At 43.0% G+C, this 67,664-nt stretch overlaps 1 long non-coding RNA gene across 1 annotated transcript; it reads right to left on the bottom strand.

The window, feature by feature from the left end:
* Window positions 1–3,845: 3,845 nt before the first annotated feature.
* On the bottom strand, window positions 3,846–42,178 carry LOC122456753. Its single transcript, XR_006275790.1, has 3 exons — window positions 41,882–42,178; window positions 40,280–40,441; window positions 3,846–5,622 (listed from the first exon to the last, which is right to left on the bottom strand). It is a non-coding gene; the product is annotated as an uncharacterized LOC122456753 (long non-coding RNA).
* Window positions 42,179–67,664: the final 25,486 nt, after the last annotated feature.

Raw genomic sequence — 67,664 nt, forward strand, 5'->3', positions numbered from 1 at the left:
GGGAGCAGAGTATGCATCACCCTTTGCCCAGGGATGTGCCCAAAGGCAAGATCTAGCTCTGCATGAATGACTTGGGCAAAGAATAGAATGTTGTGCTTTTTGCTGCAGGGAAAGGATGGATACCATTTGCAGATTCTCTCCTGTTTGCTGGATTTGTCCAAAATGGAAAATACCCTCTTCTGATCATTGGCACCAGATTAGAAAAAACGTTTCAATTGTTCATCTACAGTAAAATGTAAGTTTTACAAAAATACGTTAACAGTACAAGTTTGTATCTTTATCTAGTGTAGTCATCACATAAATATTAGTTATTTATTACTTTAATGCTGCCATAGGGGTCCCATTGTGTAGTTAATCAATGCAAGACACTTTGAAGTGAAGAATGCTATATAAATGCTACTCTAATAATTGGCATTATATATCAGATAGTAATGGCTGAGCCACAAAAAGTTCAGTTAAGAATCTGAAAGTTTAGATAATTCTCTGAGCCTTTTCTCTGCCTCACTCTGGGACAGACTCTGTCACTCCCACACCAAGAGAATCCGCTCCTGGCCTATCACTTGCAGTGAATCCCACTCCAGTTGCAGCAGGCATTGCTGGTGATGAAACTGGAGATGAAACTGGCATCTCCTCATGCCCTAGGAACAAATTCACCTTCGTGACACAGCCTGTTGACTTCAATGGAGCAGAGGCTGCTTAGCTGAGTGCAAATTTGGCCTCCATAGTTTTCACATATTTTAGCTGTTTCCTTATTTGCATTCCTCAGAAATCTGCCTGCCAAACTGTAAAGCAAAGTCAGGGTCTTTATAAAGCCTGGGATGCAGATTCCTGTTCTCTAGGCCTCTTCAGCTTGTTGTAAATTAAATTTACTGTCAGTGGACTGACAACCCCTCTATTCTGAAGTCCACAGAAAGGTACAGCATGGCCAACAGCAGAATAACTGTTCCTCACCTCCACAGCTTCAATCACTACCCTGCCAACATGCCAAAGCACTGTTCCAGCAGGACCAACAATAAGGGTGAGAGAGTTCAGTTTCTCATGCCCATTCACATGTTGCATTCTGTGCTGAAAACAAAGTTAGCAATGCTAACTGCAAAGATGATTTTGTAATATGGCTAAGAGACGTTAATGGGCACATAGAACAATATTGTAGCTCTACATGCCAGGTATGTAAAGCAGCACCCAGAAATTTAATAGTGGAGATGGGCCAGAACTAGAACTCTGAAACCAAACACCTCTTTATTTTTTGGGGGGAAGGATAGAAGGAGGGGGGAGAGAGAGAATAAAATCCAAATGCAGGATTTTAGCTAGCTGCCCCCTCTTGCCCACCCACATTCATGGGCTGAACCAAAATCCCAGATCGGAATTCTTTAGAACTTTCGCTTGTTTGAAATATAGATCTGAATTTTGCAGCTTGACCCACGGTGACTTGGGTCCGGGTACTACCCCTGAGTAAGTAATGAGCAACTGAAGGATGAAGTTGCTACTCCCAACAGAAGCACTTTCAGGCCAGAGAATACCTTCCTACAATTCTTCTCACTCATTCATAATAATTGCTGTCATTTTTATTTTATTTTGAGGAAAATGCCTTGTCCCCTTGCAGTGATCCTTGAATAGCAGGAGAGCAGTGGAGTGCAATGGAGGAGAAGCCAGTCCTTGGCTTGGAGTGCATTAGTGCTCTATTACCTCTGCGGCCAAAGTGAACCATTAGTTACTAAAAGTGCTCTCCAGAACAGCCCCTCCTGGGATAGCAGGCCCATCACGTTCTGAAGGCATTTGGAGGAGTCTCCGCCTTTTGTTGGGAAATCCCCTGGGTTTACAAGTCTCATACATTATGGATAGAGACTTAATGGAGGCTGGCTGCATAAGCACAAGACAGCCATTGCAGCTCTGTGCTTTCTGCCTCTCCCACCGCCTCGTGCATGCCAATTAGACTCTAATTTGATTTCAGTTCTATCCGTACGAACCCCATTAAAGCCCAATTCTGCTTATTACCAACAGCTTTCTTTAAATGAAACTACTTTCCCTCCAAGGACTCTCCCAGAATGTGAGGCAGAGCAATCTGCAGTTAGCCGGTGCGCTGTCAGCCCGCGCCAGTCGGAATGCCCTCATCAAGGAGCTGACGCACAGCACTTGGAGGCAGTCTCCGCCTTGAGGTGTCACTTCTCTGCCACCGTGACGCCTGTCATGCCCCCAAATGATGAATGTATTTAATTCTCGCTCAGTCTCGCTCTACATTTCCTATTGCATCTCTACTACAAGTGCGTTGAGGTACTGTAACTCGCTATCCGAATATTCTCTGATGTATTGACCATTTGGGCACTGTATCTAATAAGCAGCAGTCTCTGGTAACATAAAAGTGACTTAGCTTTACTGGAATAAGAAACTCTGCTTATTAAACATTTGCCAGACTCAGTGGACAATTAACTTCATATAACCTTCTGAAAGAAGCAGACTCTTGGAAAACAGTGATACTTTTCACCTTTCATCCAAGGACCTCTGGGTGTTTTACATAGGTGGTGGAGTATCCTCCCCATCATATAAATGAAAGAATGTGGAGGGATATGTGCCTCTTGCCTAGTGAGATGGAAAAGGAAAAGGAGTAGAGCTGTTGTCAAGGCTGATTCCCCACTCTGGCACTTTGAGTGCAGAATGTGAGGGCCCACAAGGATTCTAAAAAATAATACTGGCCATTCCAGGCTTGTATTAAACTCCCAAGGTTACAGCTTTTCTCTGACCTTGGGTGGGTAGATGCTGCCACCCCCCAAGTGCAAAAACCCCTTTCAGAACCCAGGAAGATGCACTTGGGAATTCCTTCCTGTGGGGCACCCTCAAGCCATTTCACCCCCCTGTCCAGGGAAGAGCTGAGAAAAAAACAAAGGAAATCAGCTGTTGCCACCAGCTAATTAAACAACATGTGCACAAACCTCTTAGGGACACAAAATCCAATCTTGTTCTTAAAAAGGTAAATTTTATTAGAAACAAAAAGAAAGAAAATACATTTGAAAACTCAGGCTATTGCTAGATTTAAAAAACCCACTTACAAAAATTAAGCATCAAGAATAACCTTCTTGAGGTCCAGCTTAAAGGTTACAAGCAAAACAAAGCATTTGGGGTTAGCACAGAACAGTCCACAAGCCATAAAGAAATAAAAAGAAATAAACCTAATCGTGTCTTCCTAGACATTCCCTGATCTACTTACATATCTGGGGTTTCAAATGAGTAGATTTGATGATTTTTCATACCTGGCCCAAGCTCTTACAGCATAGATGCTTTGTCCCTTCTCTCTGGGAGAACAACACAGACAAAGGGGAAGTTTTTTCCCAATTTTAAAAAGTTCTAGCCTTCCAATTGGCTCTTCTGGTCAGGAGCCCACTCCTTTCCTTTCACCTATGCATGGAGACTTTTTAACCCTTTACAGGTAAAGCAAGTAGAAAACAACAAAGAGGGATTTTATAGCTAGCTGGCTGGCTGAGTCCATAAGAGGGAGCTACCTCCCCCCCGTTTCATTTATCACAACTGTCTTTCAGGACTATTTCAATATTATCTTGTGGCCTAGGTTCTGACATATTTATTGATGATGTAGACCAGTGGTTCTCAAACTAGGAACTCTGCTTGTTCAGGGAAATCCCCTGGCAGGCCAGGCCGGTTTGTTTACCTGCCGCGTCCACAGGTTGAGCTGATCGCGGCTCCCACTGGCCGCGGTTCGCCACTCCTGGCCAATGGGGGCTGTGGGAAGGGCAGCCAGCACATCCCTCGGCCTGCGCCACTTCTCGCAGCCCCCATTGGCCTGAAGCGGCAAACCGCGGCCACTGGGAGCCGCGATCGGCCGAACCTGCGGACACAGCAGGTAAACAAACGGGCCCGGCCTGCCAGAGGCTTTCCCTGAACAAGTGGCGGCCCTGGTTTGAGAACCACTGATGCAGAAGACTTTGTTTTTCTGTGGCTCCCTGAAAGTGGAGGTGGAGCAAGAGGACAGGTTGAGGCCTCCTTTTTTTCACGTCTTTCCTTGAGGGTACTACAGTGGTTAACAAAAGAAAGCTATTGTTTTAGAGGCTATGCCAGTTCCTTTTCTACAGCTCTTGTCTTTGGGAACATAGTGCTAAATGGAATACTCTATATGAACAGAGTGTCTGTTCCTTTCTCTCCTTGATGGCTAGCCTTCTCACTCTTTTTCTGTAAGTGGATGGGGGAAAACTGGTGATGGGGTTGCACTTTTATAAACCAGGGTGTTTCAAATTTGGGGTGGGCTTCTAAAATGAGAGGGCCACTTCTGAGATCAGGAGCTTAAGGCTTGTCTATACAGGGAAGTTAGTGCGCAGCAGGCTGTGAATTTACAGTGCCCTTGCTACTCTGCACTTACTGTGTGGACACTCCATACACTAAAAGTGCCTTTGTGCATGTTAGCTTAACATATTTTAAAGTGTACCAAGCTAAACCGACCAAGGACACTTCTAGTGTGCAGTAAGAATGTCCACACAGAGAGTTAGTATGGAGTAGCTAGTGCACTGTAAATTCATACCCTAGCTTGCTGTGCACTAACTTCCTGTGTCGGCAAGCCCTTTGAGTGGTACACTGGTACCTGGAATATGCTACACTAACATACAGGTTTCTTGAAGAAAACTAGGACTGATGCAAATATGAAGAATCAGAGGTTCCACTGGGGAAGAGCTGCATACCTAGGACTTAAGCCTGCTCTCGCTGAAGCTGGTGGGAGTAGGATTGGAGCTCCAGAGGTGCTCACAGAATAACCTTGGGTAGAAGTATGTCTGGTGGGGTATTAACTATTACTGTGTTTTGTTTTCTGGTGATCATGTTCTTGCTTTTTGTTAGCTACAATCACAGATAGGGTCTACGTAGGGGTCCATGATGGGAGATGTTCCTTTTCCCCAAAGGCTCTCACCTGAGGATGCCAAGAGGGAAAGAGCTCCTCACTTCCCTTGTCCCTCATCCTGTACAGCAGACCACCAGGAGAGTGCACTGAAACAGTGCAGGCTGCAATATGCGAATGACACCCAGCCCACCTTCTGAGACCTGTCAGTGAGGCAGGAACAGAGCCATCTTAAAACAACCAAAAGCCACAATGGAGGCTTAGTAAGTTACTTAAATTTATTTGATAGATACAGATAGTGAGCTCTTCAGAGCAGGGACCATGACTGGATATTTTGTGAAGTGCTGCAGGCATTTGCTGAGCAGTTAAATGAATAGCAATAATACAACACTTGTCAGTAAACACCATTTATATGTACAAAATTCACACACATTAAGTGGTGGCAATACCTATATGATAAATTGTCTAGCCAGGATACAAATTGCATTTTATCATTCACCCCTGACCACCTCACCTGCCCCCTACATGCTAATCCATCTCCCTGAGGATTTCTCCTAACATTCCAAAGTTTGGGAGCAGTTCCAAACAGCTGCCACTTCAAAGAGAGGAGGAAGAAACACTTCTCTGGCAGTTTTTTTTATTTTCTCCCCCACAGTTATATTGGTCTGAGGTGTAAGATGGATAGCATTCAGTCCTGCACTACTCACAATTGTAAAGGCCCAATACTGCAAAGTCCACAAGGGCTGGAAGTGGGTGCTATGCAGCAACTTCCCCATTGCGAGTCACAGCCCCTTGAAGAGAGGGAAAGAGGTGTCAATATCAGCAAATGAAAAAACCAAAACTAAAAGCAAGCCCCATGGCAGCTTCCTTTGGCCACAGGTCCCATGGAAAAAAATCTTCCATCTGATAACACTAACACAGGGCTGCTTCTTTCAGCTACAAATAACAAAAACTCAGTTCTTATTGTGGCTATAGTTTCTGTGTAGCAATACAGTCCTCTTGAGTTCAAAGCAGGGGGCAACCCCCAGGTACTCATTCCCATAGGGAATACCCAGTATGGGAGACAGCCAAGCATCCCTAGGGAAAAAGAACACCTCGCCCGTAATCCTCTACACTAGCTACCTCTGCTTCCCTTTTATGGCTTTCCCTACTTAAAGGGCTTATCCACACAGGAAAATTTATCAGCATAACTATAGCAGTATTTGGTTATACCAGTATATGGTTATACCAGTTTAACTCCCCATGTAGACATTCTTATTCTGGAATAAGAGTATTTATATGTGGAGTATCAGAGGGGTAACTGTGTTAGTCTGGATCTGTAAAAGCTTATGCTCCAATACGTCTGTTAGTCTATAAGGTGCCACAGGACTCTTTGCCACTTTTATATGTGGAGTTATATAGGTATAATTACAGGTTTCACAGTAGCAGCCGTGTTAGTCTGTATTCGCAAAAAGAAAAGGAGTACTTGTGGCACCTTAGAGACTAACAAATTTAGTAGAGCATAAGCTTTTGTGAGCTACAGCTCAAATACACTAGTACAGTTGTGCAGGTAAACTTCCTTGTATAGACAAGGCTGGCACAGCTGTCAGCTCCATCTCGCAGCAGCCTATCAGTTGCCAGGTCTTCTCTCCAGGACTAGCAGCCCACGCAATCTTTCAGTTTACGCCTTTCAGTCTAGTGAAGGGTTTTAACACTTTCCCGGACCCCACAGGGATAAGGCACATAAGCTGTCATAGAGAAATCCATTGCTTTCCAATGAGATATAAAATATTTGCTTCAAGCCCTGGAAAATCATGACATATAACCTTTATGTTTCTACATTAACTATGGAAAACCTATTATCGATACATTTTTAACAACTCTAAATATTACTTGTTATAATTTTCCTGTCCTACACAGTTGGACTCATGGATTGAGATTTTCAAAGTGGTTTAGGCAATTTAGATACATCTTCCATTAATTTTAATGAAAGATAGAAGATTTGACTAGACTGCTTTGAAAAATCTGTCATGGTAACTAAAGCAATCTGGATTTACAGATACAAAGAGGTACGAAAAATAATATAAATAAACATATTTAAAACTTTCAAATATTTAAATATGTGGCATAAATGGAACTGATAATTGTGTGGATTATAGTTTTAAATAGTACTTATTTGGAATGACCTGCATAATATGCTCATGGCTTTGCCATTTATGAATAATGTGCCATTCTGACCTCATGCCAATAAAACCCTTATAACATAACATTATTATATGTATAACCTTCCATGTTAGTAATTATATACTCTATGCACTGAGCCAATGCAGGGGTGCAAAAAGATGCAAGTTAAGAACAATTTGTAAGTCATCTATAAAGGTTTTAATCCATGCAGAGTGTATAAAAAAATAAGACATAGGTAACTCCCAGACACAGTGATGTGTGCGACTGGAATGATGAGACTGACAGATTAGAAGAATTGGATAACCCAGTTTACAAAGGCCCATTGGAAAGCTGTTCATTGGCACAGCAGATAGTAGTCATGACAGGCAGGCAGCTGAAAACAGGAACCAAAGCAGAAAGAAAAAAAAACAATTCCTGCAATTCCACCGCACAGAGGAAACTTACAGGGTCTCTCTAGCAAACCAGGACAACAGGCCACTATGAAGGAGAAACAATCTATATAACATACATACATATAATTGCTCACATACAGCTGCATTAAAAAAATATTAAGGTTGCAAAGTCAAGCACTCAAAAGGAAAAGTCAGAATTCATGTTGCCCATGCAACCTTAATTCTGTATCCCTCATGTGTTTGCATAAATTACAAGATCACATAACATTTTTTCTACTGAATAGAACTGGAACTCCTCAGTTATTAATTCATGGGCCCTGTATGGACAACAGCTAGTGACGATTCTCCTTTAGCAAAAGCCTGTGCTATTGCAGCAGGACAATCTGAGTTCTATCTCCAATGTTGCCCTGAAACTGTAAATGTCCATGGTAGGCAATAGAGTGACATCTGTGACATTTGGGAGGCCACAGATTTGTTTCTATATTCTAATTATTACATCTAATTACAAAGAAAAATAAATCTCTTTTCTTTTTTTAAAGTCATAGGTGAGGAAGGAAGATTTTGTGGTAAAAGCAAAGGATCCACAGAGACCTGGATTCTTTCTATTCCTGGCTGTGCCACAGACTTCCTCTAGGACCTTGCCCAAGTCACTGAACCTTTCTGTACCTCAGTTTCCACATCTGCAAAATGGGAGAAATCTCCCTTTGGCTGATCATACTGCCAGGGCATTATCCAGTTTCTAGCAGTTTAACTCTTTCATAGGTAGTCTCATATACCACAAATATAACAGTAATTAAATTAAACTCGGCAGTGGGCTGAATTACTGCAACTGGTGGGAATCCTACATTTCTTCATCAGCACTCACAAACTCCAGCATCTTCATTTTGGAAACATTGTCTCGTGTGAATTCTTAAGCAACAGCTGCCATGATAAGACATGCATATTTGTGTCCAAAAATACACGCCCTGGGTGTGGTGTAAAGAACAAAGCCAAAGGATATGTGCCTTCAAAACTTGCCTTCTACTGGGAAGTGTGAGTATGGTGCAATAATGTACACCCCTTTGAGCCCTAGAGAGAGAGACAGGCAGACACTTTTAAAAATAATTCTGCATTCCTACAATATTTTGATTAATTGTTGTATTCCAATCACATGACTGGAAGTCACCAATAACCAGTGAGATTATTTGATCATAATTATTTAAAGGGAGATTTTTAAAGGCACAAAGAGCAGACAGACATCCAACTCCCACTGAAAGTCAATGGGAGTTGGGTACCTAAACTGCATGAAAATATCCCCCCGTCGGGGGGATACAAATTACACAATACACAACTACAAATTAATCCTCAAAATGCTACAGTCCATGTACTCCTTATTCTGGCAAATCTTCCACAGAAGCAAAGGAGTTTTGCAGCCCACTTGCAGCTCCCACTGCCTTCCATCTGGAATTGTGGGTGCTTAGTGCTTCTGAGAAATCAGACCCAGGGTTTCTCAAATGGGGCTCTTAAACATAGACACACTCAAAACTGGAGGTCACTTTGGGCTAAGTAAGTTGCCTATGGACACCCATTAGTGTTTGCAGCAAAGCCAAGGTGAGAACTCACAACTTCCACTCCCTTCTTAGTTATACCATGCTGCACTCAATTTGAGTTCATATCAACATTTCCAAGTACAGAATAACTCCAAAACAAATGGCATTATGGGGGTGACATCAGAATTTTGAAACCTGAACTCTCCTCCTGAACCAATACAAATGAAAAGGAGAAAAAAAGGGCTTGTCTGTCTCCTGTGCATTAGTTGTTCCTGAAAAGAGCGACAGACAAATTGTTTTGCTGACGGTGAAAAATGAATACTGTGCAGAAGTGACTGGAGGGCATTTTAGATTTCATGTTTGGGAAACAAACAAAGCACAAATTGACTTTTTATAAAGGTCAAGTAAAAATTAAATATCTTAAAGAAGCACAGACTTTTCAGCCTGGTTTATAATACAAATAATCTTGTGGAGAAGAATACAGACACGACCAGGATGACAGATCATCCAAACTGGGACCGAGGAAAAAAACAGCAATGAGCAAAAATGCTGTTTTTGCAATAAAATCTTAGATTGCAAATAGCATTGTTGCTTGCAGAAATTTGTGAGGTTGGGGTTGATATACTGGCCTCCCCAACACCACCCTTACAGTAGCAAGAACCAGCCAGACTGGCCTGCTCATAGCCTGATGGTTCCACCATAAAATAATGTCAGAGGTTTCTAGTGAATTACATGGTTGCACGTTTAAACTGGCATCTTATTACAGATTACTACAACCCACCTTCTCTGTGAAAAGCACATAAACAACGTATATCAATACTGAACAGTTACAATATCCCACTGTATGCACATGGACTAAACTGGATCTCATGTGAACTGCTGCCCAGAGTTAGAAATAGCCTTTTAAAAGCATTGTTGCATAGCGTTACAACCTTAACCTGTTTTCTGTTAATTATGTGCTTTGTGATTCTTCATCATACAACTGCTGCATTTGTTGTCACCACCTAAATTCATCTCTTTTCTTGTCACCATGTCGTGACTCTGCTCTGCCTATGCATGGGAGGAGCGTTAAGACCCAGGGGTAACAGATCTTCTGGGAAGTGAAACCAGAGGGTGACCCTGGGGAAAGAGCAGCAGAATTAAAAACAAAACACAAAACCCTGCAAACTCGGAAGCATAAAAAGAAAAAGGGTCTGCAGCTTGGTTCCCTGCTGCCTCCCAGACCATTCCCGCCCCCACCACAGAAACTACAACCCTTGTGTGTGCTTGGTGAGAGAGGGTGGCCCCCTCCCAGAGATCACAAACAACTTTTACCCAGGACTGAACGGGCTCTCTACAATCCAAGCTGATATCCCAAATGTTGACACACACCCCTCCCCCAACACTTCAGTCCAAGATTAGCCTTGTTGGATCTTTAATCTCCTCCTCACAGTTTCACATACAAACCTTGGCTTGGATATTTGGATACATTTCCCTTTTTTTTTTTTCCCCTCCCAATTGTCTTTTGAAGCCAAGTTGCTGAGTGAATTGTAAAGGGAGAGAATTCCAAGAGTGTTAGCTTCTCTGCTGTTCCCAAGGCAGTCCTGGGCCAAAATAAACCTCTGCCCTGCCAGCAGCAGTTACTTACACTCAAGCCTCATGCACTGTTCACAGTTTCTTAAAACTGAGCCTTCCTCCACTTTCCCCTAATAGATAAGTCCTTTTAAAAACCAACCCGCCCTTTTCTGTTTCCCTTGCCCCTTCCCCATGCCCTTCTGGATTCCCAGAATAACTCTCAGAAAATCAAGGCCACATCCCACCAGATTGCAAAGTAAATTCTTGATCTGCCCCAGTCTGGCAACATGGAATTAGAGCTGCCTATAGAGAGTGAATGAGCAGAGGAAGGTAGACATCCTGTCTAGGGGGCAGTGAGAGAGAACTCTGCCCAGAACTCATCCAGTTTTGCAGCAAAGCTTTTCCATTCCCCCTTGCCCCCCCATTTATAGCCCTCCAGTGAGGCCAAAACCCTAACCCCAGTGTACAATTTTAGCAACAGAGTTGTGTGCTGCACTGCCAGGTCAATGTAAATCCTCATTCTGCTGGCCACGGGAGCAACAACAGAGCTTCTCTGTATCTGCTACTTGGGCCTCTGGTCTGGAGTGGCCTCCACATCATCTTCAACCTACGTGTGGTAAAATGCCCAATGAATCTGTGTAGTGGCAGATCCACCTGCCCTACTCTGCCCACAAGACCCCTTCCCCATCCCCACCCACCAGATATCTTCAAACAGGCAAGGGGCTTACATACAACCACAGACTCCCAAATCCTGTTCTTCCCAGTGTACAATGGGAACATAGTTGTTCTGTGCAAAAGGTCCCATTCAGAGACAGCAGGATTTGTTCCTAACTGCAGATTAATACTTTACATTGTGCTTCTGCCTCCATCACTTTTGCTTGTGCTGAACCTTGGACGCTCAAATCATAAAAAACTCCTTTTAAAGAATTCAAAGGACACGTGGCCATTGATTCTTTGATCTCTTGCAAAGGCAAAATGGATCAAAATGAAACAAGTTACCTTGCAAGAGGAGACCCAGTTAGAAGCACCCCAAATCTTAGCCAACATGCAGAAACAAATTAATCCTTTCTGTTTCCTAGAAAGAGACTAAGGGTACGTCTTCACTACCCACCGGCTCGATGGGTAGTGATCGATCTATCGGGGACCGATTTATCGCATCTCGTCTAGACGTAATAAATCGATCCCCAAATCGACGCCTGTACTCCACCTCGGCAGGAGGAGTAAGCAGAGTCGATGGGGGAGCCGCCGCGGTCGACTCACCACCGTGAGGACGGCCAGGTAACTCAAACTAAGATACTTCAACTTCAGCTCCACGAATAGCGTAGCGGAAGTTGCGTATCTTACTTCGAACCGCCCCCTTAGCGTAGTCCAGGCTTATGTGCTAAAGCTTTATTAACAGTGTTTTAAAAAGGGCCAGGGAAAGACTGAATATCTGCTCACATTAAAGCTGGTTTAAATTTTTGAGATTTCAATGACATTTTTTCACAATTTTAAAAATTGGCTCTGCTCATATTTTAAATGAATTGGAATCAGTTGTGTTCATATCCATTTTTGGTTTGTTTCCTGTGAATATGCATGCAGCTGAGCTATTTTGGCCCACGTGTTTGTGGAAAAGGACTTTTAAATTTTCATGTGCAAAATTCTGTAGCATAAGTTCTTGAGCATTTGTCCAATCAGTGAACACAAACCATAACGTGGCTCAACACCACGTAGCGGCACATCTCAAATTCTGAATATCAGATAACTGCAGAAAACTGCCTGCAATCAAATCAGAAAGTTAAAAAATTTCCCAGAAGTTTTAATCAAATACTTTTGAATTAACAAATAAATGTGTGGAAATAGCAATTTGATCACTGACACTTTGTAAGCAAAGAAAAAGGCAAAGCAAATTGGATAGATTAATGTTGCAAATTATTCTCACAGCTTTAGTAAATACATTAACCCTCTAACCCCTGCTGATTTGCTCCATTTAAGAAGTAAAACTAAACCCACACTCTATTGATTGCTTAGGATATTGATGTAGAATTCAGCAAAACACCCCATCCCTTCCATTCTGAGGCAAAATTTCCCCACTTTTTAAAGTTCAAGATGCAACATTGTCCTTACACAACTCTCTAGAAACCAGTAACTTCACTTGTCACCTCCACCCTCCCCACAATGCAAATAGCCTCTGCTAGCCCGAGAAAATAAAAGTGCTGAACTGCTCCCGGACCCTGGTCTCCTTCCCTTAGGTATATCATTAGAATGGAACCATTATTAAAAATGCTACAAGAATGGTCTGAAATTTTGTAGTAACATTGTTGTAAACTGCAGTCTTCTAGAGCCTTTTTTTAAAACATAAGATAAAGCATATACGTTTATTTGTAAATATGTTCTTGAATAAGGTTGCCCCTGAGCATTTCAGTTATGGTGTCTGAATGAGCTCTCTCTCTCTCTCTCTCTCACACACACACACACACACACACGTTTAATTCTAACTGGATCTGTCCCAGTCACAGCTGGAAGGGCCTTTCCTTCTTTACTTTCCGCTTGTCCTTTTCCACACTCAGTTCTTGGAATCCCTAGCTCCACCTTCCATTTGCTATCCCTATCAAATCCCTCAGGTCTCTCTTCCCCCCCCCCCCACCACAAGAAAGGATTTTTTGATCCAATAAATTATCCAAAAGAACACATCATCTAATCAAAAGAATTAATTAGTCTCTTTCTCCCAGATGCATGCGTTCTCATGTTCACGCTCCTGTCTCCCTTCCTCCACATTCTCTTCTCCCCCTTGCCCACTGCCTCTCCTCTGTCTCTTGTATGAATTCTGGCTCCCCATTCTCCTTCTTCACATTTCTGCTCTCGCTCTCTCGCTGTGGTACTGGAACATTCAGCAGGAATATGATGGATGATCACCTGTCACAGCTTGTTTATTATAATTCAGACAATCAATTACACATCTCTAATGCTGGTCGTCCCACTGGAAATTTACATGCTCAGCACAAACCAATGTGAAAATGGAATCTCATTTGCCAAATATCTTTCTATGGGTACAGCATGATGATTGCAGTCTGTGTTTGTTTCAACAGTTGTGTATGGCTGACAGTGTCATCATTTACTGCCCGCCATAGGTCACATTGCTTCGAGGCATTATTTATTGTGTTATGCAGGCCAAAGCTTTCAGAGGAGGAGGAGGAGGAGGATATTGCTGATGCCACTGTGCTCAAAGCAGGCAAGCAAGGTAAATTTCAGAGCAGGCAAGCAGCTGTATCAGCAAGCGCCTGCCTTTGTTTCCACTGGGCTGGGTCTCTGTGCTCTCCTCATCTTATTTCTTTTAAGGAATGGGCCTGTAAACTCTTGTATTAGGTTGCCCAGGGCTTGGGCAGGGGAACAATGCAATTCACCCTGTTAAACAAATCCAAGGAAAGACTATGGTTTAGTAACTAGAGGGAGAGGATTGCGCGGCAGGAAAGTGTAATAGGCTGGTAAGTGTTTGGCTGAAATGCTGATCCTGCTGGAAAAGGGTTAACTGAGTTCTGCTGACTCCCTGAGGCAGGTGGCTCCTCCTCCCACCCTGGTGTAAGGAATTTGAGAGTGGCTCTGTGGGGAGAGAGGAGCCAGTGTGTGGGCAGAGCAGCTGAGCCTGAGGAGAAGATTTACGCTGAAAGAGTCAGAACTCCACAAAGAAGGTGTGGGGAAGTGGATTTAACATCTGTGAGTTGTGTTTGTAGGGCAGGTTTGGTAAGGGGCTTGTGCACAGGAAGCTTCATTATTATACCTGGGCGAGATTTAATTTAATACATTTGCTGGAAAAATGTATATTTCAGGGCACCAAAATGATTTGCAAATTTGGGTTGAATATGGCAAATAGTTTCAGCTGGGGGGAAAAAAGGAAACATGTTTCTGAAAAAAATCAAAATGGTTAGTGTCAACCATTTAAAAACATTTTGTTTTGAACACTTCAAAATAAAAAAAATGTTTTGTTTAGAAATTTAGCTCATTTTTAACAAACAGAGTGAAAACCCCTGAAAATGATCCAAAATGAAACAAAAAGCTGAAAAATATTGTTTCGGTCAACCCCAAACAAGTTTTTTTTCCAGTTTTCTTCATTTCAAAGAGGAAAAAAAATGAAAACCATTTAGTTTGAACCAAAATGAATAGGGGGATTGGGGGTATTCAGTTCAGCCCTCCAAACCAAAAAAAGCAATCATTCTCTCTCTCTCTCACACACACACACACACACACACACAGCAAAAGATGGCATGGAAGGGGAGATCCCCTCCCCCCACTCCCTCCATGGAACAATGGTAGGGAAGTGGGGCTAACTGTTCCAGCCCTAGGGTTGAGTTTCTAAGGTCCTCCTTTCATTGGGAGGAGCAGGACACATGAACTATCACATAAGGCCATCTTGTTGATTTAAGCTGGCCCTTCGTTCACTTGTCAGTAGCAAGAGTCAGATGCTTCCCTCCATCAGCCTCTGCCAGGCTGAATCTGGTTGGTTTCGTTTTGTGTCTCAGTAGGGCCCGTTGATACAGCGGCAGTTCTGACATGAGAGTGCTTGAGACCCTGTTACACCCAGAAGAACAGGGAGGCAGGCCTATCTGTTACACTATGATTTTAAGAATCATTCTGCTGTAGAGGCTGTTGAAAAAAATTAGATGTAACAGTTTTCCATTGGAAAATGCTGTTCCATTAAAATCAAAATGTTTCATATGGGAAGTGTTGAATTTTGTCAAAATTTTCAATGGAGAAATTTTGAAACAATTCAAAACTGAAATGGTGTATTTCATTTTGACTTTATGGAGTATTTCATTTTGACAATTTCATTTTCTTTCAGCTTTAAGTTTATATTAAAATTATATTTAAATATTATATTTCTATGCTGTATTTAATATTTATATATATTCAATATTTTATATTACATTATCAGAAGACACCACTAAGTCATTTTGATGTTTCCGAATCGTTTTTTAAAAAACTTCTGTTTCATGAAAAATTTCAAAATGCAGCACCAAGGGATTTGACGCCTAACACAATACTACAACACAGCTGGCTCTGAAGAGAAGTCTCCAACTAGTGGTAAAAGTTGTCAGGCTGAGAATGAGGCAATTCCTGTAGTCCATCCCTGACTTTGCGACTAAGTTGCAGTGTGGCCTTGGAAAAGTCACTTTAATCACCCCACTTTCATTTCCCCCTCTTTAAAACGGGGTACGGGCTTGCTTGCTTACTAAATACTACACTGCTGTTTCAGAGAGACAAGGTGAGCGAGATAATATCTTTTATTGGACCAATTTCTGTTGTTGAGAGAGACAAGCTTGACAACCGAAGTTGGTCCAATAAAAGATATTACCTCATTCACCTTGTCTGTCTAATATCCTGGGGCCAACATGGCTACAAGAACACCGCCTACAACACTGCTGTTTTGTAAGGCTGAACTAGTGATTGTGTAAGGCTCTTTGAGATTTGTGTATGAAAGGGGCATATAACTATTAGTATTATCCTGCCAGAAAGCCACTTCATTTGTGATACAGATCATAGGAACTGAGGGCTTGTCTACACCAGTGGCTCTCAATCTTTCCAGACTACTGTACCCCTTTCAGGCAAAAGTGTCACAAGCACACTATTACTGAAAAATTGCTGACGTTCTCATTTTTACCATATAATTATAAAATAAATCAACTGGAATATAAATATTGTACTTAAAATTTCAGTGTATAGTATATAAAGCAGCATAAACAAGTAATTGTCTGTATGACATTTTAGTTTGTACTTACTTCACGAGTGCTTTTTATGTAGCCTATTGTAAAACTAGGCAAATATCTAGATGAGTTGATGTACCCCCTGGAAGCAATCTGCATATCCCCAGGGGTACGCATACTCCTTGTTGGGAACCACTGGTCTACACAGTATGGCAGTGCCCACTAGAGGGGTGTAAATCATAGAGCACTCTAAAGAGCTGTGCTCTAACTGCCCTCTACAGACTCTGTTAATCACTCTAAAGGGTTCCCAGTGTGTTCTGATGTAGTCTTGTTTGAAACCGTACTATATTAATGCACATTAGGTACCTTTCAGAGAGCATCCACAGGGTCTACACAGGGCAGTTAGAGTGCAGCACTTTAGAATGCTTTACAGTTAACACCCCCATTGTGTGCGATGCCACTCCAGGTAGGCAAGCCCACCATGTCAGGCTATGAACCAGATTCCCTCCCGCTTTAACAAACAGTAAGAACTTTAATATGTAAACAATCAGAGTGTGTGGTTGAGAAGGCAACATTCTGCCTGTTCGCAGTGAAGACAGAGAAAAAGTGGTATATGTTCTTTCTGGCAGTGGGATTTCTGATATTACTTTTTACCACTTCAGTAGCCACCTATTGGGGGTTCCATAGATTCACAGAGTTTAAGGCCAAAAAGCAACATTAGATCATCTAGTTCAGGGGTTCTCAAACTTCATTGCACCACGACCCCCTTCTGACAATAAGAAAAGCAGTACTTGTGGCACCTTAGAGACTAACAGATTTATTAGAGCATAAGCTTTCGTGAGCTACAGCTCACTTCATCGGATGCATTTGGTGGAAAAAATCTCTCCTCTGTTTTTTCCACCAAATGCATCCGATGAAGTGAGCTGTAGCTCACGAAAGCTTATGCTCTAATAAATTTGTTAGTCTCTAAGGTGCCACAAGTACTCCTTTTCTTTTTGCAAATACAGACTAACACGGCTGCTACTCTGAAACCTTCTGACAATAGTTACTACACAACCCCAGAAGGGGGCACTGAAGCATGAGCCCCACAGCCCCAGGCAGGGGTGGGGGCAAAGCCAAAGACCGGGGCTTCATCCCAAGGCAGGGGGCCTGTAACCTAGCCCTGCCACCCAGGGATGAAGCCCTTTGGCTTTGGCCCCAGGTGGTGGGGCTCAGGCTTTTGCTTTGGCTCCAAGCCCCAGCAACTTTAAGCCAACCCTGGTGACCCCATTAAAATGGGGTTGTGAGCCACTTTGGGATCTTGACCCACAGTTTAAGAACTGCTGATCTAGTCTGACCTCCTGTATATCACAGGCCAGAAAATTTCACCCAGTTACCCCTGTACTGAGCTCCATAAATAGTATCTGGCTAAAGCATATTGCCCAGAAAGGTATACAGGGTTTTTTCATCCCATGTGTGCTATTATGTCTAGGCAAGAAGAGAGAGAGTTTTTTAGTTAGATTATTCATATATTTAGAGCACAGCTTTCTGCAGGTGGACTCTCTTATCAGTGGGAGAGTTCAGCAAGTCACAAGCCACTCATATCAGTTATCTATTAATATATTATGTCAAAATCCCCATATCAGCTGCACTTAGGGTTGCCAGGCATCTTGTTTTTGACCAGAACGCTTGGTTGAAAAGGGACCCTGGCAGCTCCAGTCAGCACCGCCAACCGGGCCGTTAAAAGTCTGGTTGGCGGTGGTGGAGGGCTAAGGCAGGTTGCTACCTACCTGTCCTGCCCCGGAAGGAGCCAGTGGGGGGGAGGCGGGGGAGGGGAGGCATGGGGCTCCACATGCTGCCCCCACCCCGAGCACCGGCTCCACACTCCCATTGGCTGGGAACTGCGGTCAATGGAACCTGGGGGGGCAGTGCCTGTGGGCGAGAGCAGCGCATGGAACCTCCTGGCCCCCCGGCCTAGAGCTGGACCAGCTGCTGGCCGCTTCCAGGGCACAACGCGGAGCCAGGACAGACAGGGAGCCTGCCTTAGCCCCGCTGACTGGGAGCCACCTGAGGTAAGCCCGCACCCCAACCCCAAGCCCCAAACCCCTGCCCCAGCTCTGAGCTCCCCCCCAAAAGCCGGAACCCCTCCTGCACCCCAAACTACTCATTCCTGGCCCCACCCCAGAGCCCGCAACCCCAGCCGGAGACCTTACCCCCCTGCACTCAACCCCTACCCCAGCCCAGAGCCCCCTCCCATACCCTGAACTCTTCATCCCCAGCCTCTCTCCAGAGCCCACACCCTCAGCCCAGAACCCATACCCCCTCCGCACCCCAACCCTTTGCCTCAACCCACAGCCCCCTCCTGCACTCCGAATCCCTCAACCCCACCCTCCAGCCTGGATCCCCCTTCTGCACCCCAAACCCCTCATCCCCAGCCCCACCCCAGAGCCTGCACCCCCCAGCCAGAGCCCTCACTCCGTCCCACACCCCAACTCCTGGCCCCAGCCCAGAGCCTCCTCCTGCACCCTGAACCCCTCATTTTTGGCCGCACCCCAGAGCCTGCACCCCCAGTTAGAGCCCTCACCCCCTGCCCCACCCCAACGAAAGTAAGTGAGGGTGGGGAAGAGTGAGCCACCGAGGGAGGGGGAATGTGGGGCCTAGGCGAAGGGGTGGGGAAGGAGGCGGGGCATCAGTGAAGGGGCAGGGCTAGGGTGTTCAATTTTGTACGATTAGAAAGTTAGCAACCCTAGCTGAACTATGGTAGGCCAGACTGGGTATGGACGTAGCTGAGTTGATTCAAATTGCAATAAACAAGGTTCATAGCCTACAATTTTTAAACCCGTTTTAGATAGTACTCCAACATATGTAACATTAAGGTCACGTGGACAACTAGTTTCACAAAGAATTTTATTGAATGAAGCAGGAATATGTGGGCAAATCTGAGTCCTTCCTTCTATACAGCAAAATGCTTCTTGTGACCTCAATAAAGTCCCACATGAGCTGGCATAAGATAATACTTGTTCTGAGGAGGGGAAAGGTAATGGAGCAAACAAGGATTCATTGCTGTCCACACAGAGGAAACTTCACCCTGGAGCTGGATGAAGTGAACAAGTCACTTGAACATCTCAACCTTTTTTTCTCCTTCTAGTACAGAGGGCTGTTGTGAAGATGTATCAATATATGTTAGTAACAAATTAAATAAATGTTCAGGATTATTGCTGCCAGATCCTAATTTTATAAACAGACATGGCCTGGAATTAGGGATAACATTTTTTTATGTCTGATCTGTGGAACAAACAGCTACACTGGAACTTCATGAAGGAGTATGCAAAACCACCAACACTGGCATCTTCATGACATGATACATCAGCAGTAAAGGTTGCAAGGCTCATAATAAACAGGGTACTCTTTTATCACCTGGTGATTTGAGCACGTAGAATGAACATGTGAAAACAAAGAGTGACCTGGGAATTTTTTGATGGGGATGCAATATAAATTCCCTGGATTCCAATGTAAATGCTAAGATATCAGCTGAGAGAATACCCAGCATATTTGATTGCTGACCTGAGTAGCTACCCAAGATGCTAAAAACTATATAGTGTGATTGGAACTAGAATTGAATATTTATCTTCCATTTCTTGCTTTTAGGGAAGACGTGGCACCAGATTCTTCTTCACCCAGAGCTGCAGTTTGACAAAGGGTCAAGCCCAATTAATAAAAAAATTGAATAGCATAGATGGGCCCAAATGCACCTGGAATAACCACCAGGATACTGCTTAGGTACCACTCTGTGATCCGGGGGTGAGTGAGACAGACATGCATCAAGTCTCAACATTGGTTTTATAGCATATAGGCTGGTTATTATATATCAGACCTATAGTCTAGTCTGCTCTCTCTGGAACAGGAAGTGCATATAAACAGACATTGCTGGCAGAGTAGCTAGGTACACGCAAGTCATATAGGTTAGAGGATGTCTGCAGGCTCCTAACAGGGACAACTAAGAACCGAGTGTGCTTATTCCGAAGCACGCACCGTATGGTGAGGGCCATCTCCATCTCCATTTCCTCCAAATTCTGGAGCCACCATTAGCTTCTCCCACTTTTTACTCTGACATGCTGCCACCAGAAGCCTACTCATCAATCCAAGAAGCTGTTTCCCTTCTAAAAAGTCCAATGATGACATTTCTACATTGTTAAAAACAAAGGCATCCTAAATCACTTATTGTGAAATAATTCTTTCCCTGTTGCCACACACACATGCACAGAACATCTTCATTGTAACTAGAATAGCAGTTTGCTCATTGCAACAGACTGAAACCATGTTGGACATTTAATTCCTCTTCATTATAAATGTGATCTTGCTCTCTTTATAGGTGGGTCCCATTGTGGTGTATAAAATGGACAAATCTCCATTGTTATTATTACTTATTTGTATTACAGTAGTGCCTAAAGGTCACAGCTGAGGCCAGGGTTCCATTATACTACAGCCACCTAGTAAGAGGCAGTTCCTCTACCAAAGAGCAGGAGGGGAAACAGACACATAGAGAGATAAATGGACTTGCCCAAGGTCAATGACAGAGTTGGGAATAGCACCCTGGTCTCCTGATTCCCAGTCCAGTGCCCTGTCCTCTAGGTCACATTGCTTCTCCATCACTAAAAAAAAATCCATACAATTGTCCTAAAAATCAGTCTCGCTCACATACACACACGTGCGTCAAACTCAGTCAATGCAGAGGATACACTGACCCTGTCTGGAAAGAGTGACTTATCATACATCTGGGACATTGCATATTGTAATAAGATTGAAATATAAAAATTGCTCCATTTGAACTGTGAGACCAATCCATTGGAATGGTGGGCACCCCCAGCTCCCATTGAAAGGGGCTTTCAGCACTTTGTGGGATCAGACCCTCTATCAAAGTTCCTTTATACATTGCTGGATACCTTTAACAGCCATGCACACAATACAGTTATGAAACAAAGAACCACGGATTTTTCCTCTGTGAGAATATGCCCTGGGGTAAATGAATCTAAACTCCTTTATCATGCCCATCACTGTTGTATCTGAGCACCTATGACCAATATAAATCACTTTGTCTTTTTTCAGTCATAGTGAAAAGGATCCATTGTTTTGCCCACAGGATTTCTAGTCTTGCCTGAGTGCATTTTTTGACAGTTAATGCTGCAGTTTTGCTGAATCAGATGGCTCCCCAGCTGCTCAACGGAAACACAGCTGTTACGCAAAAATAACCGTGAAGGCAAGGGCTTGCACATTTTCAAGATGACAAAAATCCAGCAATACACCAACCCCAAAAAACAACAGAACCCCAAAGTCCTCTGTTTGCTAAGCTGCAGTTTTAGTCTTTGCTCTATTCTTCATCTGGGCCCAGGTCTGTGCTGATCACTAATTTGTTCTGTTCAGGAGAAGTCCCAGCAACTGAGCATGAGCTGGAATCCATCACCTCCTGGATTTTACCAATCCAAGGTGGGAAAGTTTTGAGCTCAATGATTAGTAGGGAAGGGGGCAGCATGCAGGTAAGGATCTGCTTTGTAATGCACTCAACTGCCTGTATCAGGTTATGGAACAGCATGAACGGGGGTCTGTACAAACTGCTGCTTTCTTATGTCTGGGTCCATGAAGTTACTCAGTTGTGCAGTGCCACCTGTTACTTTAGATATGAGCACAAGCTGTTCCCTCAGTGCTCTAGCACAGCTAAATCACATCTCACAGATGCAGAATCTGCTTGGAGAATGCCCTGTTTCCTTAGAGTGCTCCAGCTGGCCATTGTTGCCAGTTAAAACAACACAACCCAGCACAGAAATGAGATTTCACTAAAAACTTTGGGGAGAAGGTGCAGGGGGAGGAGTGAGACATGGAGACAGAATTTGTGGGTGGAGGCGTTATTAAGAAAAAATGCATTTTTTAGACAGGCAATGAAAATCTCATGAATGGTCTATTGTTGCTGGCTGTGACCAGCATTGAATTCTCTGTTATATGCACTGCCTTTATTGAGGTACTGTTAGGTCCTAAGAAGAGCAGCAATTTATATGCAAATATATAGCACCCTCCTCTATAGAGGGGTCTAGACTTGACTCTCTTGAAGAGCTGGTATGCTCCAATGCAGTTCACATGCTGTTTGTGTGTATCAGGGATTCTAAGCAGACCCCCCCAAGTATTTTGTTGACAGATCCAGTGGACCATATAGGGAATAGATTTAATAATTTTATTAAGATAATATTGAAGTAAAAAGAAAACGGTACAGAGCTTAGGCATAGAAGTTTCTGGTTATCAGGACATAAGGTACAGATTATCAAGGGGTGCGAAATTCAGTTTAGGAGTGGGTGGCGTAAGAAATACATAATCTGCAATCTCCCCGATTGGGGGTAAAAGTTTAACGGGTCAAAGTACAGACATTGAGATATGGGGGTATGTTGTCCATATAATTGCTATGTTCATTGTGGAGTATAATGAGCGGATACGATGATGAGAATGGATCTACCCTCATTTGGTGGGATTTAATGTTCAGTGAGTTTATGGTTCCAGTTCATATGGTCCAATGGAAAAAGTCTACACCACAATAAAACACTTGCAGCTGGCCTGGGCCTGCTGACTTGGAGCTCACAGGGCTCTGGCTGCAGTGCCATACAATTGCTGTGTAGAGGTTCGGGCTCAGGGACCCTCATGGGGGTCTCAGAGCCTGGGCTCCAGCCAGAGCCTGAATGTCCACACTGCAGTTTTATAACCCCGCAGCCTGGGCCCTGCAAGCCCATGTCCAAGTCAGCTGACATGGGCCAGCTACAGGTGTTTTATTGCAGTGTACCCGTAGATACCACTCAAGTCCTGGGCCTAGTGTTCTCATTGCCCCGAGATGGCCAATTTATGGACGAGCTCTGAACAGGGCTAAAACTCAGTTCACCTTGCCCCACTCACCAAGAACTGATGTGAGGAATGAGCTCCTGCTTCTCTTGCTGTAGGGCCAGTGAGCTACATAGGGAACGATCCTTTCATACTCCCCACAACTTAACATGGTTAAGTCTGGGAGGCCCAAGCAGACTGTTAAGCTGCGAGTGCCATGTGAAGTACTGCTGAAAACAGAGTGTTAATGACCTAGAATCAGAAGGAAAAGGATAATTAAATTTGGAGGGTGGGGGGGAGGAATTGTTGGTCAGCTCCGAAAAGGGCAGATAGTAGATATCAATTTGCATAATAATTCTGTTAACAACAATGGATGCCTAGGACTTCTATTTAAAGACTGTAATGTTAATTTAATGGGGAAAAATCAAATACAATTCCCTTAGAATTTTTCAATTAAATTAATGTGATGGGCTTTAATGGATATCTAAAGTAGAGAGTGTGATTAACAGAAACACTGCATAAATTATACATATATATTTTTAAAAAGCTCTGGTGTATGGCTTTGCTATGCAAAGGACCTTATTCTTAGGTCTAATATCCAGTTATAATTCTATTTAAAAGAAATCTCACTCTTCACAGAGGCTAAAGCGCTTTCCCTTGGGACTTTGATCCTTCCCAGCCCCTCACCAGGCAGCAATATTGTCTAAGAGGGTCAAAAATCACTGAAGATACTGACCTTCCTTTTGTTCTGTGTTAGCACAGCACCTACTACAATGGACTCCTGGTTCATGACTGAGAGTCCTGGCTGCTAATGTAACCCAAATAAATAAATAATAAAATAATAAAAGCTACCCCAGGGAGCAAAACACTAAAATGCATTCCATCTTCCAATACCTTCAGATATCCCCTGAGCCAGACACTGGCAGGTGCAGTAATAATACAAGGAACATCCACGTAACGGTTTGTAACAGGCAGCAGCACAAACCTCACACCAAGAATAATTTTAACTTCTTGAGTAGGCACCCCCAAAAGCTGCAAAGGATGTACATGTAACCACAGCATCCAATACATTCCCCCGCAAAAAAAAATCTTGGTTAACTTTGAGAAAAGCTTGCTAGGTGGCATAGCCCAAATTCAAACCATAAGAAGCAAGTAAATAAGCAGTTAAATCATTCTACACCCAATCTACACTCGCCTCACCAGTTCCCATTCTCAACCTCAACTACCTCCCTTCTACCACATACAGCCCACATATCTCCACCCTCATCCTGAACAAACAATGTGCAGCCTTAACTCCCACTATGTTCATTGGTTGTATGTTTTGACGATTAATATAGAGCTGGGGAGGCTTTCATAAATTATACTGTATGAACTTCTGTCCCTTGGTTTTCGCATGAGTGCACAATCAGAAGTGAAGTAATGGCATCAGGTTGCCATTAGGGGGCTATGAGGTCCCTTTTTCTGCCATGATTAGTGCAATGTTATGTGAGTGGGTGGTCTCTTTCATCAGTAATTAATGGAAATTTGTATGTAGAAACTACAGCACTGAAATCTGAATGTGCGCATGTGATGGTGTTTTATGTTTGTGGAATTAGTGAAGGCTGAATGGGAGCTGTTCTGGAGCTGCTCTGTAGTGTGCTTGGATAACTGAGTGCTGCTCTTTGGGTTTCGGGCGGCTCATCTATACTCACCAATGTACATTCCACTTGAGAGTCATCAAATAGTACAATTATAGATCACCTTAAAAGTTCTGTGTAACTCACTGTATAGCCAAGTTAGATCTCGGAGAAATGCTGATTAGTAGCAGTGCAATAATTTTAAAAGCTACACATATGATAAGTAAAATGAGTTTAGTTCCTTAGTTTCTCTCTGATTGAATGTTTTCTTAGGTTATACCCACACAAGCAAACAAAAGTGTTACAATGTACATACCATACACAGATTTAATGTGTCCCCCAGGCATTCAACGTCAAAGAGATGTACTCAACAGGCTGGATGGAAAGGGTGGTCTTGTGAGTAAAAAGGAGATCTGAGTTCTAGTTTCAGCTAAGCCAAAAGCTTCTGGTGTCACTTTGGCCAAATCAGTTAGGTTCAAATTTTCAACAGTAGCGGCTTCTGACTTCGGTGCCCAACCTTAGAAAACCGTGGGCTAATATTTCAGAGTTTCTCAGCACTCATAACCCCAACTGAAATAAGTGGAAGCTGCAATGCTCAGTGCCTCTGAAAATCATATCCTTGATGCCTGACATTGAGCCTCCAAAAATGCAGGCATCCAAAATTAGTGTCAGTTTTGAATAACTGATATTTAATCACGATGCTTGTTTCCCGATCTGTAAAGTGGGATCAACAACATTTTCCTACTTCACAGGTATGAAGCTTAATTCATTAATGTTTCACAAAAGTGCTTCTGATCCTTGGATAGCAAGTGCTAGTGAAGTGCTATTCCCTGTAAAAATCTTCCATCACCATCTCCATGTTGCGATATTTGGAAGAACAGCTTCCAATGAACAGAAAATTGCTTGTCACTTTCCTCCTCAATATGTAAGATGATTTAAGTTCAGCAGAAACCATATTGCTGAATTTTATATTTCTTTCATAAAGTACAAATAAAGTGCCCTGTGGAAATATCAGAACAAAAGTGACAGGTGCCTCCTGAATATTTTTAATTGCTTCCAAAGTTAATGCAGACAGAATATCCATGGAAAGCATCAACACCATGCGAACCGTGGGATAGGTTGCTTCACCTGTTAAAATATAAATAACAATTGCTCTCTCTCTATCCCCTCCTCACTATTCCATTGCCTTGTATTAGAAAAAAAGGGTGTGTTAGACACACCCCATTCCAAAATGTAGGAGTAATTGGATTTGGGGTTACTGCTGTGGGCTCTGTGCCTGATTCAATGGATCAATACAGGGAGTTCTGAACCCTCACTTGAATCCCCATGTGCTGTACCCTACCACTGGTGGACAGATTTTCAAATGATTTTTATTATTTATCTGTATTACTGTAGCACCTAGGAGCCCCAGTCATAGCACAGGACCCCACTGTGCTAGGCAAAAATGTGCTCAGCAGCCACAGTCAGGTCAGATTTTCCAAAGAGCCCAGAACTCTGGGGTACTGAACACTTGTAAATTGCCATAGATGTCACAACGGAAGCTGCTGGGTGTGGAACGCTCTGAAATCTGTCTCCATATGGCTAAGCCAGCCTTTGAGGGCATTTGTACAGGGCTTGTTCACATTGAGACATAGTGAACAGCAAGTCAGGTGTAAATCTACAGTGTACTAGCTTGCTGTGCACTAACTGGCCATGTGGACCTTACTAATGCCCACTAAGAGTTCGGTAGGTCAAAGTGCACTATAGAACTTTTAGAGTGCAGTAAAGTCCAAATGGTGACTTGGCATGCAGCCTGCTAGCGTCCTGTAGATTTATACCCCAGCTTGCTGTGCACTCAGTCTCTGTGTAGACAAGCCCTCAAACATGAACTAATCCCCTCTACTATTCAGGAAAAACATTACAAGCCAAATGACTTTGTCTCCATGTCTTTACTCCTTTTGCCCACTGCTTTCCATAGCCAGATAGTACAATAATAAATAATAAAATAATTCCAAGGGTTTTTATACCGTGTGCATTTCACTGTGTGTGAAGCACAACAGGACAGAGGCTTTCCAAGGGAAAGATGAGGGGGGCAGAAGACATCCCTTAAAATGTCTGCCACCACAGGTTGGAAGAGGGAGTGATTGGAGAGTGCACAGATCATGTTGGGAGCTCCCCAGAGAAGAAGGAAGCCACTTCCTCAGCATCTCCAAACCTTCTAAAAATTTGTTTGAGTGTTAAGTTCGAGGTGGGGTGTGGGGGATGGAATAGTCTCTTCCCCCCCACCCCAAATCCCCATAAAAAATGGGTCACCTCCTCTCACCATAAAGTCAATCAGTAAATTCTCCATGGGGTAGGCAGGAGAGGATTTGCCTACTCTGGTCTGAGTCAGATACAATATGATTTTTACCCTGTGTTGTGGCTCTGAGTCTAATCCATGTTACTGGGCTCAATGCAGTTGCAACTGCGTGGGGGCTAGTGGCCTGTGAGGTTGAGGAGGTCAGTCTAGGTGATCTGCCTGTCCCTTCTGGCCTTACACTCTCTGACTGTAAGCTATGGGTGCCAGTTTTGCTCAATAGAGATAAGTTAGTTCAGACCCTGCATTCGTGGCACAGGGACAATTCCCACTCGATACACAATTCCCACTCAAGCTCATTGGATGTATCAGAAATGCAGGATTGGGCCCCAGGTGGTTAAACAATGCTTTCTCTAAAGTCTTCTTTATTTAAATTTTCAGAGATTCCAAGGCCAGAAGGGACCACTGTGATAATCTAGTCTGACCCCCTGTATAACACAGGCCAGAGAATTCCCCCAAAATAATTCCTAGAGTAGATCTTTTAGAAAAAATGTCCAATATTAATTTTAAAATCATCAGTGATGGAGTATCCTCCATAACTCTTGATAAATTATTGTTGCAGTGGTCAATTACTCTCACTGTTAAAAATTTACATCTTATTTCCAATCTGACTAGCTTCATCTTCCAGCCACTGGATTGTGTTAAACTGTCCTCTACTAGATTGAAGAGCACATTATTAAATATGTGTTCTCTTTGTAAGTATTTACACACTGTAATCAAGTCACTCTTTAACCTTCTCTTTGTTAATCTAAATAGATTGAGCTCTTTGAGCCTATCGTTATAAAGCAGATTTTCTAATTCTTTAATCATTCTCATGACTCTTCTCTGAACCCTCTCCAATTTATTAACATCCCTTTTTGAACTGTGAACTCCAGAACTGAGCACAGTGCTTGTACCAATACCAAATAGAGAGGTAAAATAACCTCTCTACATTTACTCAAGATTCCCGTTTATGCATCCAAGGATTGCATTAGTCCTTTTGGCCACAGTGTCAACATGGCAGCTTTTGTTCAGCAACCCCCAAATTTTTTTTCAGTCACTGCTTCCCAGGACAGAGTCCCACATTGTGTTAGTAAGGCCTACATTCTTTGTTCACAGATGTATACATTTTGTCATGTTAAAACACATATTGTTTGCTTGCACCCAGTTTACCAAGTAATCCAGATTTCTCTGTCCTCTTTGTATCCAGAACAAGCATATTTTTCTTCCTTTGTATCCAGAACAAACATACATCAGCATGAAAAGAAGTCATTAATACATCCAGTACTTTCCTCTTAAAAACTACCATGATCTCATCACCTCCAAAGCCCAAAGGAAATTAAAGCACGACTCCAGAAGACGGCGTTGAAGGATCTGGCTTAAAACCCTCAAGAGCTGGGAAATTTCTGCGCAAGATCTGCAAACCTAGACATGGAATAGGAAAGGGACTTGCAGTGAGCTGTAATAAAATTATTCCAGTCTGCAGCTTGAAAAAAAAAAAAAAAAGGTCTGCCATTCAGCAAACAGGAAATCCCAGAATTTATAGATGACCCCGTTACAAAGCAAATGTTTTGGAACAAATTGTTCCTTTTCTAAATGCCTGTTTTCCACTGCTTTCTCTCCTCCACTTTCTCGCTGGCTCCTTGGTAAGCAAGGACCGCAGCGACACCTGCTGGCTGTAGCTGGTAGTGGCACTTCAGTGGGTGACACCCATAAAGATTACAAAAAGAAAAGGAGTACTTGTGGCACCTTAGAGACTAACACATTTATTGAGCATAAGCTTTCGTGAGCTACAGCTCATTTCATCGGATGCATCACAATGTAGCTCACGAAAGCTTATGCTCAAATAAATTTGTTAGTCTCTAAGGTGCTACAAGTACTCTTTTTCTTTTTGCGAATACAGACTAACACAGCTACTACTCTGAAACTTATAAGGATTACAGCAATTTAGGGCACTGACCTAGTGTAGAAATTTTGTGTGTATTGTACTCAGAACTTTTTTCTCTCTCCCCCCTCCCCAGACACCGCTTTAAAGACAAAGACCATCTGAACAAGGACAACAACTACTAACCTCTCTCTGCCCTTTTTTTGTTCATTAACTTTCAAGAAGCTGAAAGAAGTAGGGAGCCACAGGGAGATGGAGGAAAGCATTGCCTAATGTAGATTGAAACAGGTGGGGAAGTCTCACAGCAGTAGCCAAGGAGGGGGTGGAGGGGAAATGTGGAGAAATGCTGCTCTAACCAAGCCAAGGATAGGAGAAGGAGCTCCTCTCTGCTTTTACCTCTCCCACCTCTCCTTAGTTCAGCCCTTGGGGAAGAGACAGTCACAAAGTCAGACAGTGCTGGTAAGAGTCAGTATGTGCATACCACTCGGTCCGGGGTGTCTATTTCCCTGCCATAAGATCCCACAGGGAGAGCACAAATATATTCAGCACTAAGGTTTTCAGAGCAGGTGGTGTCCCACTCCAATAATGCAAGACACTGTGACCAGAAACTCTGGCCCCGCAACCTACTGACCTAGAGATCCATTTATCAGCTGAGCCGTGCAGATTGTCCCTTCCCTTGCTGACACAAGGTGTGCATGTGTTCCGAGCAACAGAGTGCACTAAGGAGGTTTTCTATGGAAGGTCATTTCAAATCAATGGAAATGCCAGGATGTGCCAGCTTCAGTACATCCCAAAAGTGCAGACACATGTTTTCCTGGAGGAATGTCCAAAAGCTCCCTGTCTCTCACTCTTCGGGATGGCCTTCGGATTGAACACTTGGCCATATAGAAACCAAGTCTAACAAAGGCTCTCTCCTTCTTTTCCTCCCAGCCCATTCCACTCCCCATTATGGGGGGAGGAGGGAAATAAAATTACTATAAAAGGAAAAATGAATCAAGCTTTAAAAAAAACCTCATGGCAAATTGCACCATTTTTCTCCTCCATGGCGATCATATTGCTTAGATTTTTCTATACGCTTTTTTTTTTTTTTTACAGACCTTCAATAAATCTTTCTATAGTGCCTCTTTAATGTAATCTCCCATGGGAAGTCATTGAGGCTCAGTCACTAGGGGTATTCAAGGGAAATTTAGAGTAATACCTAGAGTAGTCTTGAGAAGAGGAACTCCAGCACTCATAAGAGGGTGTGCCAAAGGGCCATATATAAAATATGATTCAGAAGTGGCACTGAGATTATCCCTAGGTGTATTTTTTTTTAAATCCTGTCTCCAGAGTCAATAATTTGCCTGAATGAGCTCTTACATGTTTCTTGTCCATGATTTTTGCAGGCATCTAGCAAGGCATTTTAAAGTTTGCCCTGTGAAAAAAAGCTCAGGGACAATGCTAAATCTTTCCTCCTGAAACTGATCCTCAAGACTAGGGCTCATCTCAATTTTCGTATACTACCCCCTTTCCATGTTAGCAGTCTTTTTCCTACGATAAAGTGCCCAGAGATCTGAAGTGCAGGCAAAATTGTGAAGTCTAATTTGAGGTGAGCTAGAGCTGCCAAGTTTGGATCTGGAGTTCTCTAAAGTTGCAGCAGATCAATAAATAAATTTTGGTGTTGTCTGGAACTATTACTTCATCTAGCTAATACTTTAAAACCATGGGCCAAATTCTGAGATTGCATTTATGGTGGCATAAATCTGGGGTAGCTCCATTGATTTCAATAGAATTACAGTCATTTCAGCCAGTGTAGAATTTGGCCCTGTATATTCCTATGTACCCACAGAGCTACAAAACAAACTTCACAGCTTAAAAAAGATTATTTAACCTCCCTGCCCACTGCACCCCTCCCCCAAACACACACATATTTAAGGTAATAAAATCAACAAGAAAATCAAATGGATAGAAGAGCTATAACCAGTCTCTGCTATGTGCAAACGAGTTGTGTATGGGTGGTTATTGCCAACCGTTTAAAACTTTGCTATGGTTTTTAAAGTCAATATACAAAGGAATATTCCAAAGGTTTCAGTTCTGTGGCTGTTCTGAATGATAAATACTCAAACTGTCATGGAAATGGGTCCAGTAAGATTGGGAGTTCTTGAGTGAAGCCTCCACAGTTTTGAAAATCTGGCCATAAGTGTCACAATGTGAGCTGCGGGACACTGAGCTCTTTTGAAAATCTGACCCTACAGGCAATATGCCAGATCTGCACTGATGGAAGGGTCTTCGGATTGTCATGTGGTATCATGCCAGGCCATCAGCAAATGTGTCACAAGGTGAGGTTGTGTTGCACTTTGTGTACCTTGTTACTAAAGCAAAACCCAAGAAAGGAGGCAAGTTTTGGCCCTATCCAGACTGCAGAGCCTTCGTTTCGGAGCAAGGTGGGAATATTGCCTCCCCACGTCACTATTAAGCAATATTTTTATCTCTGCAGCCAGGCATGGAGGCTGAAGATTGGGAATTTCTCCACAACTCCCATCATATCTGTTTTTTGTTTTAACATGCTGGAGTGGATTGTGATCTAGAAGAGAGGTGCTTGCAGGATAGTCTTTGGCCAATGTGCCACCATAGCAAATAAGGTCAGTTGATCACTCTGTGGATGCTCAGGCTGGAGCATGAGTGGGATTATCCTTGAATTAGAGTCTGGTCTGTGCAACTTCTTTTCTGAAATGCAGAGCAAGTTTGAAAGGGTTTCTATCCCTTCCTAGCAAGCACCACTCCTCAACCATTTCTGTCCATGGCATGGTCTTGTAAATGCCCTGAGGAACAATCCCACCAGATTCTTGTGCAGGACTTTGGCCCAGATCCTCCAAGGTATTTAGGCTCCTAACATCCATCGATTTCATTGGAAGTTAGGAGCCTCAATTCCTTTGAGGATCTGGGCCTTTGTAGCTAACAAAGAAAACACTCCCTCCTCCCCCACCCCAAGGATTTACGCTGAGCCCAGCAGATAGTAGGATGGGCTTTTGGAAGTTTTAGTCAGTGCTGCGCAGCTATGCAGGCAGTGCTGATGTGACCCAATAAAGCACATAACAGTGAGTCGAGTCTAGGTGCTTGGAGGCCAGGAGTTCCCAGTTCCTTGGGACATAACCCCCCCCCCACACACACACACATACACACACCTTTGACTTCTTGCCCAGTTCTCTCTGCTCCTCTCATTCCCAAACCGCGCCCCCCCCATTGGATCTCTGTGTAATTGCAGCTTGGAGAGACTCTCATGATCCCACTCTGTGCTGGCACAGCATTCCAGACAGCCAGTGGCTAGACAGTGTATCACTATGCATGAAATATTCCTTGAAGCTTCCTTCTCTGCTGAGCAATTGGACAATTCAGAACTGCTATCCATATCCTCTGACCAACCTCCAAGTCCCTTTCTCAAGGTCTGTGAAAAAACTGACTGGCACCACCCCAAGGTCTCTCTGTATTGCAGTACATTCCTATTAAAAAACATACTGCAGTGGAGATAGGCCACATAACTAAAAGGTGGGTGGGTGGGGTGGGGGGGAATTGCAAAATGACCAGACTGCCACCGTACTTGCAGATGCACAAGAAAACAGAAGGGGTTCAAATGTAGATCTCTCTCCGCGGAGGGATAAAAGTTTTGAAGAGAAAGCAAGACTACTCCCTCCTCCCCCATCTCACACTCACTCCTGCCAACCAATACATGAGCAAACCAAATTCATTGCTACTGCTGTATGCAGCTAGGAATCTGAGACACATGTTTTTCTGTGCACTGCATCTTTAAATGTCCAACTTCTCCACTGCTTTCCTGAGGCAGCAGCCATTTTGTTCTCAGAGCTGCTAGGAGCCTGCGACACCGAAGATGCAGGCACAGTGTACTTTCCCTGGAGGGTTTTGCTCATGTACTGGGTTGCTATTTACCTTAATTTAAAAGGAAGTTTTAAAATGAGAGTTTTTAGACTGAAAGCAGGCGGCTGCTCTTTGTGTACGAGAAACATGACAACTGCCATGGAAACATTTACAAGCTCTTACTACTGCAAAGCAGTCAACTATGGAAATCATTGCCCTGTCGCTATGAGCGACATTAGCATGAAATTTCCTATAAAACACAGGACCACATAACACTGTACTGGTCCTTAGGCAAATACAATATGCATGCTTCCTTGCTCCCCGTTTTAAGGTCCTGACTGATGACTGGGTCAGATGATCACAGGACAGCAGCTCCGGCATAGCAGGTTTTGCCTTTGAGAGACCGCTGACAGATAGGGAAGGGAGGTGTTCATAAAGAGCTTGAGTAAAAGACTCGGCTAGGAAAGGCTTTAGGAAAGATCGGTCACTATGCCATGGGTTGGGGAAGGAACTGTGAAGTCTGTTAACTCAAATACACATTTTCCCCACAATGAACCATTTTGTTAATAAACTAGACCCACAAAAGTGGATGTTACTTGAAGCAGGAGTGTATTGGGGAGCCCAAGAAGGGGAAACTGAGGCAATATACACATGACCTGATGAGGGGAAGATAACCTCATCACAGCCCAATTTAAACTTCAGGAAGAGGGAAGAGTTGCCAATTCTGAAGCTTAAGGTTTGATGCTTTGTGGAGCCTTGTCTACCATATAATTTAGTTTACCCATTTTTCAACTATAATGCAGCTACACTGGCTCTACCACAGGTGTGATCATTGTTTCCGACAGGACTTAAGTATCTTTACTGCCATGTCATGAGCTCAGATCAGGCTTAGATAACACAGTGGTAGAATGATGCTGTGCCACCTATCTATAATATAAAACTCTAGAAAAAAAGAAAAGGAGTACTTGTGGCACCTTAGAGACTTTCACAAGTACGCCTTTTCTTTTTGCGAATACAGGCTAATATGGCTGCTACTCTGAAATCTGTCATAAAACTCTAGGACGGTCACTCTGTGTATGCAGTGCTGTTGTAGCCATCAGTCCCAGGATATTAGAGAGACAAGGAGGGTGAGGTGATATCTTTTATTGTACCAACACCCACCTTGTCACTCTGTCTGTATGTCACTTTAAAGCCTGAAATGTCTGTTGCATTGAAGTGACAGAAACAGATACAATGTGGGAAGCAGTTATGTTGATCCAGGCCTATCATTTCATTGAGGAGTTTTGAGAACATCTTAAGCCACTGGATACTCTGTACTGAAGGGAGCTTGCAAGGAGAGAATGCACTCTGATAGAGTGGGAAGGTTGGCTCTGTTTACAAGGGGGTTTATGAAATGTACATAAAACTCTTGTGTGGTGAATCTCAACATCCATGTACTGCTCTGGGAGGTAAGGGTGTGGGGGAAGACTGCATTATAAATCATCTAGAAATAGAAATCTAGAGGCTAGGTCCATCCATCCCCTACTGACTATAAACACATAGGTTTATAAAAAGCTATCAGGTGGCAGGATTTTGAGGGGTGGGGGTGGGGATTGTGCATGGAAAACTACCAGATTACCAGCTTGCAAACTCAGCATCAGAAGAAAGAAAGAGGAAAACTCCCAGCGTTGGGCTTCAGCTGATACTTGATTGCAGGTATAAACATTACAGGCTGCATCAGCAAAGCTGCAGAGAGCCAGCCATAAACCTCCCAAGAGGGGGTTTAAAAGGGAAGGCTGACATGGCAAGTTCAGAGCCAGCGTGTTACTTGGAGACATCCTGAGCAGCTAAAAATATACAAGCAGTCTTTATGGAGAAAGCCAATGGGAAATCTCTTCCCCTTCCCAACTCAAAAGGGTGGGGGGGGGGGGGAGGTAGGCAAAGGCATTGTGGAAAATCCCAGAGAACATCCAGTTTATGGAAATTTTGTGTGTGTGTAAACAGGTTAGCCACCTATGCTATTTGGCGTAGCAGCCGGCCACTCCACACTTCTAATACTGGAACGGTTGTTAGATGTAGGAGGGGCTCATGGAAATCATCCTACCATCACCTTTAATGACCTCTCTCTACTTGATCAGGTCATGCTCCCCTCATAGCAACTAGTAAAACTTTATCCCTTCTGACCCCATGAGTATTAACTTCCTCTATTAAAACTTCTACAGTTCCTTCCATTCGTTTGAAAAAGGAGAACTAAACTTCACAATATGCTTGGGATGCAGGTAAGAATTATCCCCATTTTACACATGGTGAGACAGACATACAGAGAGATCCCAGACATACAGGGAATTGCCCACAGTCACATACACAGTCTATGGCAAAACTGGGACTAAAAACGTAATCCTGAGTATCAGCCTCCTGCTTTAACTGCTACACTACATTCCATCCCACAAATAGCCAATACATTAAGAGGAGCCATGGCTAGAATATGTTACTGGAGAGGGGAGGGCAAAGCAGTCACTAAGGTCAGCTTTTTCAAAAGGGCTTAGCACCCAGCAGCTTCCATTGAGAACAATGGGATCTGCTGGGTGCAGAGCTTTTTTGAAAGTCTGGCTCTATTTGTTAGTGCCGGCCACTTTTGAAAGCCTGCCTGAACAGCAGTGGAAAAATCTGGCCCCAGAAGGGGAGCTCTTTTGCTCAGCTGGCAAATAAACTTTAGACAAGGTATAAAAAAAGAAGGATTTGGCTTGCAGAGTTTTTATTAATGGTGATAATGCAAGAGCGAGAGAGAACCAAGCTTGTCTTTCAGATTCCATTCTGAGTTTGTAGAGCTGGCAACTGTGGGTTAGAGGAAGTATTTTCTACTTGTAAATGGAGTAAATCTGATCTGAAGTCACTCAGCCAAACCTGGAATCGCACAGCATTGTTATTTAATACACAGTCACTTTTCAGAACAGATGCCCACTTTAAAAGGAACCCTCAATCATTCTCTATAACAGGTGAGGTGAAAGTGGAGGTCAGTTGGCATTAGTTATAAAAGGGTGAAATTGCCTAGAGTGGCAAGCACCCTTCAGATAAGCAGTTCTAATTCTATCTAATTAGACAGGAGCTATTTTTAACCTATTTGCTCTAATGCAGAAACCCCATGGAGAGTGCAGGAGCCCCTTAAGGCCTTTTTTATGCATCTGCACATTCCAAAGATTCAGCCAGTCTGGTAGCTTGTGCCAGGACTCAAAGAAAACCCATCTTCCTTTCAGCAGCCAGAGATGTTTCCACCAGACACGCACACACACACACACACACACACAGAGGGAGAATTGAAAGGCAGCAATTCACAGCCCAAACTACTGGAATAGCTGGGAATGATATTGTGAATATGCAGCCTCCTTTATTTGCTTTAATTACCTTTGGTGGTAGACTGTGATAAGGGAAGTTCAAGCTTTCTGTTATTACCTAGGTTTTTCCTAAAGTACCTATTATCACAGTACCTAGAGGCTATACTTTAGGACTTGGTAATTCCACTGAATACAAGTCTATGAGACATCACAATATAGCATCAAGTGAGATGTCAGGATATCTTATGATATAAGAAGTAATTTAAAATTTAGCTCATGTCAGCTGTGGGTTGTACTGGAAAGGAGTGTACACCAGTGCCTCAAGCTAAGAGGAGTCAGTATTGCTGGGATCTACTGCCACTTCTGCACAGATTCACGAGTATGACCTTGAGCAAATCACAGCCTCTTAGTTTAACAGCCTATACAATAAGGATAATACCTACCTCACAGGTGCTGTAAGACTTAATTCTTGAATGTTCATAAGATGCTTGAGGTCACTGGCTGAAAGGTGCTATAGAAGGACAAAGTATTACTATACTAGCTAGGGCTACTCAATAGATTTTAAACTGTGGTTAGAAAAGCCCCAGGGTGAATGTACTGCTAGGAAACTTAACACGGCTATGAGAGGATCATGCTGGGATGGTAAGACCCACAGAACAAAGTCCAGAATGGGGAAAGAATAAGGCTCTGAATAAGAATGACTCTCAGGACAATCCTCAAGTTATGAGAGCTGTATAACTATGGAATCACATACCTTTTGGGCAGTTTTGCAACAAGCAAAACAACCTTCATGGTTTGAAGTGGTCCTGGAAGGATATTCAGCCACATCACTAGTCTGTTCATCAAATCCCCAGGACTGGAATAATAGGGAATATGATAAGCCAGGAAGTAGGTGCATTGACAGAGCCTGGGGAGGGCCCAATCAGGATTTGAACAGCAGATATCTTTACAGATCAAGACAAGGATGCATTAGCCTAGCCTAGCCAAGCCAACCAGGAGAAGCATAGACTGAACTTATCTGCACTATTCCTCATTCTAGTCAGAGCTGATAGTCCCTCTTTTCCACAAATTCACTCAAGCTCTAAAGTCACAGTGTAACTGGAAACTGATTCTGAATATAAGACTATATCCCTTCCCACACTCAGCAATTCCCTTAAAGAAGATTTCAATCCTTGTGTGCCTTCACAGTGGTTTCCTTGGAGTCTCAGCTGTTCCAGGGAAAGTAAATAGGGTTTTAAATTAATTATCAATTAAAATGAGGTTAATCAGCACCAAGCTAGTCATCTATTATCCTTGTAAGTGAGACAGTCCCATCCTCCAGCAAAACCCACAGAAGGAACAAGGCCAACAAGACTTAGCAATGAAGCCTGTTCCCTCATGACCTTTGCTATGTTTAGGAAGAGCAGCTAAAATAAGCCCTAATCCTCAGCCATGCCACACACTGTCAATAAAAGCTATATTTAACTCTTTCAGTGCTCTATAGATGTACAAAGAGTCTGGGAAGCAGGAATCCCATATTGCCCTGTAGAGCAAGTTGTTATACTAGCTGTTACATATTAAATGGGTGCAAAATCTTAACATCCTGGCACAAAAGGGGTTAATGTCACCAAGGCCACTGTACCCCCCCGCCATCCATTCAAAACATTTCACTAGGTAAGGCAGATTCACATGCTCTGGCTTTTTTGACCCTAAGTGGAGAGGCTGACTCAGAAATGCACCTGAAAGCACTGCAATTAGCTATAGTCCTTCCCTATCAGTGGTTAGGGCATTGAGTTAGGATTTGGAAGAGCTGGGTTCAAGTTCCTGCTCTACTAGGGACTTCCTATGTGTTGTTAGCAAAGTAACTCCATCTCTCTGTGCTTCAGTTCCACATTTGTGAAATGGGGTTATAATGCTTCCCTACACCAGAGGGTTTCAGAGTAGTAGCCGTGTTAGTCTGTATTCGCAAAAAGAAAAGGAATGCATCCGATGAAGTGAGCTGTAGTTTACGAAAGCTTATGCTCAAATAAATTTTTTAGTCTCTAAGGTGCCACAAGTACTCCTTTTCTTTTTACATCAGAGGGGTGTTGTGAAGATAAATATATCAAAGGTTCTTAAGTGCTGTGAGATTTACTAATGGAAAATGCTATATAAGAAATAGGTATTATTATATTATTCCTTCCACATTTTTGTTTAGCATAGTGATTCCCCAACTCACACCAACAGGCTAGTGGTAACTAGTCAGAAATTAGGTGGCACCTTAAAGACTAACAGATTTATTTGGGCATAAGCTTTCATGGGTAAAAAACCCACTTCTTCAGATGTTTTTGTGGATACTGACTAACACAGCTACCCCCTGATACTAGTCAGAAATTGTGAGGGCCACACCTAACTTGCATATATTTACCTGCCATTTTAAATAAAAAATGAATTAGTGCAAAGCTCAGAATATTTGTTTGGCCCTGTTTCTTCATTATTAGATAAACATGAATTTTTACTGGTGACATTTCATGAGCTATGAAAACCAAAAGCCAAGACGTTCACCAGACTGCTTCAGAGGAACAGCTGGCATGGGCTATATGGCCTATGAAAATTGTTTATCAGTGCAAACTGCACATCTGTAGTCGGGAAAAGTTTTCTGAGAAGTCACTTAATTGCTGTGTCTCAGTTTTCTTATCTGTAAATTGGGGACAGTGCTTCCTCTCATAGGGAAGTTGTGAGGTATATAATTTATTAAGCTTAAATCTTTGAGATTGTCAGGAAAAAGGTGTTAAAGATTGGGCTTGATCCAAATTTCACTGATGTCAGTGAAAAGATGCCCATGGGCTTCAGATGGCTTTGGGTCAGGCCTATACTGAACCAGTGGGTGGCTGCAAGTGTGTTAGAGGCTGCCTTACTTAACCCTTGTGCTGCACTTGGCTTGATCTAATATACACCTCTCAGCCTCCCAGGCTGTCCTTGGAAGTTTTGTGCTCGTTGAAAAGAAAGGAGAGGGAGATTTTCAAAGACACAAATGAGGGTTAAATGCTCAACGCCCATTGACTTTAATGAGAGCCGGTCACCAAATGGCTCTTTGTGCCTTTAAAAATCTTCTCCAGAATCTCTATGGGACTTTGGAGTGTTCTGAAGCCAGAGTGCAGCGGCATCTCTCTGCAGCACTGGGGTAGAGTGGGATCCTTGTATTTTCCATAGCCTGGTTATCTCCTGCAACTGCTCATTCCATTCTAGCCCAGGAAGCAGAATAGAAATAGCCATTCTTCCTCTCTTTAGCATCCCTTTGACCTCTGTTTCCAATGTCTTTTTGTCCCTATTTTAAAACAGTCTATTAGCAGAGAAAATGCATGCATGTACTCGACTTCACTCTCAAAATATATATTAAAGAAACAAAATAAGAACAATTTGTTCCAATCTGGTACTATAAGTCATTAGCGGGAGGCTCAGCTGTCACTGCCCTAATAGACTTGATGCGAAGAGCTTCCTGCCAAGAAGTGCCTTGTAGTGCTGAGGCCTTCCCTTTGCTGAGGCTGGGAATGGGGTTATATGTGAAATAAATGGGGTTAATCTATATGATTCAGAGAATGGTGTACCAGAGGACTCATAAAAGCAACAGAGTGCAAGACTGAAAAACCTTAATAGTCACCTATGCACAAGGTTAATCTGACTCTTATTAGTGATTACGAGATGCTATGGAGAAGCCTTGAGGGGCAGAGCCTTAGTGAGTCATGAAGTGTGTACACAATGGATATGGAATCAATTAACAGGATGGGAAGGCAGCAAGGTCTCTGATTTCTCTACCACAGCACCTTTACCCTGAGGAGGGGAGGCAAAGGCAGAAGAAAAAGAGAGAGAGATTATAGTTATAGGGAAGAAGGCCATGTTGGACCCAGAGTTCAAACCTGGTTGAGGTCACAAATGAAAGCTAGTTTGGTAGCTTTAGTCTGGTCCATAACTATTCTATCTTAGATTTTATACTGACATCCATCACCATAGCATCTGGGTGCCTGACATATTGCCAAACCATCTCTTGACTAGATTTGCTTAAATGACAGCCTCTTCTCAAGAAAAGCCCAAGTATGGAATATTAAGAATGCTGCAGGTCAAGATTTAAGCATGGTGGGGGTAGGGAGAGAGATGACCTTATTAAGGGAAGCAAAGAGGTGTTGCCGAGCTCAGGACTTGCACAGCAGGTGTTTCTCCATGGCAAGAGACAGATGCAATAGCAGAGTAGTATTCAGTGGAAGTTTGTACGGTGCTGGCTTATATCCAGTTATAGTAATTCTCTTTCAAGAGTCCTGAATTGGCACCTCAACATTTAGCTAAGAGGCAGAAATATACACCTACCTCCTAAACAGTTTGATTTGCTCTCCGATGTCAACCAGCCAGCATTGCTCTGGGAAAGGCAAGAACTGGAAGGCAGATGTGCACACCTGGAATCCCACTCAGTTACGTGAATTCCTATATCCAGTTACTTTCTCAACAAGTAGACTTGTAAAATGAAGCAGCCTTTTCCAAGGCACAAGTGATGGGTGGGGGCAGGGAGAGTATAGTCAGCGCCTCTGGTGTCCAATCTCTTCATTTTTGTTTAATATTTCTATTTAGGTCTTTATACCACATATATCATCTTTGTACCTGAGCATCCTGATATCTCAGGGTGTACTTAACTTCTTTGTGCATTGCAACTGACAATTGGAGAGGGCTTCTCCTTGACTTCCAAATTCCAGACTTCTGAGTGTGGGCTAAAGTATACCAAAGAAAAAAGGAAGTGATACTAATCCCTATTTATCTGGGGTATACTTGTAAATTCTTGTCAATACACACAAATTGAACTGCTTTAACTATACTAGTATAGTTAAAAAAGCATCACTCCCCTAGTTTGGAGGCAGTTATACTGGTATAAAGGTGCTTTATAGTGGTATAGCTTTTCCCATATGGGAAGGGGAATGGGTATTCTGGTATAAGTCATCTTTATATTGGTATAACTGCTTCCATCCCAGGGGTTGTACTTTAACCCTTTCAGGAGAAAAGTCACCAGAACTCTTACACTAGTCCAAAAGCTGCATGTAGACAGAGCCCAAGGAATAGAAAAGAGTCTAGGCACTTGGAACGACCAGCCCATCAAAGTAAGTTGAGTCATTGCTGTCTATTGCTGTGATGAGGAGTGTGGTGCCCTCTCGTGGTGCAATGTGTGCATCTTCAGAAATATCACCCTGCTTGGAACTTGACTTTTTGCAGTTATTTTGTGTGCATTCTGAAATAGCAGTTGCATAAACTGGCTGCCAGTCAGGCACTCAGAATTAAAAGGGCAGAGTTGATATCCCCACTAAGGCACACACAGTCTGGGAGAACAAGAGAGAGAGAGAGAGAGAGAGAGAGTGCACATTTTGCAGTACTCTCGAGTCCCCCTTCTCTGATGACTGGAGTGAGTTTTGGTGGGAAACAGAAGAAGCCTCTTGCAGCCCACCTCAATCAGAACGAGCATTACTGTGATGCAGAAACAAAGCAGGAGAGAGAGTGCCTCCAATCGCCTTTTGGCTAGTTAATGAGTGGTATTGATGGACTCTGAAAGGAAGCCTTGCCTAGGATACTGGTTCTGTGAGGTGTGTACAAATGGAGGGAAGTGGGTGCTGAAACCTCCCAAAGGATGCAGAGGAAATAACAAGAGGAAACAGCTGCCCCAGTAGGTGATTAAACCTAAGCTCTCTAGCTTCAAATCACAGCTCACTCTACCACTTGAGCCAAAGACTAAGTATGTTACACCAGGCTGTTTGTTGCCAGGCCTGTAACTCCCATGAAACAAGTGAAGATGTACCTACCTTTCAGAGTAGCAGCCGTGTTAGTCTGTATTCGCAAAAAGAAAAGGAGTACTTGTGGCACCTTAGAGACTAACAAATTTATTTGAGCATAAGCTTTCGTGAGCTACAGCTCACTTCATCAGATGCCTACCTTGAGGGCCTTGACAACTGCATATTTACAGAGCTGAACATGTTGGAACCTGGTTCCTCGCTCCCCATGATGCATAAGGTATCTTCTTTAGGCTTTCCTCAGGCTTGGAAAGGAGTGCCCACTATGACAAGTCCTTCTTCATTCCTCAAGCATGGAATGAAAATGATATGGACTAGACAGATTATGGAGCATGTGCAATGTCTCTTTTCCAGACTCCATTCACAGCCATATCACCTTGTGCTATGATGCCATCTCTTCTCAGAAGGTAAGCAGATCTTCCTTAGCTGTCTTCCATAATGATATCTGTGGGAGATGGAGACTATCAAATGTTCTAAGGAAGAATTTGTCAATGGAAGATATCAGAATTTGGCAGAGCATAAAGCTACCCCACGGGTCATGAGTAACGAAGTAAACAAGATTATAAACGTTGGGAATTTGGCTACACTACAAAGCTAATGGCATGAGAAGCAACTTCTAGTTTCCAGCACAGCAGAATAATGAAACACTAAGATAAGAACATTGGATAATGAATTGTAAAAAGGATAAACAACTATCGTATATATATGACTGTATAATCAGAAATAAAATGCTTTTACCAGCAACTGTCTCAGTTGTGCTGCAAGCCAGCCTGCTAACAGCAACAGATATCCTGCCACCTACAAATTAAGTGTTGCTTGAGTTGCCATCTTTTGGATGAGATGCAATACCAGAAGCCCTGACCCCTTCTCGTTATAAAAGATCTCAAAGCAATTTTTTCAAGGGTAAAAACGTTGACTCTGGTGGTCCTGATCAAGTTAGGTAGCTACATTCTGTCTACCTACATTTCCACAGAATGTTTAATATTATATTTCATTTCCCTGATTTAAATTGTTGTGTAAGTGGGGTGAACTATAAAATAGCAGGTGCCTTCCATCCCCGAAGGGGCTGAAATGGTTCATTATATATCCACAAGAATGGATTACTCCCATTGTCATTATTTGATTCCACCAGAGGTCACTAGCAAGCTGTGCCCTGTTTCTCTGCTAGAGACACAGGCAGGGGCCCCTACTATCTTCTCCATGGCACCGGGAGAAAAAGCATCATTGGACCATCAGAGATATGACTAAGTCATATAAGCAGCATCCAAGTAATCCCACTGCACCACCAACAAAACAGTGAGGCCAGGTTCCTACAGGGAAATAACAGACATAGCACTATAAAAATGGGATAATTTATCCTACTGAAATTGTAGAGCTTTCCCATAGAAGGTCACTGGCAGGCATCACTCACAAGGGGAAAAATGGAGGGTATGTTTACAAAGGAAAAAAAATCTCATGCATAAAGTTTCTTTAGCAATGAGTACATGGATTGTACATAATAGCTAAAACAGTCCTACTTGGATGACTATAAAGGCAACTTCTAGATGACTCTTGCTTCAACATTGTGGTGGCAAACTGATTTAAAAAGAACTGAGTTGGCTGTTGCCCAGGACTTTACAGCTTCTACATAACAATTCGGGGTGAGAAGGCGTTAACGGGGTGTAAAATAGAAAACCAAATAGTGACCAAATACTATGAACTTTGTTATATCCTTTGGATCTGCTGAAAGGGGACATAACCCTCCATGTTTCTGAATTTAAGTCAACCAATAATTGTTAAGAAGAAAAGGTTCTTGGGGTTTGTTTATCCCCAAAATACCTACTGTAGAGTTTGTTGCACCTCTTCTAAAGCACTGCAGGTGAAAATATACTAGACTAGATGGATCCCTTCTTCAGAATAGTGATTTCTGATTTTCAAATAGATTCTCCAGTTGCATAAATCAGTCATGTTATACTTTGAGACTTCTATATATTGGGAGCTGAAATTGAATGCCATTTTTAAGGTGTAATATTAGGTCAGCATGATGTTTTTTTAAAATTCCTCCATAATAAGAATGTTATTCAGGTTAGTAGTGTAATGCAAGTAGTATCTCACCATATGGATTGAATGATAGCACAGTGCTGGGGGGCAAGCTGGGGATCTATGGAGGTAACAGGCATCTTCTAAGGGAAAGTGTGTAATGAATGTGCTCTATGACCACATTGCCACAGGACTTCATTCAAGCTTTCATTAATAGGTTCTGGCCTTCTTGAGTATGAAAATCTGACTCCAGGGTGGGACTTTGAAGAGCACCTCAGGGACTCAGGAACACAAGTCCCACTGAAAGTCAGTGTGGGCACTTAGGCACTTTTGAAAGTCTCACCCCAAGTCTAAGTCAAGGCAGTGCAATCTTCCTGACTCTACAAATGGCTGGAAATACTGGAGCTGAATTCACGTATTAATCATACCAGCAAATTAACATGGACAGCTTAAAATATTAGCATTAGTTCTTGCATTGCTGCTGGGACGCAGAAGGGTGGAACTGAGAGTTGTTGCAGAGAAGGAGGTGCAAAGGGAAGAAAGGAGGAGAGACAAAAAGCCAGGACAAAGGGAAAAACACAGAGTAAGAAAGATGTTCAAGTAATAGGAACACAGGGCAGAAATAGCAGTGGTCTGGAAGGGGAGCAGACTTTTCCCACTGAGTGATACCGAATGCAACAATGTAGTACTTAACAATAATAAATAACGATAAAGACTTACAGGTGTGATTTTCACAGTCACTTAGGGAATTCAGATGACGATTTGCTAAAGGGATTTGGGTATCCAATTCCCATTAGAAACTGGGTGTCCAAAATCTTTAGACAGCTTGGAAAGTCTCATATTAAAAATGTAGTTCCTGCATAAAGACCAGATTCTACCCTTGATGTTTGTGCAAACCTCACATTGACAGCAGTGGGAGAAATGCTGTGGATTAAGGCTAGCATGTACTCCTCAATATGTAACCCAGGAACAGCAATTAAAAGTAGTATTTGGCCTTTGCCACAGAAGTTTGATGCTTCTGCAATTGCTCATCACTACACTTTGGTTGGTTGGTTTTTTGCACTTTTAATGTAAAAATAATGAAAGAACATATGGAATAACAATGATTAATTTGCTAGAGACCCAAATGGAAAAAGAAATCAGCTTGCTTTAAAAAAAGACATTTCTTTCTCTTCTCTTCTTCTCCTTCATCAGAGTGGATGGCTTCACAAAGGAGGAAAGAAATGCTTCCTGAAAGACAAGCCATAGTCAAATGCTCAGCCTACCATCTTCAAAACTTATAGAAAATCCTGTGCATTGGAAGCGCACCTTAGAAGAAGGCATTTAGGGATTGTCTATACTCAAACTGGAACTGAAATAACTAAGTCAGTTTTAAGACACCCTTAATCCACAGGAAGTGCATCTACATACAGACTTGCTCTGAAATGAGTACAGATGTGTATTAAAATTGACTTAATTATTTCAGTGAGGCAAGGTGGGTGAGAAAGTGTCTTTTAATTGTACCAGCTTCTGTTGGTGAAAGAGACAAGCTTTCAAGCTACACAGAGTTCTTCTTCATGTCTCTTTCACCTGTAGATATAAAATATATTACCTCATCCACCTTGTCTCCCTCATATCCTGGGACCAACTGCAAACAATGGAAGATATTTAATTATTTCAGTTCCAGTTTGTGCGTAGACAAGCACTTACTTTTGGAGCCCCAGTGGGAAAAATAAAGGAAACTTGGCTCCAAACAAGATAGCCAGCAAATATTTAGATATGCTCAGGATCCTACTAACTTAGAAGATCTGAAACCCATGAGGCAGAATCACTTACCTCATGCAAATAATAACAGGAAAAACTCAATGACATTCATCATTTTCTTTTAAAATGTCAAACAAAGAATGCAAGACTGATAGCCCAGCAACATTGCTGTTGCCATCTGTCAGCAACTCATTTAATCAATGGAGACATTCCTTCTAATAATACTCTGGACTCCATTTAATTTCCATTACATCATTGTTTTCTCTTGGTAAAACTGCACACTGCTTACGTCTACCAAAAATACTTTAAGGATAAGATCTCCCTCTCATTCTCCATCTTGCATCTTTCTCCTACCATTTATACTTTTAGTTTCACAGAGTTTAATGTGTATCTTTTGGGTGAGAGCTTTAAAACTAAAGTCCTGTCTGCACTATATAGATCTTGAAGATCCCATGGCACATTTATTTTTGAGTAGCAATCTGCACGAGATTGCTTGGCTAGGATTCCACCCATGCACCCTTCTCAAGGTGTGCTGGTTACCAAGCATCTTTCATTCCCTCCTAAGGTGGCGGCATTTCAGGGACACTATCTAAATGTGCAATATTACTATTTTTGGCACGTCTTCTATTCTTGTGTTCTGAGATTTCCCCCCACCCCCCACCATTTACACACCTTCTTTACCCTAACACCAGGAATCCAAGTTAAACTAAAGTCCACATGAAGAAGAAAAATAACTCTAGGCTGAAAATAATAAAAGAAAATAATCTATTTGCTGTTTTGGCCTTTCAGGCTTTGGTGGCTTGTATGAAAGCAAATAAAACAATCTCCTTATTATTTGAAGCATGGTAGATTGTTCCCATCAGGAGATGAGCAGTGGATTACTGGTATGAAGATTGGAATGATGGCTTCTCTTGAAAGGTTATCAGCCTCTTCAATTACTTGCCCTGTACGAAATGGATGCGAAGAAAGGGATGTGCAAAAGCAATAATGGATCTTGATTGTGTGGGTGATATCCTCTAATACACAAACAGTCTAAAATATGAGGCTAAATATAGGAGGAATCTCGTCAGAAGGAATGGACGGCAGAGAAGGAATTAGAATAAGCAAAAAACAAACAAACAAAAAAGCCAAATTAAAACAGATGTATTATTCATTGAAAAACAGCTTTTATGATGAATTCAGGACTTCTTATCTATTCTGACCTTATCCAAATAGTTATAATTTCTTCTGGAGAATTGAGTCACATGACTGCAATTCCCAAATTCAGTAGCCAAACTTATAAGTAGCCTACTTATCAGCCATGGATTTTTCAGTGTTTAATCCAGTAATTAAAGAGTCAATTATCTCCCATATATAGACACAGATTAAACTGGATTCCACATATAGCTGCTGTGTTCCCACTTGCTAGTACACAAATAGTCAATATGTGGACCGTAGGCCAAATCCAGACCACCAGACGCTTTTGGTTATTAATCAGCTGAACATGAGCTCCCAGTACAATGCTACGACCAAAGGGCATTATTCTGGGGGAGATTTCTGGCCTGTGCTGTACAGGAGGTCAGACTAGATGATCACAATCGTCCCTTCTGACCTTGGAGTCCATGATTCAGTCTCAGCAGATCACCAGATCATAGATTGTAAAGCCAGAAATGCCCATTAGATTGTCTAGTCTCACCTTCCGTATATCTCAGCCCATTGACTTTCAGCCAGTTAACTCTGCATTGAGCCCAATAACTTGTGTTTGGCTAAAGCATGTCTTCCAGAAAGACATCCAGTCTTCATATGAAGCAGTAGGTTGGCAGTGCTGGGGTTTAAGAGCTTTTCCCAAATGATGCTGTTCAATGGATGTCAAGTGCATGATGACTGGTATAATGTGTATTATAAAAGCTGTGTGCCGGTCTCCATTATGGCTTTGGCTGGACTTGATGAAAGATGCTCAAGGAACACAGTGACATTAGCTTTGTATCAGTGCCCCTTAGAGGTGAACAATTCCCCCCCCCCACCCCCGAGTTTTAGCAAAGTTTTGTATTTTAAGTAGTTTTTAAAAGAGGGGTCTGTCTGCCAATTAAGAATGATTGGTTTTAGATTACTTAATGTACAGCATTCAGTCCACAGGGAAAGAGTGCTTAAATTATTAATCACTATGAATACTTTTTTTTCCTGTGGCATAATTTTATTGTTGTATAACTTCATACCATTGCAGCTTTAGATACCTTCTATTTTCAGTTTCCCCAGAATCAAGTCCATCCTTCATTTTTCCAGAAGGTGCATCCCTGAACTCCACATTTTGAATGCCTTCGCATTCTTAAAGTTCAGCAAGGCTTAGAAGATCTGAACCTTTCAGACTGTAGGTAGAATTGGTGTATGACTTTGGGTAGTGTTTTTCTTCTTCACAGTAAGTCCTTAATATTGAAAATAAACAGCAGACTTTTTTTTCTTAGCACCATTGAAGCTGCCCACAGCTCCCAGATGGACAGTTGCAGACACCATCAACCATATACACTCTATCACACCATATACACTCTATCACACAACATCACCGACACTCTGAATAGCTCACGAAGCCTAAAGGTAGGGTGGGGAGAGAAAGCATTTCAGGATAGTTTGATCTTTGTCATTAAGATCTTTGCCTTTTCCCTGCTTTATATGCTCTAGGAGGAGTACTTTGGTTTGTTTGTATTTTTTTCTGTATGCAAAAGTGTGTTGTGCAAGGCAAGAAAGCCTTTGGGGGAAAAGGCCTAGTTACAAGCGCTGTGTGAACTGTAATGTCCTGAAAAATCCCCTTTCCGATGCCAGAGCAGGACTTGGAACAAACCCAGGTTTTTGCAGCAGCCACAGCAAAGAGCTTTTAGAGTTTAGTTAGCAGTGTGCAAATACACAGATAGTATAGACATGTTCAATAAAGCTGAGAGACCACTTAAATTCAAGAAGCTTACCATAGCCCACAACACTTGATTAACCGCTATAAGATTCTGTGAAGATGACAATTTTCATGTGCATGCCAGGGGGGATGGCTTAGAAGGCTAAGCTACAGGTTTGCAATGCCCTGCTCCCAACAACATCCATCCTTCCTGAGCTATTAGCATCTATGCTATTTACTGGATGGGGATTTCTGGAGGAGACCTTTTAAAATAAGAGACATTCTAGCTGTTTTGCCAAAAAATTAAAGGCCTTATCACCCCCCCCACTCTCACTGAAGTCACTGAAAACTACATCCGATGAAGTGAGCTATAGCTCACGAAAGCTTATGCTCAAATAAATTTGTTAGTCGCTAAGGTGCCACAAGTACTCCTTTCCTTTTTGCAGATACATACTAACACGGCTGCTATTCTGAAACCTGAAAACTACAAGTACTAATTGATCATGAAAACAGGCCTTGTTCCACACCAGCATGCTTCTTCTCATAGTAGTGAGATTCTTTTCTTTGTGGCCACAGGTCAGCTCTCTGTTCAGCAAAGGAACTGTTTCAGCTGCAGACTGCCATCTGGGATGGAGAGTGTTGCTGCTCCATTGCCATCAGCATCAACTGGGCATTTACCCCTTCAGCTCTGAACTGATCTGGGACCTTCCACAAAACCAGTAAGTCTACGGCTGTTGGTTTCTTTCCAGGCCCCAAAAGCCAGCCCTGGCTGGCTGTGAATAACCCATGCTCTGTAGAGAAGATCAGCAAGAAGCCTTTAATCCTAGTCATGAGTTTGCATCAGTTACATTTCCAAGGCTTTTTTTTTTTTTGGCGGGGGGGGAGGGTATATGAAAACTCAGATTATTTTTTACATTTCTAGGTTCCTCAAATGAGGAGCTCTCACAGCTGTGGGTGTGCAACGACTAGTTCTTCTTTCAACAAAATTATTGATATTTCTGCATGGTAGCATCTTTGCCCGAAGATTTCTCTACCTTCAGCGTTGAACAGCGCACCATGCATTTTCAGATATTACATTTACAAGATCAATTTAGATGAAAATGTATCTATTTCCTTTTCTTCCCACATCTTCCTCATCCTTATTGCTGGCTAAGGCTGTGGCACCTGTTTTATGCACAACCCAGAATAACTTTGTGTGGGTTCATTATTGTGAACTAAAGTCAGTCATCACTGAATCTCTTCTTAGTGATCACAAAACAACATTAATTTCCCCTCTGTCACTGTTCAGGACTTCGGTTAGAACCAAGAGTGCTGTAAATATTATGGAGGATTTGTTTCTTTGGATGCCATATACAGTAAACGCTGTTACAGCTGCTCCCTGGTGATATGAACTGGACTCCTCCTGACCTTCTGATTGTACTGCTGCTCCGTGCACGTCAAACTTGGGACAAACTCTGTTGTAAGGTATGTGCCTGAGCTGCTCCATAATAAATTTGCTTCAAGTCAGGGTGGCCATGTGATGTTGATGAAACCACAAATTCTTCTGTACAGTCTCACAGACCTGATCAGTCCTTAGTCACACCAGACGGATCACCAATAATGCAGCTGAATAATGAGTTGTGGGTCAAAAATATTGTGTGTGAAAACAAAATTTGGAATTTAAGATGAATTAAAAGTACAAGTTTAGTGCCAAACATCACTCTAATTACATTAAATAAAAAGCAGACTTTATTTTGAACTTATTGGTACAGCTGGATGGGGAAAAAAATTTTCATCTCATGAAAATTTTCAAAGTTTCAAAAAAGTGTCCCATTCTACATCAGGATGACGCAGAGTTGTGGGGTTTTTGGGGAGTGGAGGGCTGAGGAGAGTGTGGGAAGGGAGTGAAAGGAGAGGTGGCACAAGAGAGAGAGAAATAGTCTGCTGGTTAAAGCATGCACCTAGGATGTAGGAGACCCAGCTTGAAATACCTGTTCTGCCTGATTCAGAGCAGAGACTTGAACCTGCCTGTCCCCTATGCCACTAGGTTCTTGGCTATATGGGGGCAGGTCTCTCTCAATCTTTCCTGTTGGAGCTGTTCCACTGTGTATAAATAATTAAATATTCTCTGGGTCAGACCCACCCCACAATAACCTATAGCCCAGTATATTCAAAACCAGAGAGAGAGAGAGAGAGAGAGAGAGAGACTGTAAACCACTTACCCAGACCTGGGAGACACAGGTTCAAGTTCTAACACCATCTGAGTCAGAGAAGAGTCTTGCACCTAGGTCTCACACAGCCCATGGGAGTGCCCTGACTACCAGCCTATAAGGCAGCTCACTCTGGTTTTGACCAGACATTCCAACTTGGACCCAAGAAATTTTCCAGATGAAAGTTTCATCAAAACTGATAATGCTTCCACAAAAGTTTTGTATTTGATGACTCAGCAGGGTTTTTTTTTGGTGGGGGTAGAGAGAAAGATTTGTTGAAAATTTTCATGCCAGCTCTACTGATTTAGGATGTTTACATAAACCATTGTTCATGCATCCTCTACTGTACTACAGTAAGTCTGTGTTTAATGCAGAGTTGAAGGTACTATCCCGCAGAGTGCAGGTCTAAGGGCCATGCAAGTGGGGATGGGAAGAGGGGAAAGGAAAGAGAAGGAAGTAGGTGCATGGTTGACTATGTGCATGGAGAGCAGTTGTGGGAGAATCAAGCTACATGAGCTAGTTTTGCATTTAACTCTGAAAGTGGAGAGGTCCATAGTCATTCTTATTTCTTTCAGGAGCAAGTTCCATAGCCTATGTCAGGCTCCCGTGAAAATTCTGTCTATGTCTCCCTGTTAGACTGACAGTTCTAGGGTAGATATATACCACTGGAACTGTAAGAGTTCACAATCACAGAAAGAGATGACCTCAGGTAGCTAGGGCTGAGTAGATGAAATCAATTTGAAGATCAGGAAAGAAAGACCTTGAACTGTACTCTATATTTAATAGGGCGCTGTAGTGAGCCAGTGTGGCTCCCCGCCAACCTGGAGAGGGACAAGCCCATCCAGAGGCTGGGGTGGGCGGAGCTAGGGAGTTCTGAGCCCGCCTCTCAGAGGGTCAGGCGGCGACCCAGAAGTATAAAGGCTCACCCTCAGAGCTCACTGGAGGGCCAGATGCCTCCAGGGAAGTCCCTGTAGCCCAAGGTGCATGCCTGGCCTGGCCTGGCGCCCGCTATCTGGAGGAGTTGCTGGACCTGCCGCTTGCCCAAGGAACCCATTGTGCTGGACCCCCTGGAAGATACCAGCATGACTCAGGGGGAGTCAGGAAGTAGCCTGGGGGCAGCCGACCCTAGTCTGGCTGTAGCACTGCCAGAGACCATGTCAGTCTGTTGTGGCCAGGATCCCCATTGACACAGCAGCGGGTCTTCTACCACTGCTAGGGCCCAGGGCTGGGATGCAGTGGAGTGGGAGGGCCTGCGTCCCCCCTGCCACCCAACTTGTGGGTGGCAATCTTCCCCCTCTCCCAGACCATTTGGAGGCTTAGGCTCACGACTGTTTGTACTGTCACTGCTCAGCCCTGCCTGAGCTCCTGACTCAGTATTGCCCCGCCCTGACCCAGGGCCTGGACTCACTACTGTTTGTACTGTTATTGCTCAGCTCTGCCTGAGGGCCTGAGCTGCTGACTCATTATTACCCCACCCTGACCCAGGGCTGGGGCTTACTACTGTTTATATTGCTACTGCTGTCGTATTATTGCACAGCCCCTGCCTGAGTCATTGTTGCCCTGCGTTGACCTAGGGCCCCGGCATAACTGTACTTATTTTCTGCCTCCACAAGAGCTGCCAGGGAAGACTTCTGCAGCTGAACTAATTCCCCAATTCTCAGCTGTGTGTAGTGAGCTGGTGTGGCTCCCTGCTGCCCTGGAGAGGGTTGAGCCCTGGCTAGCCCCTTTACAGGAGCCATCAGGGCACTAGGGTGTGGTGTTGAGGGTGACATGTATTACTTGGTCAACTGCTGCATTTTGTACTAGTTGGAGCTTTTTCCAGATCTAATGGCTTCATTCCTGGACTGGAGCTTCAGGTCATGAATGCATAAGTCAGCTGGCCAAATCTGCATCTCCCAAGGTAGGTTGTTCTGGCCTGTTGCAAGTAGAATCTTTCTGCAGCCTGGCTGTCTGAGTGTCCAAAAGTACTCAGGACTTAAGGATGCAGAGGCTATGAATGGATAATAGTTTCATATACAGGATACTTCATATAAGATAAGGGACTGATCTGAGCCCTATAGGTCAGAAGGGATGCGAGTGAGGGCATAGGAGTGCTTGGCATGGATGCATCCGATGAAGTGAGCTGTAGCTCACGAAAGCTTATGCTCTAATAAATTTGTTAGTCTCTAAGGTGCCACAAGTACTCCTTTTCTTTTTGCGAATACAGACTAACACGGCTGCTACTCTGAAACCTTCTGGTCTGCATCACTTTCTATCCCATTTATAATACTTCCAAGTATCTTAATTTCTTTGTTACTATTGCTGCTCATCGAGTAGACATCTTCATTGATCTAACTATTCATAATGACTGCTCAGTCTTTCCTTAGAGGATACTGGAAGCTCAGAGCCCATTAGCATACTGCACATGAGAAGTTTAGATTATTTTTGCCTGCATATAATACTTGACACTACTTCTTTTCATCCTGGAACATCTTTGCAGACACTGAGAATAATACAGAATCACCATTCATACCTACCCATGGCTTGTTCCGTCATTAAGCCCAGCCTGGTCACATCCCTACTTATAATGTCCCATCATCTAGTCAGTGGTTGGCCTCTAAGTCAGACTGAGTTGTTTTGTTTGCTTTATTTTCTTTGGTATCCTATCATCTGTTTGTCTTCTGCTGTGTCCCCACTCATGTAGTATTTTCAATTGTAGCCAATACCAAGCTCTGGTTTCAGACTCTACTCTCCTTCTAACGTCTTCTTTTTGTCTTAAAATCATTCCTCTTTACATCTGCCATCTTAGAGAACTCTCATCTCTACTGCCTTCAGTCTTCTGATGCAGGTCTATCCACACCACAGACTAATACCATTAATACACCAGTCTGATAAATTTTCACTTTGGTACCAAATATAATGTTTCTTATCAGTCATAATTTTGTCAATTTCTGTGCAGCACTTGTAGCTAAAGCACATCTCTTAATCTCATTCTTAGGGCCCTACCAAATTCACAGCAAAAACATGTTACAGACGGTGAAATTTGGTTTCCACCCATGAAATCTGGTCTTTTGTGTGCTTTTACCTGTTACTATACAGATCTCATGGGGGAGACCAGGGTTTCTCAAATTGGGGATCCTGATCCAAAAGAGTTGTAGGGGGGGTTGCAAGGTTATTTTAGGGGGCTTGCAGTATTGCCACCCTTACTTCTGCGCTGCCTTCAGAGCTGGGTGGCCAGAGAGCGGTGACTGTTGATTGGGTGCCCTGCTCTGAAGGCAGCACCCCCGACCAGAAGCAGCGTAGAAGTAAGTGTGGCAATACCATACCATGCTGCTCCTACTTCTGCGCTGCTGCCTTCAAACCTGGGCAGCCGGAGAGTGGCGTCTGCTGACTGATTATGGTAAGGCAATACCATACCAGGCCATCCTTGCTTCTGTGCTGCTGCTGGTATCGGCTCTGCCTAAAGAGCTGGGCTCCCGGCCAGCAGCTGCTGCTCTCCAGCTGCCCAGCCATGAAGGCAGCGCCGCTGCCAGCAGCAGTGCAGAAGTAAGGGTAGCAGTATCACAACTCCCCATACCATAACCTTGTGACTGCCCCCCAACAATTCCTTGTTGGGTCAGGACCCATACAATTACAACACAATAAAATTTCAGATTTAAATAGCTGAAATCATGAAATTTTATTTAAAAAATCCTATGACTGTGAAATTGACCAAAATGGACCATGAATTTGGTAGGCCCCTACTCATTCTTCATGGAATTGCAGGCACTAATCAAGCTCCTGAGGTACACCTAAAATTCTACTTGTTCTACTTCACCACTGCTCTATTTCACCACTTTATCTATTGTCTCTTTTTCAAGATGCAACCACTCAGGCCTGGTCTACACTGGGTGTGAATAACATAGCTGAAGTCGATGTACTTAGATCTACTTACCATGGTGTCCTCACTGCAGTGAGTCATAGATTCATAGATACTAAGGTCAGAAGGGACCATTCTGATCATCTAGTCCGACCTCCTGCACAGCGCAGGCCACAGAATCTCACCCACCCACTCCTATGAAAAACCTCACCCATGTCTGAGCTATTGAAGTCCTTAAATCATGGTTCAAAGACTTCAAGGAGCAGAGAAGCCTCCCTCAAGTCAACCATGCCCCATGCTACAGAGGAAGGCGAAAAACCTCCAGGGCCTCTCCAATCTGCCCTGGAGGAAAATTCCTTCCCGATCCCAAATATGGCAATCAGCTAAACCCTGAGCATATGGGCAAGATTCACCAGCCAGATACCCAGGAAAGAATTTTCTATAGTAACTCAGATCCCATCCATCTAATATCCCATCTCAGGGGATTTGGCCTATTTATCCTGAATATTTAAAGATCAATTACTTACCAAAATCACATTATCCCATCATACCATCTCCTCCATAAACTTATCGAGTAGAATCTTAAAGCCAGATAGATCTTTTGCCCCCACTGCTTCCCTTGGAAGGCTATTCCAAAACTTCACTCCTCTGATGGTTAAAAACCTTCGTCTGATTTCAAGTCTAAACTTCCTGGTGGCCAGTTTATACCCATTTGTTCTTGTGTCCACATTGGTGCTGAGCTGAAATAATTCCTCTCCCTCTCCTGTATTTATCCCTCTGATATATTTATAGAGAGCAATCATATCTCCCCTCAACCTTCTTTTAGTTAGGCTAAACAAGCCAAGCTCCTTAAGTCTCCTTTCATAAGACAAGTTTTCCATTCCTCGGATTATCCTAGTAGCCCTTCTCTGTACCTGCTCCAGTTTGAATTCATCCTTTTTAAACATGGGAGACCAGAACTGCACACAGTATTCTAGGTGAGGTCTCACCAGTGCCTTGTATAACGGTACTAAAACCTCCTTATCCCTACTGGAAATGCCTCTCCTGATGCATCCCAAAACCGCATTCACTTTTTTCACAGCCATATCACATTGGCAGCTCACAGTCATCCTATGATCAACCAATACTCCAAGGTCCTTCTCCTCTTCCGTTACTTCTAATTGATGCGTCCCCAACTTATAGCTAAAATTCTTGTTATTAATCCCTAAATGCATAACCTTACACTTCTCACTATTAAATTTCATCCTATTACTATTACTCCAGTTTACAAGGTCATCCAGATCCTCCTGAATAATATCCCGATCCTTCTCCGAATTGGCAATACCTCCCAGCTTTGTATCATCTGCAAACTTTATTAGCACACTCCCACTTTTTGTGCCAAGGTCAGTAATAAAAAGATTAAATAAGATTGGTCCCAAAACCGATCCCTGAGGAACTCCACTGGTAACCTCCCTCCAACCTGACAGTTCGCCTTTCAGTAGGACCCGTTGCAGTCTCCCCTTTAACCAATTCCTTATCCACCTTTTGATGTTCATATTAATCCCCATCTTCTCCAATTTAACTAATAATTCCCCATGTGGCACGGTATCAAATGCCTTACTGAAATCTAGGTAAATTAGATCCACTGCATTTCCTTTATCTAAAAAATCTGTTACTTTTTCAAAAAAGGAGATTAGGTTGGTTTGGCACGATCTACCTTTTGTAAAACCATGTTGTATTTTGTCCCATTTACCATTGACTTCAATGTCCTTAACTAATTTCTCCTTCAAAATTTTTTCCAGGACCTTGCATACTACAGATGTCAAACTAACTGGCCTGTAGTTACCCGGATCGCTTTTTTTTCCTTTCTTAAAAATAGGAACTATATTAGCAATTCTCCAATCATTCGGTACTATTCCTGAGTTTACAGATACATTAAAAATTCTTGCTAATGGGCTTGCAATTTCAGGTGCCAATTCCTTTAATATTCTTGGATGAAGATTATCTGGGCCCCCTGATTTAGTCCCATTAAGCTGTTTCAGTTTCGCTTCTACCTCTGATATGGTAATATCTACCTCTATATCCTCCTTCCCATTTGTCATGCTACCATTATCCCCAAGATTCACTTTAGCCTTATTAAAGACTGCGGCAAAGTATTTGTTTAGATATTGGGCCATGCCTAGATTATCTTTAACCTCCACTCCATCCTCAGTGTTAAGCGGCCCCACTTCTTCCTTTTTAGTTTTCTTCTTATTTATATGGCTATAGAACCTTTTACTATTGGTTTTAATTCCCTTTGCAAGGTTCAACTCTACTCAACTTTTAGCCGGTCTCACTTGATCCCTACATGTTCTGACCTCAATTAGGTAGCTTTCCTTGCTGATCCCTCCCATCTTCCACTCCCTGTATGCTTTCTGCTTCTTCTTAATCACCTCTCTAAGATGCTTGCTCATCCAGCTTGGTCTACAACTCCTTCCTATGAATTTTTTCCCCTTTCTTGGGATACAGGCTTCCGATAGCTTCTGCAGTTTTGATTTAAAGTAATCCCAGGCCTCCTCTACCTTTAGATCCATAAGTTCTTCAGTCCAATCCACTTCCCTAACTAATTTCCTTAATTTTTGAAAGTCAGCCCTTTTGAAATCAAAAACCCTAGTTGCAGATTTATTTTTGTTAATCCTTCCATTTAGTTTGAACTGAATTAGCTCATGATCACTTGAGCCAAGATTGTCCCCTACAACCATTTCTTCTATAAGGTCCTCGCTACTCACCAAAATTAAATCTAAAATGGCATCCCCTCTAGTCGGTTCAGCAACTACTTGATGAAGGAATCCATCAGCTATCGCATCTAGGAAAATCTGAGCCCTATTATTATTACTAGCACTGGTCCTCCAGTCTATAGTTGACGGCTGACGCTTTCCTGTTGACTTTGCCTATGCCTCTCGCCCTGGTGGAGTACTGGAGTCGACGGGAGAGTGCTCAGTGATCGATTGATCGCGTCTAGACTAGAAGCGATCAATTGACCCCAGTTGGATCAATCACTGCCCATCGATCCAGCAGATAATGTAGACAAGACAATAAATGTGAAGACTAAAGGAAGTCCAATTTTCCAAAATAGTGAACAGTATCGGCATTAATTCAAACATGTGTGCCAGTTATCTGTGTAAACTAAAGAGCTTAACTCTAGATCATCCAATGCCAGGCTCTTCTACTCATCTAACATTCTGAACGTCCAGTTTAAGAACAAGATGAAAAGTGATGGTGATTCCATGCTGACTTGCCTTGCAGCAAACTTTGACTTGAACCAGCCAGTTAATTTTCCACCATTTCTTATGGCGCTACAGGAGTCTTCATACACAGTTGTTAAAATTGCAGTTATCTTATCTGGAACTCCTGTGATTTCACTACTTTTCATATTGCTTTCCTCTACAGCAAATCAAATGTCTTTGTGAAATTGATGAAAACAGCAAACATCTTTAGTTCCCTATTCTTGCTCCCCTCCCTCTGCTCCTCCCCGCTAATCAACTGTCAGAGAGTGAATATCTGATCAAAGCAACTTCAGTCTGGTCTGAAGCCACACTGTTCCTCACCTACTACTTCCTCTAAAATTTGCTTTAATCTGTTGATAATTACTTTCATTAAAATTAAGATGTGTGCAACTGAAGCCAAATTTGATTGTGATAAGTTAATGGATATTTGTGAGGGAGGCATACAAGGTGATGCTTGGAGGGTGTTTTAGGCCATTAATCTGTGATGACAGCAAATTAATTTAATATGTTATAATGCTTGGCCTTCTGATTTACTTTGTCTAGTTGGGTATTGCAACCCCCCATAGCTTCAAACCCACATTCACCCACAAACTTCAAAACTTCATGTCCATTTCCTCCAAGCCAGTAGTCGATTTAAAATGCTAGTCAACACCCTCCCCTAGGACACACAATTATTGTCTTCACTCTACTTTGACAAGAAGCCATTCACTATAACTATGTTTCCTACTGCTTCACTGGTCCAGAAACTACAACATTTAATCTTTGGGAGAAGAGAAAGCTGTCAGACACAGGTATATGTCTGTGTCAAAACATTAAAAATCAGACTTTCAAGACAGAGATCAGTACTCAAAGTCAGGCTGAGTTCTCTCAAAAGTCTGTCCTTGAATTTGTGTGCTGGGATCTCTTGAAAATCTGGCCCAAATTCTTTTGAAGATCTATAAGGATGCTACTGTTCAAGCTACTAAGCTGTTCAAAAGGGAAAGCAGTGAAGTGAAGTTGACCTGTCTGGTCACGATCAGAAAAGCTTCATGCTTCAGGACCATACTTCTAACTAAGAGGTTAGGGAGAAGCTCTCCACATGAACAAATTATTCCTTAATGGTTTACTGCAAGGTTCTTTCACCTTCTTTTCCAGGGTTTCATGTTGGCCATGGATGGAGACCAAATATTGAACTAGATAGATCCATGGTCTGATCCAGCGTGGGAATGGGGAGTTAGGCACTAAATACCTTGGAGGATCTGAGCCTAAGTGACCAGCTGGCACAACCCTGGGAATATGAAAGGCATCTTTGAGCCTGACCACCTTTGGTGATCACTGCACATTTGGAGGTCAGAATTAAAAGATCTCTCTTGTTGCAGCTCAGCTGCCCTCCTTGTTTCAGACGACTTACCGGCGGTTGCCTTTTCTGCTGCAGGCTGTCTTAGTGCTCCCTTCTGTTGGTTCAATGCATGATGAAGCCAGCTGTCAAAATGATACTGTTGTGGTCTCTCCAACCTTAACTGGAAGTATTTATTTTGAGGCGGTGTGAAATAACAGTGGCACCAGATAGATGGCCAAAGTGTTCCCCTTTGCCCTCTAAGAACATTTTTAGATCGATAGTAGCATGGGCAACAAACAAAAAATAATTGCTTCGCATATTGGATCTCTGCTTCCTATTTTGGAACTTACAGCTGTTAAGCATTTGGGAGGCAGAGAGAAATCTAAGAGTTACATACAGCGCAAAGCAAATCAGATTCACAGTGTTTAGTGTACAAGAGGGAGAAAATGATTTATTTATTGTAGAACATCTCAAGAAGCCATATAGAAACATGATAGCTTGGAGTGGGTTGGCTGTTCAATTTATCAAGTTTCCCCACCTCTCCTCCACAGGATACATAAATGCACACCTGGGAGCCCTCATTCAGTGATGGGGGACCAAGTTGGTTGTTCAGGACAATCTATTAAATTGTAAGCACATTACTGTGCCAGGACAGACTTCACATTGCCAACATGTTTCAAGGAAGAACAGGTGCTGGTAGGCAGCATAAAGACTAGCAGATTGCTAGACATTCAGAAGTAGGGCTTCACTCCTTTTCCTCTGCAAGCAAAGGACTCCCTCTTCCCATCTGTGGTGAGATGAACATCCCCCACAAGGCCTGGAAGGATGGCTCCTACTTCACCTGGAGAAGGAGACAGGGAGCAGGGATTGAAGTAGAACAGGCCCAGCTGAGGAGGAAGAGGTGAGGCCTATATAAGATAGGAAGCTGCCACTAGAAGGGAGTTGAAGACACACCCTGGAAGGATGGAGCTGTGCTGAGGACTACAGAGGCAGTCCATCTTTAATACCTGAGAGGAGGAAGTTGGGAGGCTAGCAAACCCAGAGATGGGAAGCCAGGAAGATAGGAAAAGGCTCAGGGAAAGAGCAGCAAAGTACAACAGTGCAGACCTTAGCTGCTAACTGGAGGGTCCCTAAGCTGGAATCTGGAGTAAAGGGCAGGCCTGGGTTGCTCTACCAGCCGCTGGGGATGAGGCAGAGGACAATAGACTGCCTGGGATGATTTGTGCTGAAAATACTTTGATACCTGGAAGGGAGGGAGGGGTAGATGCCACTAGCAGTGAGTAAGCCCTCTGAGACCACCCCAAAGGGAAACCAGGATACTTAAGGAGCAAGTAAATAATCACTCCTTATAACCAAGTATCACTTTCACTATCTGGCTGGCCAGTGAAATTGAAGTGTGTCCATGTCTGCAAGTGCACTTTAAATCCATTTATCTGCCCACTGTGGGTGCTTTCCTTTTCAGCACCAGGAAGTAGCCCCTTTGCTTCAGGAACTGAGCCCACCACCTCAACAAGGAACAAACCGATAACCAACCCACTGTGTCACCCAAGTCCTCATGAACGACTCATTCCTTTCATGTACTGTCACTGCACTGTAGGCTTGTGGTAACCAAACGCCAACTGCCCTGGACTGACGCATGGAAGGCTCACAGATTAATACTGGTGTGTTGCTCATCCCCCAACATTTTCACTGCTAATCAAACCGGCTGCCAGAAGCCCTGGCTGCTATTTTATCTCCCTCTGCATCATTAAAACGAATGGTCGCCTTAAGAAGAGGGTAGTTTCTATTGACAAGTGCATGGTAAAAAAGAAGTATAATTACTAAGCAAAGTTAGATACAGTGTCCATACACCATGGCTGGACTCCTTTTGCTCATTCTGATTCATTCATTAGTGAAATTAAATGTTCTGTATGGTTTAAAAAAAATGCACAAAGCAAAGAACTAGTACAAGAAAAGCCTCAAGCAGGCTGTAAGCCAGCCAAGATTCTTAGATTCTCTATGGCAGTCTACTGTACTGAGAGCAGAGCAGCACATACCCCACAGAAGGAAGGGCACATTTGCGGGACACTGAAATACAAGTAGAACCCACTTTCCTCTAGCCATCTCCATCTGCTGGAGCAATAAGCGCAAGGAGAACACTGCATGCTATTTGTGGCCTATTGCTAGCAAGGGTCTGCCATCTGCTGAGCTAAACATCTGTGCTCACAGCCTTCAAAGTAAAGCAGTCATCCATCCTCTCCCGCAGCCTACATTCACTTCAGATATACTGACATATTAGCTTAGGAAGGGCTGCGACAGTTCTGGTAATGCATAGTTAGGAGCAAACAATTAAGACTGCACAATATCAAATTATAACTGACCAACAGATCCAGGCCTATGGAGCCTGGTGAAAACAAACACTTCATAGTCACAGCTTTTAACTAAGGAGCCAAAAAAGTTAGCTTGCCCTGAATGCTAAAGGAGCCTAGCCAAAATAGTACCTTCATAAAACAAAGGATGCTGGCAAGCAGACTTCCACCCCTCAGAACACATTTCTTTCACTGGCTGCTGAGGTAATTGCTTAATTTACTGCAGCTGGCCTACTTTGGCACTTGGGGCATGCAGCTGTTTTCTTTTCTCTACTATGGGAGAGTGTTAACTCCCCTGCCAACCTCTGGGGCCTAGGCACAAATATCTGTAGAATGTGTTGGTATCTCCATTCAGTGCACTTAGCTACATAGTCCATCTATGCAATGGTGCAATACTAATGGCTTCTTTGATTAGTACTGTTCACTACAAAGAGTGAGAGGGCTTTCCATTCTAGTCCAGGAGTCCTCTTCAACTTTGATGGACTACGTATTTAGTATGTGCTAGTTCTCTTTGCTACAAGCTTCTTAGTTCCCCGAGGCATTGCCTCATAGTTAGGTTCTTTCTAGTGGATGACTTGGTGTGATTTCTCTTCAGAGCATGTCAGCATCATTCCTTAATTGCCCAGAGAAAATGCCGCAGAGATGGGAGGTTCAAAGCTGACACACTTGCTGGGTTAGGACCCAGAAGAGCTGTGTTCTATTCCTGGTGCTGCCACTGGCCTGCTGGGTGACTTTGGATAAGTCCCCTCGCCTCTTTGTGCCTCAGTTTCTCCATTTATAAAATGGGGATGATAGTGACCTTTCTTTGAAATCTACTGATGGAAAGCACTATGTAGCATCTAGGCATTAATATTAAATAGTGGGGGAGATGCACATCAGTATTGAGTTGCAAGTGCAAATCTAGGGCAGGGGCAGGGGCAGAAGGAACGGAGCTCGTAAGGGTCTTATTGTGATGTCTGTGTCCTTCATCTTAAAACACCTGGCTCAAGACAGTGCTCTCTGCCCCTCAAGTTTTATCAGCCCTAACATCACCCTTGTTATTTTAAGGGGACAAACAAACCCCTCTTACTTTGTTATGAACTCTAGAACATGCAGAGATTAAGGGAGAACAATGGTTCAAGCCTTGTTTGCTACAGAGTACATTGTGCTCAAAAGGAGCAGAGCAGAGCAGGGATAATGATAAATTAAAGCAGAACATCTTTTTTTTTTTTTAAATTAGTGGAAGTATCTGCATTTTCCAAGCCTGCTGCAAGAAAATAAAAAATTGGAAACCAGCACAGCTGCTGCATTCCCCAATCTGCAATGCAAAGCACAAAAGAAAGGGATAATAGGAATGAAGTTCTAAAAATACTCTGAAACACAAAGGCCTCTGGGGACTTTTTAAAATGACTTGTATGGGTGTGAGTTTAGAGCAGGTGTTAGATGCCAGAAAGGTGTCAGTCAATTAGACAGCTGGAGTGGGAGGTAGAGCCCCAGAAGTCTCCACCCACGAGGATGACAATGACCTTCCTCTCAAAGGAGGGCAGAGGCCAAAACAACATGGAGTTCAACTAAGTACTGGGGACAAACAAAAGAGATAATTGGAAATGGAGTGGGGTCATAAGATTTAGAACAAGGTAACCAGAGCGACATCAAGTAGAGAACCATGGACAGAAAGATGCCAACCTAAGAACCCTGGAGACTTTAGTTTATGTATTCACCAGACAGGTACACCATAGACAGCAGCAAGAGAAGTTTCCCCAAACATGTGTTTCAGCCCTGATCTGGAGGGGCCAACCATATGTAGGGAGAAGAGGGCATGTCACTCTCTGTCTATTCAGTCCTAGTCCTCACTGCTTAATTTACCCATATGTGTTCCTGCTAGGATGTGACCCACTGAAGTATATGGAAACAGACCCCGAGAAAGAGCTATCGGGGTGAAAGCCATCCTTTGCTATTGATGTAAGCTGGAGTTAAGCTAACAGCATAGCAGGGTGAGCGTCTACCTCCTAGTAACAAGCCCAAAGCCATCTCATCCCCCTTATTCTGACAGTTTTAAAGATGTAGAATTTATTTTTATCCAGGTATAGAATTTATTTTTATTTAAGCCCCTTTTCTTCTCTCCTACCCAGAAATCTGATGGGAAAGACATTTCCCCTAGTTTACTTTGAAACATCAAGCAGTCTGTTCTAGTGGTTAGACCAGGGGATTGCAGCCCTGCCATAGATTTGCTATTTGATCTCAGCCAAGTCATATTAACTCCTCTGTGCCTTGAGGCAAGCAGTTGGTAAAATGGGGGTAATACCAACTTAATTGGAAAGTTGTGAGGCTTCATTCATGAATGTTGTAAAGAACTTTGAGGTCCTTGGGTATGAGCAGCAGAGGGGGGCAGAGAAACAGGCTTGCCCACATATGCAGAGGGCCTATGAGCCAGTGCTTATAGTTACTAGACACCACCACTGGATTTATTCACCGGGAGCTAAAATTAAAACAGGACAAGCTTCCCTACAGGCAGGTATTGGGGGTTTACTTAATTAATATTTTCAGGGTGTGGAGAGAGGGAAAGGAAGTGGCAGAGGATGTCGTAGACTTTCACTTGCAACTATAAAAATGTGTCTTGCTGGCAGCTTCAGTTGGGGGAAAAATATGAATTCACCCAAAGTGATTTATCATGATGGCACATCCCAAGGCTATGCTCAGCACATGCCACTTAGTGCACACACAAAAACGAGAAGGCGAGAGAGACAGAAATGTGGCAGAACCGCCCCCCCGCCCGAAAACAAAAAACCCCTTTGCATTGCTGATTCCTTCAGAAATGACAATGTGCCCCCACAATTAATAAATCTCTCTCTCACTGGGAAACATGCTCAGAGCTCGAAGAGGAGCTATCAATTCACTCCTCTTTCAGGTGGCTCATTCATTTATTTTGGCTAATTTGCATTCATTTTTGTTTTGTTTCTCATTATCTGACTTCTCCTCCTTCAGCATCTTCTTTCTAAAACCACCATGGTGAAATTAGGATATCAGTCATTTCCATGGCAACAGTCTGTGATGTCATACGTGTGGTTTTGGATGGATTCTGATCTCTGCCAAGAAAAGGAGAGCCAAGAAGGCAAGAAGTTACTTTTGCACAAAGAAGAATCTTGCTTTTGCTTGGAGGCAGTTTGGTCCAAGACGGAACATGCTGAGTGCTGGAATCGGCAGCCCATACCTATGTGCTTATAACATGGGCACCACAGACCATCTTGCAGACCACGTGGACCATGCGATAGTGATCTCAGCTTTAATTCTTTAAAAGTGAGGCTGGGTGCAGGTCATGACTTTCAGTGACACAAACTGTGACTAACTGAAGTTTTTCCATCTACAGTCACAATTTGTGTCTCATAGACTTTAAGGTCAGAAGGGACAATCGTGATCATCTCTGACCTTCTTCACACTGCAGGCCACAGAACCTTGCCCACCCACCCCTGAAATAGACCCCATCACCTCTGACTGAGTTACGGAAGTCCTCAAATCATGGTTTAAAGACTTCAAGTTATAGAGAATTCACCATTTACAGTTTAAACCGGCAAGTGACCCATGCCATCTCATTCATCCTGCTACTGAGCAAGTGCTTAATTCGTAATGAAAGAGTGTCAGGGCTCCAGTAATTTTTTTTACTTTTCATAACTAACACGGCAAGCCCAGAGGTGCTGGAGCTCAGCCCTGGCACAAATTAAGCACTGTTCTGAGCAAAACTCCTCAATGAATTTTTAAAAAACATAGCACTCTCTGTATGATGTGGCTAGTTTAACAGGATATGGGTTTATCAATGGCTTTAAACAATTAGTTAATTATTAAGGGTGGGATTTTCAAAAGCCTTAAATGACTTCACAGCACAAGTACCATTTTAAAAAACAAAAGGATTTGTGTTCTTAAGTTATTTAGGCCCAGATCCTCAATGGTGTTTGGATGTCTATCTTTCATTTCCCATTCAATGGGAGTTAGACATCTAAATGTCTTTGAGGATTTTCATTTTTGAAAATCCCACTTTAAATTATTTAAAATCATTTTGATTTCAAAGGATGTTTACCAGGCTTTTACATGATTTCCCATAACAGTTTAATGTTGTGTGCCATTATAGACTGCAAGCTATTTGGGACAAGGACTGTCTTTTTATTACATGTTTGGCCAGTGCCTAACCCAATAGGGCTCTTATCAGAACCCTTAGTCACTATAGTAATAGAAATGCAAAATAAAAATAACTTTCAAAACAATAGTTGTCACTTTTGCATTTTACCTATAAATTTCCCCACTTTTTGCTATGATAAGCAATCAGCCATAACGACCAGAGAGCTAATAAAGCTGCTTGTATGGTAGGTGTATCTTTTTTCTATGTACAGCTGGATAGAAAATGGGGTTTTCCCCCTCACCTGGAAAATTTCAACAAAAATGAAAAAACAATCATTGGAAAATAATCTATGGAAAATTTTGACTTTTCATTGAAAAAGCAAAAACCAAAACTTTTTGTCCAAAAACTGAAACATTTTTTGGTTTTCAGGTTTTGGGGTTTTTATGATAAATTGAAAATTTGTGAAGAAAACAGACACTTTCCATGAAAAAATTCATTTAGGCCCAGGTCCACAAAGGAATTTGGGTGTTGTGATGTCCAGTGTCACAATGCCTAATTTTTAAGGGCCTAGCAAATCACAGGAACAACACTGTGATCCACAAAGTCTGAGTTAGGTGCTTAGCCTCCCTATACAGTGAATGGGGAGAGAGGTGCCTAAGGGCAGGTCTTCACAACCCACCAGATTGTCGGGTAGTGATCGATCTATCGGGGATCGATTTATCGCGTCTCGCCTTGAACGCACTCCCTGTTGACTCCGGAACTCCAGGTTGCGAGAGGCGGAAGCAGAAGTGGAGTCGACGGGGGAGCGGCAGCAGTTGACTCGCTGCTGTCCTCACAGCCAGGTAAGTCAACTTAAGATACGCCAACTTCAGCTATGCTAGTCATGTAGCTGAAGTTGCATATCTTAGGTAGATATTTCCCCCACCCCGTGTAGACCAGGGCTAAGAATGCAATCCACAAAAGCCAGTATGCTAGGCAGGGAGCCACCTAAAGTAGCCTATGCAAGATACCAAGAAGAGGGATGTGTCCTAAACCCCACTGCTCTCAGAGCTCGGTGCTTCTATCCCGGCCACAGGGAGGTGCCTATCTCTGCTAGCAATCCACAAATCGGAACCCCTCTCCTGGACTCAGGCAGCTTCAGCATTTAAGTCATTTTTTGTGAGAATGAATTAGGTGCCTACTTCATTCTATGTGAAACAGCCAGAGGAGGCGGCACTGGCCCTCCCCTTATAACGCTTAGCCCCATAGTAGTGTACTTACCTGGGATGTAGGAGAGTGAGGGAAGTTCTCTCTCTGCATGATGGGGAGAACAGATGTGAACTTGGGTCTCACACACCCTGCGGGTGCTTACTCTAACCACTGAGCTGAGGGATACTCTGGTGTGGGGTTCCCGCAATCCCTACAGTTGAAGGTATTCCACTTTGCCTAAATAACTGTACTAGAGAGGGTTTAAAGACTAGACAAGGCCTGGATCGTACTTTCCATGAGAGAACAAATTCATAGAAGTAGTGTTCAGTATCCCTCCCTGTCAAGGTTCCTTCCCCACTCTGAACTCTAGGGTACAGATATGAGGACCTGCATGAAAACCTCCTAAGCTTACTTTTACCAGCTTAGGTTAAAACTTCCCCAAGGTACAAACTATTTTACCTTTTGCCCTTGGACTTTCGCTGCCACCACCAAACATCTAACACCAGTTACTGGGAATGAGTCCGTTTGGAAGCGTCTTTCCCCCCAAAATCCTCCCAAATCTTACACCCCCTTTCCTGGGGAAGGTTTGATAAAAATCCTCACCAATTTGCATAGGTGACCACAGATCCAAACTCTTGGATCTTAAGAACAATGAAAAAACATTCAGTTTCTTAAAAGAAGAATTTTAATAGAAAAAAAAGTATCACCTCTGTAAAATCAGGATGGTAAATACCTTACAGGGTAATTAGAGTCAAAACATAGAGAATCCTTCTAGGCAAAACCTTAAGTTACACAAACAGGAATATCCGTTCCATTCAGCACAGCTTATTCTCTCAGCCATTTAAAGGAATCAGAATCTAACGCATATCTAGCTAGATTACTTACTAAGTTCTAAGACTCCATTCCTGTTCTGTCCCCGGCAAAAGCATCACACAGACCAAGAGAGAGACTTTGTTTCTCCCTCCCCCCAGCTTTTGAAGTATCTTGTCTCCTCATTGGTCATTTTGGTCAGTGAGGTTATCTTAGCTTCTTAACCCTTTACAGGTGAAAGGGTTTGTCCTCTGGCCAGGAGGGATTTTTAAAGGTT

This window comes from Dermochelys coriacea, chromosome 15 (genome assembly GCF_009764565.3).
Source record: "Dermochelys coriacea isolate rDerCor1 chromosome 15, rDerCor1.pri.v4, whole genome shotgun sequence".
Lineage (NCBI taxonomy): Eukaryota > Metazoa > Chordata > Testudines > Dermochelyidae > Dermochelys > Dermochelys coriacea.